Source organism: Schistocerca cancellata, chromosome 5, assembly GCF_023864275.1.
Source record: "Schistocerca cancellata isolate TAMUIC-IGC-003103 chromosome 5, iqSchCanc2.1, whole genome shotgun sequence".
In the NCBI taxonomy this organism is placed as follows: Eukaryota; Metazoa; Arthropoda; class Insecta; order Orthoptera; family Acrididae; genus Schistocerca; species Schistocerca cancellata.
This window is the reverse complement of record NC_064630.1, coordinates 487128463-487200551: the sequence shown is the minus strand read 5'-3', so window position 1 is coordinate 487200551 and position 72089 is coordinate 487128463. Positions and strand designations below refer to the sequence as shown.

General features: G+C 42.3%; 1 protein-coding gene and 1 non-coding gene across 2 annotated transcripts; both read right to left on the bottom strand.

Moving 5' to 3' along the window:
- Nucleotides 1-12926: 12926 nt before the first annotated feature.
- LOC126188616 (glycine, alanine and asparagine-rich protein-like) lies at nt 12927-23104 on the bottom strand. Its single transcript, XM_049930217.1, has 6 exons — nt 23001-23104; nt 21900-21965; nt 21755-21807; nt 19068-19373; nt 16405-16614; nt 12927-13166 (listed from the first exon to the last, which is right to left on the bottom strand). The coding sequence occupies exons 2-6, from the start codon at nt 21934-21936 to the stop codon at nt 12927-12929; spliced, it is 846 nt and encodes a 281-aa protein (XP_049786174.1). The 5' UTR covers nt 21937-21965; nt 23001-23104.
- Nucleotides 23105-52932: 29828 nt separating this feature from the next.
- On the bottom strand, nt 52933-53006 carry Trnav-uac (transfer RNA valine (anticodon UAC)). Its single transcript has one exon. It is a non-coding gene; the product is annotated as a tRNA-Val (tRNA).
- Between the last annotated feature and the right edge of the window lie 19083 nt (nt 53007-72089).

The window sequence follows — 72089 nt, the reverse complement described above, 5'->3', positions numbered from 1 at the left end:
GACTGATAATTATTGATGCTATTAGAAGTCATATGTTTTTAAGTTGGTTAGAACATTCAAGTTCACGTGGCAAGAGCGAATCATTAACTCTATGTGATCAAAAGATCCGGGCACCTGGCGGAAAAAGACTTACAATCTCGTGGCGCCCTCCGTCAGTAATGCTGGAATTCAGTATGGTGTTGGCACATCCTTGGCCTTGATTACAGCTTCCACTCTCGCAGGCATACGTTCAACCAGGTGCTGGAAGGTTTCTTGCGGAATGGCTGCCAATTCTTCACGGTATACTGCACTAAGGAGAGGTATCGATGTCAGTCGGTGAGACCTGGCACGAAGTCGGCGTTCCAAAACATCCCAAAGATTTTCTATAGGATTCACGTCAGGACTCTGTGCAGGCCAGTCTATTACAAGGATGTTATTGTCGCGTAACCACTCCGCCACAGGCCGTACATTGCGGATAGGTGCTCGTTCATGTTGAAAGATCAATCGCCATCCCCGAATTTCCCTTCAACAGTGGGAAGAAAGAAGGTGCTTCAGACATCAATATAAGCCTGTGCTGTGAAAGTGCCATTCAAAACAACAAGGGGGGAGGGGGGCGGGTGAAGGCCCCTCCATGAAAAATACGACCACACCATAACACCACCGCCTCCTAATTTTACTGTTGGCACTACACGAGCTGGCAGATGACGTTCACCGGGCATTCGCCATACCCACACCCTGCCATTGGATCGCCACATTGTGTACCTTGATTCGTCACTCCACACAACGTTTTTCCACTGTTCAGTCGTCCAATGTTTACGCTCCTTACACCAAGCGATGCGTCGTTTGGCATTTACCGGCATCATGTGTAGCTCACGAGCTGCCGCTCGACCATGAAATCGAAGTTTTCTGACCTCCCGCCTAACTGTCACAGTACTTGCAGTGGATCCTGATGCAGTCTGGAATTCCTGTGCGATGGTCTGCATAGATGTCTGCCTATTTCACATTACGACCCTCTTCAACTGTCGGTGTCCTCTGTCAGTCAACAACCTGTACGCTTTTGTGCTGTAAGTGTCCGTTCACGTTTCCACTTCACTATCACATCGGAATCAGTGGACCTAGGGATGTTTAGGAGTGTGAAAACCTCGCGTACAGATGTATGAGACAAGCGACACCCAATCACCTGACAACGTTCCAAGTCAGTGAGTTCCGTGGAGCGCCCCATTTCGCTCTCTCACGATGGCTAATGACTACTGAGGTCGCTGGCGTGGAGTATCTGGCAGTTGCTGGCAGCCCAATGCACCTAATATGAAAAACGTATGATTTTTATGATGTCCCGATACTTCTGGTCACATAGCGTACGTAAGACAACCAAGAAACATAGTTCATACTAAATACACAGATTGTTACCAGGAACTCTTATTCGCTATATTTATAAAAACACGCTTCACGTCATACCTGAGAGCCCACTGCATTACTTACGCGTTACTCACTACATATTTACAACTTAATTACAAAATTACGCTTAAAACGCACTGCTTTTCGTATCACTTACTTTCAGTTCTCTTTTAGTAAACTATTGCCCAATTTATTTCTGTTTCTGCTTTTCATTCTTTATCATCCTGACTGTAGTTCTAATTTTCTGGAGAGTCGAAACACCTCTGTAGGCAACCAAATTTTATCCTGTGTACCCTAAGAACCAAAGAACGCATTAAAAGCCTCAGTGCGCGAGATAATGAATTTCTCAATCACGTTATCTTCTCTCCCTTACCTTGGCGAACACACTTTGTTCACTACGTCCGTGTCAAATGGTTCAAATGGCTCTGAGCACTATGGGACTTAAAATCGGAGGTCATCAGTCCCCTAGAACTTAGAACTACTTAAACCTAACTAACCTAAGGACATCACACACATCCATGCCCGAGGCAGGATTCGAACCTGCGACTGTAGCGGTCACGCGGTTCCAGACTGAAGCACCTAGAACCGCTCGGCCCCTCCGGCCGGCAGGTCCGTGTCAATTATCTGTTGAAACTGAGGTTCCCTGGCATCGTTATTCAACTACTTCAGATTGTTTACATCATACATGTCTTCACAACCGGAAAATGGTTTCACAGTATTCAACAGACGAGTATCAGTATCACATCCCTGTCTCCTATATCATTCAAACCACTTTTACGGGAGAGTATTTCAATTTCCTTCAATTGAAAGCTGTTGTCGCTACCTTCAGAAGACTTAATAATTCCGTGGATTTCATCAAGCAGATATAGTATTTCTAGAAACTGAGGAACCCAGCTTGATCTTGCTATTTCGAGGATATGTAAAAGGGTAGAACCCACCACATTTGACTGAAGAGGAAATGATAAACAACAGAACAATATTTCATGTATATCGCACAGTAATGTTGAAACTCACTGCGTGTTCCAGCCGTGTCCGCAGATTGTGGTCTCGCGGTCACGTTTTAACTTCCAGAGCACGGGGTCCCGGGTTCGATTCCCAGCCGGGTCAGGGATTTTTCACCTGCCTCGAAATGACTGGGTGTTTGTGTTGTCCTCAGAATTTCCTCATTATTCATGAAAGTGGTGAAACTGGACTGAGCAGAGGTTGGAAATTTGTGCAGACGCTGATAACCGCGCAGTTGAGCCCACCACAAATCAAACATTATCTTCATTTTTCCACGATTCTGCTAATAATATGTGTCAGTATTTTACAGTCACCACTTGTTAAACTGATAATTTGGCAATATACACGCCTGTCAGTATATGAGTTCTTTCGAATGACTACATTCTTCTTGTGGATGATTACGTTCTTCTTGAAGTCTGAGGGTATTTCACCTGTCTCATGTCCCTTGAACAACACGTGGGATAGGTCTGACATGTCTGGCTCCTTAAAATTATAATTTTAGGGAATATTGTCTATCCCAGGAACATTTTTGTCTTTGATCTTTCAGAGCTCTGCCAAATTCTTTTCGCAGTATCGTATCTCACGAGAATCCCCATCAACTTTCTCTTCGCTTTCTGTAAGTCGTGGCTCGTTATCTCAGCTCTTGACACGCAAACAACTGCTTTTATTTCCCGCAAAGGCCACTTTCATTTTCCGGTAAGTGGTACCTACCTTTAACATTGTTATGAATCCTCCTGAAGCCATGCATTTATTCTTTAGCCATTCCTGTTCACTTGTTGTGCAGTATCTAAATGGAAAAATGGAAATGAAGTCCCATGCTTCTTTACAGAGCGTAGGGGAAGGATGCGGGAGACTCGCACCGCCTTACTAGGCAAGGTCCTAATGGAGATGGTTTGCCGTTGCCTTCCTCCGACCGTAATGGGGATGAATGATGATGATGAAGACGACACAACAACACCCAGTCATCTCGAAGCAGGAAAAATCTCTGACCCCGCCGGGAATCGAACCCGGGACCCCGTGCTCGGGAAGCGAGAACGCTACCGCGAGACCACGAGGGTGGACGTGCAGTATCTATCAACCTTATTTTCAGACGTTTGTATTTTCTTCACTTCTGTCTTGGCTATGATGATGCATTCACTATGCTGTTGATAGTAGCTTACACACATATCTACTTCTTATTCATTTCTTGGACCTATTCGTGCATCGCCCCTATTTGATTTTCTAAGGCTGCACTCACTCAATCAGAAGCCCGTTCCTTCCTGCCACCACTCCTCACTCCCACTACTTTTAACTACAACTTATCCATCGCCGATTTGAAATCTATTACCAACCTTATAGACTAAGGGATCACTTATTTCATGCGCCGACAAGTGAATGACAGTTATATTTTTCATGGTGACAACATCCTCCTGAGTAGTCACCCACCGTAGCTTCACCCGTAGACTATTTTATCTCCGGAATATTTTACTCGTTAGTTAATCTATATTAGAACCGTATACTCTTGGGATAATCATGGCTACATTTTCCCCTTGCTTTCACCAGTTAGTTCATGCGGGCTAATGTTAAAAGGTCTGATCAGTCAATCATCCGTACTATTTCCCCTGCAACTACTGAAAAGGCTGCTGCTCCATGTCTGGCCCCTCCCCAGTTATTATACATTGTGTTTGCAGTTACGGCGTGACTATCTTTATAGCTAAGGGAAGCAGGTCACCCTACCTCGTTATGGTCCATGGTTTATGGAGGGTGAGGGGAGAGAATGGAATAATTGTTAAATTGAACAGAAAATGGTACTTCCTATATTGCAAAAGTTGGCAGATGCATCAGAGGTAGATGTAGATAATACGTAACTGCAAGAGATCAACAATTCAAGAAAGTCCAGCTTTAGCATGTAGCGTGTGCAACACACTCATTAGAGAAGTAATGAATAAAAGTGCCACCTCATAGGTCATCATATAAACTATGTCCTATTAAGTGACCTATTATAACAAGTATAAGTCTTATTAACAGAATCTTCCGTCGGTTCTTGGTAGAAATACATTATAATAATATTTTAGAACAAAAGCAAACTGGTGCTTTTCATCTATTAAGTGTAAGTCTGTGTAGACACTCATATAGAATCACATTAATTTTTTAATAATCAACATAAATTAGACAGCTAAGAACTGTAAACCAAGAGCCAATACATGTTTCTCTCATCATCTCAATTCTACATGTTTCCTCTCTTAATTTAGACATATTACTTTGAACCATAATTGTTTACAACATAAGTACGCTAACATAATTAAGTCCTCTTTCAAATCATCATGCCTCTGTAATCAGTAACCAGCTGCGAGGTAACTGTTTAAAATATATCAATATATTGAAACTGAATATGTATGCAAATGCCTCTTCGTGTAATAAAGTTCATCAATATGTATACAGAATTTTCAAATGCATATGCAAAGTAATAAGTATGGTAGAACACATTATTCGCTATAATCCAATAGCTTATTAATAATACGTATTAAAATTAAAATTATTGAAACTTGGATTAGCCCCTCGTTTCTTATAATCAGCATATAACAGCAATCGTTACTCCCATCCGCAAAAAATGTAACTGTATGTAGAGAGCATTGAAAGTGCGCAGTCGTTCTACAACATGTATTAACAACAGTTGTTTCTTCACGGTAGTAAAGGATCTCAACATATATTGAAAGCTCCAGTGCTGTTACTCATTTTTAAACTATTTTCGTGATGATGAATGATAACATTTTCAGATGTCTTCCAAGTAATTTTAATAACAGGTATGAAATAATCTCAAGTAGAACCATTAATTTATGTTAGACGATTACAAAAGTAAATATTGCTTCACGTGACTGGTTACAATTATTTGGCCGCTAATATTAATGAATGTTTTGGAAACTATGACATTCTGTCAATGGATAAGTGTGATTACTGAACTATATAAATTTTTATATGAGACATAATAACATAATGTGGTAATCATCGTAGCCGGTTTAGGCCACACGTTGATTATCTTCAGATCTGTATGGCACAGCCGGAATTCGGTGAAAAGTATTCACAGCCTTACCGAATTACATGTGAAAGAGTTGTGTATTTAGTGAGTATGCTGTTCAGTTATTCAGAAATATTATCAAGGGGTGATCTTAAATCAGTACATTCTGCCAACGTTGGAATATACACGTAAGATATGGAAACTCGAGCAGGTATTAACTTCTCCAGGCAAAGCGAGGGTCCATGAACAGAGATCAAGGAAATTTGGTTCAAATGGTTCAAATGGCTCTGAGCACTATGGGACTCAACATCTTAGGTCATAAGTCCCCTAGAACTTAGAACTACTTAAACCTAACTAACCTAAGGACATCACACACACGCATGCCCGAGGCAGGATTCGAACCTGCGACCGTAGCAGTCCCGCGGTTCCGGACTGCAGCGCCAGAACCGCTAGACCACCGCGGCCGGCAAGGAAATTTGGCACTTGTTTCAATTTAATGAAACTGCAAGAAAATTCTCCGCATTTCGAAGGAAGGAAATATCTGAAGAATTTATATTGTTGCATTGCTACAATATTAATATTTCACCCTCATATGTAATGTACCTTAAACAAATAGATTCGTAACTACGCTGAAAACCTAATCGAGTCTGAGACTACCTGAGAGCTAAACCATAAAATTGTGTGACGCACTCCTGTTTCTTCGAAATTCCAGTAAAAGGCAAGCAGGCCATTCAGAGATCTTTTTACAAGGTGTTCCCTGAGTGATGACACAAACTTCCAGGCATATTAGAATAGGGCACATGTACAAATTTGGGGTGGAGAGCGCGAAACTGGCAGCGAATGTTGTGAAGCCAAACATGTAGGGTCAGTCTGTTGAGGGATACGAGAACCTACTAATCGTCATTTGTACGATGTAATGAACTGATTCATTATGTCAGCAGTCGATAGCATTGTGCGACTGAGAAATTAGACCAACATACTAGCGTACATCACGAAGACGAGGAAACAGGAAACTCAAATAACGCACTACAGAGGCCGGCGGGTGTGGCCGAGCGGTTCTAGGCGCTACAGTCTGGAACCGCGCGACCGCTACGGTCGCAGGTTGGAATCCTGCCTCGGGCATGGATGTGTGCGATGTCCTTAGATTAGTTAGGTTTAAGTAGTTCTAAGTTCTAGGGGACCGATGACCTTAGAAGATAAATCCCATAGTGCTCAGCGCCATTTTGAACGCACTACAGATGGTGTGATGTTTACTCCGACGTGGTCACCCTGATATAAGGAAATGTAAGACTGCATTCTCTTCACAAGACGAAGTGTAAAGTCTATTATTCATAGCGAAATTGTATTTTATACACTTATGGAATTATCCGATTATATTTTCGTGTACAGATGAGCAAATGGGAACTGTGGGAAACTGACAAAACTGACAAATTTCGCTGGATTCCTTACCGGAATACTGCTTACTTACCCAAATGTAGAGTCAGCAGTCACCTGTTAATCAGTTGCACGTGAAACGGTCGTCAAGTGCACTACTTTGTGGAACGTAATGGGAGTAAAGCAGCTACACATCTACTATGTACATAAAGTGCAACTTTTAACTACTGGTGTCTTCGGAGTTTGTTTTATGCTATCTGAGTCAATGGATCCTGCAGACCTGTGCAGTCGCTCCTGTATTTCTTTGTGTTTGTAGTTTTGTTAGATTAAACCTGTTTATCGAGAAATAGAATGGTGATAACAATATTCGTGTGTGGAGCGCTTCAGATGTGATGGGCCCCTAACATATATTTTCAATTAAATTGAATGGGGACATAGTGACTAATTAACACTCGTGTACTTGCTCCTTTCTTTCTTGGCAGCATCAGTGTACATAGTCGTCTAAAACCTTATAGAAGTTGCACAGTATTATAGAGAACTTCGTAGCGTATTCGGTATATGGTACTCCATATAAATTAATCTAATGAGGTTATTGTAAAGTACTTTTTTAATATAAGCTACAAAGTGATTCTTTTTTTTTCACTTGTTGCATGCACGTCAGGGACATCTGGCGAGTGGTCAACGCTATATCGAGAGGTTGTAACAATGGAAAATTGTACTGAAATGCAGGAGGATCTGCAGCGAATTGACGCATGGCGCAGGGAATGGCAATTGAATCTCAATGTAGACAAGTGTAATGTGCTGCGAATACACAGAAAGATAGATCCTTTATCATTTAGCTACAAAATAGCAGGTCAGCAACTGGAAGCAGTTAATACCATAAATTATCTGGGAGTACGCATTAGGAGTGATTTAAAATGGAATGATCATATAATGTTGATCGTCGGTAAAGCAGATGCCAGACTGAGATTCATTGGAAGAATCCTAAGGAAATGCAATCCGAAAACAAAGGAAGTAGGTTACAGTACGCTTGTTCGCCCACTGCTTGAATACTGCTCAGCAGTGTGGGATCCGTACCAGATAGGGTTGATAGAAGATATAGAGAAGATCCAACGGAGAGCAGCGCGCTTCGTTACAGGATCATTTTGTAATCGCGAAAGCGTTACGGAGATGATAGATAAACTCCAGTGGAAGACTCTGCAGGAGAGACGCTCAGTAGATCGGTACGGGCTTTTGTCAAAGTTGCGAGAACATACCTTCACCGAAGAGTCAAGCAGTATATTGCTCCCTCCTACGTATATCTCGCGAAGAGACCATGAGGATAAAATCAGAGAGATTAGAGCCCACACAGAGGCATACCGACAATCCTTCTTTCCACGAACAATACGAGACTGGAATAGAAGGGAGAACCGATAGAGGTACTCAAGGTACCCTCCGCCACACACTGTCAGGTGGCTTGCGGAGTATGGATGTAGATGTAGATGTAGATGTAGATACAATGCGCGGTAGAGTTAACACGTCACATTACACTATACCCAGCTTGTCGACATTCGCCCATGGCAACAAGAAACGTCTCCTACAGCTTACAAAGAAATAAATGAATCAATATTCACTATTACGGATTTTTTCAGTATGCCATGGCGTCTTTAAGTAGTAACCAAAAGGTAAAGGATACTGCGTTCAAATCCAGCCACTGCTTATAATTTGAATAAAAATCTTGGAAAATGGCGGCCGAAGACTTCCGCCATTAGAAGTCACCCTCATTCTGCAAACAGCCTTGTCAAAGAGGATGGAGGAGCGGACAGAGTTTCAGGGCACTTCCCTGCCTTTCGGATGGGAAAGTGCCCCCAAAAGGCGGAAGACTCAGCAATGATCAGCGGCATGAGGATGCAGAAGGCAATGAAAACCACTGTATGAAAGACACAGTGTGTATCCACACGACTTGTGGAATGTAACTGAAAAAGTGTCATGACGATCTCTCAACTGGTAAAAGTTTCAACATTAGTCCCCCCTTCTCATCTCCGAGAGGGGACTGCTAAGAGGGAGGTAACGATGGTCAAAAGATGGAATAACCAACAAAGGGGTATTACTCTACGGGACAGAGCGCGGAGTATCAGAAGTCTGAATGCAGAAGAAAAGTTAGAGAAACTGAACAGAGAAATACAAGGGCTCATTGTAGATATAGTGGATGTCAGTGAAGTGAAATAGAAAGAAGACAATGATTTCTGGTCAGATAATTATAGCGTAGTATCAACAGAAGCAGAAAATGGTATAACAGGAGTAGGATTCGTTATGAATGATAAAGCAGGGTAGAGAGTGAGCCACTGTGAACAGTTGAGCGATAGGGTTACTCTCATCTGATTCTACAGCAAACCAAAGCCGGCAGTGGTAGTTTAGGTACACATGCCGTCGTCGCAAACAGAAGATGAAGAGATAAAGAGAGTATATGAGGATACTGAACGGACAATTCTGCACGTGAAGGGAGGGCAAAATTTAATAATCATCGTGGATTTGATGCGGTTGTAGGTCAAGGAATAGAAGAAAGGGTTATGGGAGAATATGGTCTAGGCAGTATGAATGAAAGAGTAATTGAGTTCTGCAGTAAATTTTAAATGATAATAGCAAAGACACAGAAGTACACTTGGAAAAGACCCGGAGAGAGGGAAAGATTTTAGGTGGATTACATCACAGTCAGGCAGAGATTCGAAAATAAGATATTGGAATGTAAGGCATAACCAGACTGATTATAAGATCTTAATTTAGCGCTGATGAAGCGCAGACTGCAGTTTGATCTAATCGTGCTGAAAAACCAATGTGGAAGGGAGTGAGATACTGACGAATGATAAAAAGCGTTTGAAGTTCGCTACTAAAGATGTGAGGAGTTGATGAGTTACCTTGTCTTACACAAGAAATACTTAAATTTACGTACGAAAGAAGGAGGAACAAACACGCTCACCGAAGACAGTAACACAGCGGCATAAAGCACTTAGGAATGAAGTAACCAGGAAATTCAGGACAGTCACGGTGAAATGGCTGGAGGAAAAATGTGGAGAAATCGAAAAATATATGAATGTATGATTCAGAAGGCAAAAGAGTCATAACAACCTTTCGTGAAATTAAAAGCAGGGGTGGTAACATTAAGAGTGGAACGGGAATTCCACATTTAAAAGCAAAGGAAAACGCAGATGAGTGGAAAGAGTACGTTGAAGGCCTCTATGATCGGGAGTACTTGTCTAATGCCTTGATAGAAGAAGAAACTGGAGTCGAAGACTAATACATATCGGAACCAGTAGTACACCCGGTATTTAAAAGAGCCCTGGAAGACTTGAGATCAAATGAAACAGAAGGGATAGCTAACATTCCATCAAAATTTCTAAAATCACTGAAGGAAATGACAGCCAAACTACTATTCAAGTTGGTGTGTAGACTCTATGAGGCTGGCGACGTACCGTCAGACTTTCGACACACTATCATCCACACAATTCCGAAGGTAGCAAGGGCACATAGCAATGAAACAGTGGCACAGCCACGTTAGCATTTCATGCTGCAGACAATAATAATGTACAGAAGAACGGACAAGAAAATTGATGATTTCTTACATGACGATCAATTTCGCTTTGGGGGAGTTAAAGGCACTAGAGAGGCAGTTCGGACTTCGCGCTTTACAACCTGAGTAAGCCTGTACGAAGATCGAAATACGCGCACAGTATTTGTTGGTGTAGAAAAAGCGTTTGACAATGCGAAATTGTGAAAAATGTTTGAAATTCTGAGAGAAATAGGGGTAGGCTACAGGGGAAAGATAGGTGATATACAATATGTACTAGAGCCAAGAGGGAAGAATAAGATTGGAAGAATTAAGTGCTCATATTGAAAAGCATGTAAAACAGGGATTGTCTTCCACCTCTACTTTTCAGTCTGTACATCGAAGAATCAATGACGCTAATAAAAGAAAAGTTCAAGGGTGGAATTAAAATTCAGGGTATCAATGACAGGATTCGATTATGACATTGCTATCCTCAGTAAAAGTGAACAAGAATTACAAGATCTATTGGATAGAATGAGCAGTCTAATGAGTACAGAATATGGTTTGAAGGTAAACCAGAAAACCACAAAAGTAATGACATTCAGCAGAAAGGAGAATAGCGAGAAACTCAACACCGAAAGGCTGGTGTTAAAAAGAAGACGAAGTATAGGAGTACTGCTACCATGGAAGTAAAAGGAACGAAAAATGGTTCAAATGGCTCTGAGCACTACGGGACTTAACTTCTGAGGTCATCAGTCCCCTAGAACTTAGAACTACTTAAACCTAAGTACCCTAAGGACATCACACACATCCATGCCCGAGGCAGGATTCCAACCTGCGACCGTAGCGGTCGCGCGGTTCCAGACTGTAGCGCCTAGAACCGCTCGGCCACTCCGGCCGGCCAGGAACGAAAACAGACGAACCAATGGACAGTAGGAAAAACGGAACTGAATAGAATCGAAGCGTTTGAGATGTGCTACATAAGAATGTTGAAAATTAGGTGGAATGACATGAGGAGTTCCTCCGCAGAATCGGCAAGGAAAGCAGCACACAGTAAACATTGACGAGAAGAAGGTACAAGATGAAAGGACGTCTGTTAAGACATCAGGGAATAACTTTCGTGGTACTGGAGGCAGTTGCAGAGGGTAAAAACTGCAGGGGAAGACAGAGGTTTGATTGCATCCAACAGGCAATTGAAGATGTAGGGTACAAGTGCTAGTCTGAAATGAAGAGGTTGGCGAAGGAGAGAAATTCGTGGAGAGCCGGATGAAACTACTCAGAAGACTGATGATTAAAAAGAAAAGGAATGGGGCCAAATATTGTTTATCGCTGGTGAAAACAAACCCAGTTATGATGTTTATGAAATAGAATTAATAATGGTTGAACGATATTCTCAGCCTTATGCGTAAAAAAAAAAAAAAAAAAAAATATATATATATATATACTTTCCATTGTGTCTAATAGGGACTTTTAACCAGTCATTTAAATACATATGCAAAGTTGTTTAACGCTGAAGAATGCTAGAAATGAAAAGTATGTCTTAGTTATTGTTACGCTTCGACGGGGAAGGTTTACAGAAAAGTATTTTTGTGTTCCACAGAGGGAAAATGGAAACAAACGGTTTGTTGATGAGAACTTTACTCTTAGCTTAACTACAATTTACTCCTATTGTCCTTTAATACTGGAAAAAGTTAATTTCAGATGGAACTGCCAGCGCAGAAAGCAACGATTTTGTTGTCTGTTTAAACAGAGTTACTGGTTGTCTGGCTTATGGTAAAAATAAATAACTGATAGAAAATATTTTCCTTTCTTCGCAGTATTCTTCCACAAATGAGGCGAACCTGCATTTATTCAAGACATTAATGTTATAAACGCAAATTCTGTAGGGCATCAGACTGAGCTGGATTGGGCGTAGGACAGCACAAAGTCATATGCTGCTAATTTATATTTTTATACAAAAAAAATCAAATCGTAGTCGAAAGCAACCCTTTTCACCACTCTTATTGAAAGATGCACAAATAGTTGCTGTCCGAAGTATCATATGATCTTCATACACGAATGGTGTTACACTATATTGGGGCAGTTGCTCATAATGGACTCCGTATTCAAGAACACACAAGGCAGGCGTTCTAAAGACTACGCATAGCCTTGAAGGTTGAGGTTTGCCCCGAGATTGTTCAAAAGAAAGACGGATTTAACATATTATTATTTTATTCACAAAAGTTTACACTTCCATCAATGTGTTGTTGATACAAAACATATAAAAACGTATAACATAATAATTAATAGTATAAAAATAATCTGTAAGAAACTGCGACATACGTTTCAAGGTAATCGCCTTTCTTCACAGTGGATCAGAAGCAGTATGCGCGCGACGGCCCTCACAAGTTGAGAGGCGGACAGAGGTGGAAAGACAGTAAGCGAGCAGTAAGGCATTGTAGAGCGGAAAGCTTCGGAAATGAAATAAGTTACGAGATACGAAGTTACTGGCAACGGGCTCTGAAGTCGTCAGGTCCTTATGTGGAGGCTGCGAGGCGGAGCCGCGTCCTGCACTGCGAGCAGGCGCGTCCCGAGCACCAGGAACCAGACGAGCAGGAAGACGGCGGCGGTGAGCGCGCAGAAGCCGGCCAGCGTGAGGACCTCGCGCAGCGGCGCCGCCTAGTAGTGGTAGCCGCCGCCGAAGCCGGCGCCGGCGCCACCGTCGCCGTGGAAGCCGCCGTGCAGGCCGTGCGCGTGCTTGTTGGCGTTTGCCTGCGCAGCCTGGGCCGCGGCCGCCGCGTGCAGCGCCGCCTGCTGCGTCGCCTCCAGGTCGGCGCGAGCGTCGCGCAGCTGGCCCTCCACCTGGCCCAGGCGCGTGCGCGCCGCCGCCACCATGTTGGACTGCGAGGCCAGCTCGCCCTGCGGACCAGCAAGTGGGCCACACATTACCAGCGTGTCAACGTAAAGCAAGGGAAGTTACACCTTATGGAACAGTCACGCATGTAACTTATGGACAAAGAATCCGTAACCTTCAGTGTGGAATCAGCAGCAATCTTAAACTAGCGACCTTGAAAGGCGTGGATGGGGACAGCAGATAGCTGCCATTAGGTTGGAGTGTGGGACAGCTGCGAGGGGTGGAAAGGTAGTCTGCACATTTGCCATGAACACTGTGTGCAAGTGACACAGTGATTAGAACGAAATTTTCACTCTACAGCGGAGTGTGCGCTGATATGAAACTTCCTGGCAGATTAAAACTGTGTGCCGGACCGAGACTCGAACTCGGGATCTTTGCCTTTCGCGGGCAAGTGCTCTACCAGCTGAGCTACCCAAGCACGACTAACGCCCCGTCCTCACAGCTTTACTTCTCCCAGTACCTTGTCTCCTACCTTCCAAACTTTACAGAAGCTCTCCTGCGAACCTTGCAGAACTAGCACTCCTGAAAGAAAGGATATTGCGGAGACATGGCTTAGCCTGGGGGATATTTCTAGAATGAAATTTTCACTCTACAGCGGAGTGTGCGCTGGCACAGTGATTAATCCAACTGCCTGGAAAGCAGGAGGTCCCACGTTTTCACTCATCGCCGCTGATTCCGGATAGTCCCAATGCCGCTAGTGTCATTAGTTCCTTTCCTTTCTTTTCCTTTGTCCCCCCTCCACCTTCAAGTTACATAATAGATGGGCAAGTCATATTTATTATCTCCAAGAAGCCCTATGGCAGTGTGTCAATTACAAACGTATTGGAAGCTAAGGAAGACAGTTCAGTAAAAGCTAAATCAAAATATGTAAGAAATTGTAGTCAACAAAGCGGTTGCGACATGGTTGATACATCTGTCTCACTATGCTCGAAATATATATTGATAGCACCTTTCAAAACTTTAGGAAGGAATGTCAAAGTATGGATCAGCAAGTACAGTCTACTGTTTGCAAATGCCTAAGTAATTGCAGATGATGTATAAGGAGATATGTCACGAGTTTAGAATATTTGGGAGAGCGATGAACGCTAAGAGTGATGAAAGGTAAGGTCTGCGGTGCAAGCACTTGACTGGACTGTCAGACAGAATGCAGCCTTTTCATTTGTTCAGTACTAGATGGTGGAAGGTTGGTGGGTCCCTCGCCCTGGCTGCCTTTTACCCCTAAGGAAAAAGCCACGGTACTCATTTCGACAGCGGGCTGAATGGGGCTATGGCTGTCTCGGATGGAATGGACTAAAAAATTCACACCAGTGCATAGGGCTGAACCCAGAGCCCCCACGGCTGTATACGGGTATTCCACCCTCTATAACAGCTTGATCACGAAGAGTAATGTATGAACATAAATGCTGATGTAACACAATGGATGGGAGTCAGACTAAAAAGGAGCTCATACAGTTAATAAGGTGTGGAACTTAGATTGACTGGAAGAGTTGATCAAGGCGCACAGAAGAAAATACGGAAATAAATTATCGTAATTAAGAAGCTATTCCGAGTACAATGGAAATACAGAATGTGTCAAGCTACACACACGTGTCCATCCCGGAGCTCTGTGGAAATCACTGGGACATATGCGACAAGTCTTGACACTGGCAAAGAAACTAAAAGAAAGACAGATTTCACACTATGCAAGTGATGCATTACAGAAGCTGTTGTACAACTTTAATAGCAGACATATTAAAAAACGAAGATATCAGGCAAGTAATGGATAAAATACACTTGCAGATAAACAGAATAGAACCTATTGGAATGCTATGGCCATATGCTACATATAAATGGTAAAAGAATTCCTCAGAATTTGTGGCTGTGGAGACTTCCAGGAGCGTGAAACAGATGTAGACACAGCAAGGACAGGAATGCAGGATTTGCAGTGAGCATGCAAAAAAGACAGATGTCAGCACACATTTGTGCTGATACAGAAGCACAGAGAATAGTTTGTATTACATAGCTAGCAGTACTGGTCTCAGAAGCCTGAATGATAATTAAAAGTCGACATCAGCCACCAGCAAAGACTAACAGCAGTAGGGAGAGTATCGTAAATCTCTCAGAGACTGCAGAGGATTTGGAAGGTTGGCTGAACAGACTTAATGGTGTCATGTAGCCAGGTTAATATTAACATCAATGAAAAGAAAATGAAAGTAGTTGAATAAAGTCAGGTGATTGTGAGGAAAATAGGTTGCACTTTGTAGACGAGTTTTCCTGCTTAGGTATCAAAATAACTGGTGTTGTCAGAAGTCTAGTGACTATAAGATGTAGATTGGCAATAACGAGAAAAACTTTCTGCAAGCACGTTAACAATGAATTAAAATTTAGTTCTTAGGCTATCTATGTTAGTTGGCTCTGAACACTATGCGACTTAACTTCTGAGGTCATCGATCGCCTAAAACTTAGAACTAATTAAACCTAACTAACCTAAGGACATCACACACATCCATGCCCGAGGCAGGATTCGAACCTGCGATCAGAGCGCTCGCTGGGCTCCAGACTGTAGCGCCTATAACCGAACGGCCACTCCGGCCGGCTATATCTATGTTAGTATTTGCCTTATACGGAAGAAAAATGTGAAATATAAATCATACAGATACGAATTGTGAGCTATAAATTTCATTTTACTTTGGCTTTGCTCAGTTTCTATTCATTATTTATCCAACCAAAGTAATCTAATGCATTCTAATTTATAATATTAGAATCCAAGGTCACTTGATGTGAAGTAGTTTATTTCGTGACTAGTTTGACAGTAAGTGGGTCTCATTTTCAGATTACTGCCTAAACTGGTCTTGAAATAAACTATTTTATATCAAACAATTGTGGCTTCTTATATTACAAATTGCAACATTAGATCGCCCCAACAACATGTGTAACTTATAAATTCTTCTGAAGTAGAATACCCTACAGTTGATTGTAGGAGATTAGATGGGTAGGTAGAATAAGTAACGAAGACAGACCCCGTCAAGGCACGAATCAATCGTTAATTCTGAAGCGAAGGTAAGTCTGTGGGTAAGATGTGTGAGGGGATTCCAAGACTTGACTATAGTAAACAGGCTCATGTGAAAGTAGGCTGCAGAAGTTATACAGAGAGGATGAGCATTATGGACTGCTGCATCCAACCAGAGAGCAGCTGAAGTTTGCTAAGACTGTGGGGGGGTCGCCATATTTCGTGAGAGTGTAAGCGTGACGTGGCTCGCTCACCTGGGCCTCCTGCTGAGCGCGCTGCGCCTGGTCTGCCGCGCCCTGGGCGGCGTTGAGCGCGGCGGTGACGGCGCGCACCTGGTGCTGCGCCTGGGCGGCGGCCTGCGAGGCGGCCGTGGCGGCGCGCTGCGCCTGCTCCAGCTGCAGCAGCTCGGACTCCACCTGCGCGTGCGTGTCGCGCGCCTGCTGCTCCAGGTTAGCCACGATCACCTGTTCACCGAACACGACACCAGCGTGTCACCCCACTGCGTGCCAGGCAGTACACCCTAAAGAAACTTCCCGACAGATTAGACCTGTCAGATCAGCAATGTCATCCATCCCTATTTCCTGTCTCCCTGTCCAACTTAAAATGTATGAGACACTTTGCAAGAAAAACGTAACCAATATAAGCGGTAAACATCGCATCTACAATGACATTAGAGACTGATCACAAACTTGAATTTGCGAGAGAGATCGGTTGATTGGTTGGTTTGGGGGGAAGCAAGCAAACTGCGAGGTCATCGGTTCCATCGGATTATGGAAGGACTGGGCCATACCCTTTCAAAGGAACCATTCTGGCATTTGCCTGAAGAGATTTAGAGGAATCGTGGGAAATCTATTCAGGATGGCCGGACGTGGGTTTGAGCTGTCGTCCTCCCGAATGCGAGCCAGTGTGCTAACCACTGCGTCATGTCGCTCGGTAGAAATAGGCTGTCTCACTTTGAAGAAGACATCTAGCGCTCACCTTAAGCTAATTAGTCAAATCATCAAAGACTTAAATCTTGATAGACGAGCAATGATATGAACTGTTCTTCCCAATGAGAGACCAGTGTCTCACCATCCTCACTTTATGAAACTATTTGCAAAGACTATAATAATACAGTGAAGGAACGGGCATATTTTCTTGAAATGATTTACAGAAATGGCTCATACACAAATAAAACTGATTTTGGTATAATACGGTTTCAGTTACTTTCCCACGCCGTGGTGGAAAGTCTCCCTTAAATCTGTGAATCTCAAAACAGAAAACTTCCTCTCAAAAGCACAAGACCAATATCCTTTCATCTCCTCTCCAATCGCAGCTTGTGATATTTCTCTAATGACTCTGTTGTCGACAGAAGTGTAAACCACAATCTTCCTGCCTTTCATTTCTTGAAGTGCCGCCACAGTGACATGAAAGTAAGTCACAAGTTACACTTTCGTAATTTACGACATTTTTCCATGCTACAGAAACTGCCATGGCTTGGTACATTTGCTGGTAGCGTTATACTAAGTATTACGAAAGTTTTGCTACTCTGATGAAGAGTACCAACCAATGCAGCTGAAACTGTTGTCGTGATTTTAGCTACTTGGCCTTCTCCTTAGTTGTACCACACCTTAAATGTGAGGTTGATTAATGAGGAAACGTTCTAGCCAAAACTAGAGACATTAATGTTGTTTAATACGGGATAAAGTCAACAATGTGACACAAAGAATGGGTCAAATGGCTCTAAGCGCTGTGGGACTTAAAATCTGAGGTCATCAGTCCCCTAGACTTAGAACTACTTAAACCTAACTGACATAAGGCCATCACACACATCCATACCCGAGGCAGGATTCGAACCTGTGACCGCAGCAGCAGCGCGGTTCCGGACTGAATCGCATAGAAAAGATGGTTCAAATGGCTCTGAGCACTATGGGACTCAACAGCTGAGGTCATCAGTCCCCTATAACTAAGAACTACTTAAACCTAACTATCCTAAGGACATCACACACATCCATGCCCGAGGCAGGATTCGTACCTGCGACTGTAGCGGTCGCGCGGTTCCACACTGAAGCGCCTAGAACCGCTCGGCCACCCCGGCCTGCAAACGCCTAGAACCGTTCGGCCACAGCGGCCGGCAAGGTGACACATAATGTGTCGTGATCATGCACTGGTTGTGTGTGGTGGGCAACTTGAACCGACTGAGAATTACATTCTGTTGTCCCCGAATGCATGGTGACACCATTCCTCTATCACCTCTACCGGCATGTGATTGACTAGTTTTTAGAACAGAGCCTCCAGTATGGCAAGACACGAATGGATGGCGTCAATCTGATGGTGATGACCTACAGTGAAAGTGTATTCTATTCTTTTCAGCTGTGTATCATTACTTTGAAGTTGGTGATCACGAGTAGCACACAGTTATTGTGATAAATACAATGTAACAAGATAACTCTAAAAATGATTGCAGCAGCCGCTCTCAATAGCCAAGCAGTCTAGTGTAGTTACCTCCAGAGAGAGGAAAAGTGCTGTCAACAGATGCAGGACCCTGTGATGTCCTCTTCATATGTAGAAGACTCAAAAAAATGGTTCAAATGGCTCTGAGCACAATGGGACTCAACTGCTGTGGTCATAAGTCCCCTGGAACTTAGAACTACTTAAACCTAACTAACCTAAGGACAGCACACAACACCCAGCCATCACGAGGCAGAGAAAATCCCTGACCCCGCCGGGAATCGAACCCGGGAACCCGGGCGTGGGAAGCGAGAACGCTACCGCACGACCACGAGATGCGGGCTAGAAGACTCAGAGTGAATGGAAGGGACATTAGTGGCGTGTGCCTGAACTGTACATGTTCATCTGCAATACCCGCGTGAAAAGCCTGCTCTAGTGACGAGTGGATGAAGTTCAGCTCTGGGCTAGTAGAAGCGAGTGGACGCACCTGCTTGCCGGCGAGGGCGGCCTGCGCGGTGGCGGCGGCGGCGGCGGCGTTCTGCGCCAGCTGGTTCTTGGCCTGGAAGGCGGCCTGCCCCGCCGCCTCGTGCTGGTTGGAGACGGCGTTCCTGGCCGCGTCGACGGCTCCCTGCGCGATCGAGACGAGTCCGGCGCCGATGCTGTGGCCGTGTCCGCCGTGGCCGCCGCCGTGGCCGCCGCCGAAGCCGCCGCCGAAGCCGTGGTGGCCCGAAGCGGCGCCGAAGCCGCCGTACTCGAAGCCGCCGTCACCGCCGTCGCCGTGGTCGCGCTTCACCTGTGGGCGATACCCGTCAGCGGCCAGAGGCACTGAAAGCGGCAGCAGCATCGAGTGGCGGCGCGTCACCGGGACACGGAGTGGAGGCGTGGGGGCAATGAGGTAAGTTCGACGAGGTGACACGGGGAAACAGGCACTTGTGGAGGGCAGGTCGTAGCAGAGGAACGTACGGCTGGAATAAATGTACTGGAAAACAGGTAGTGGGAGTACTTTGGTATCCTCAACAAATGGCTTGTTGAGTAGAGCAACGCCTCGACGCACTCGGACATTGCTGCTCGTCTGTAAAGTGAAACACTGACTCAAGTCTACGGCATAGAATACCAGTAACGTCTCTTAAAGGAAGTTTTGCAAGTATGGCTCCAAGGCTCCTAATTTGTAACACTTGCTCCTTTTGTTTTGCAATAAACTCTTTATTTTACCAAAGCTGGGCAGATTTGTCACATTGAATTATCTGCTATCGCCATATACACGAAATACACCTTTTTCTTTTTCTCTCTGTCGATGGCAGTTTCCATTTCAAAATGATCGGCTTCGGGCAATATCGCCCATCTTCAGATCATATTTCGCAATTACCGAGTAACAGTTCACTGTCGCATATGTCAGTCATATGTGACAGTTATCTGATTGTCCCTTTTCTAGTGGTTATTCTGTAACTGCAACGTATCATCTGAAGATGGGCGACATTGACCGAAACATGTACTTTGGAAATAAAAATAGCGAATGACAGACAAAATGTAAGCCCATTTTGTACTTTATTATATTATTTGGCAATTAGCCAGTTTCGTCTCCTTGCGCATTATCAGTCTACATCACAATAAAAACTATTACGCCTGCCACATCAATGTGAGGAAGAATAACATGTATAGGTCTCACTATTTAGTATTCGCAGAACCACTCTAGGTATGGAAAAAGGTGCGAAGTCTACGTGTAAATTGGAAAAAATCTGGGCCTTATGCGAGTTTTGTCACTGTATCAGCACTGTAACCCCTGAAGTTGAGGTACGTGATGTATTATCAACTTCTTAATATCAAATACTATTCATGTCAACGAACTTAGCAGCATTACTATACATTGTCCCCTTAAGCTGTTAGAGGCCAACTATTCCCAATGATAATTACGCAACACTCTTTCTCAGAACAATTAGTGGTACACATTTGTAAACATTGTTCTGGATTGCAGTCCTATATCATTATACCTGGATTGCAGTTCTACATCATTATACCTTGTAGTAACACCAACATCTATAGTCGCTGTTTTACATTACTTCTTCCTTTTTTGTATTGTAACTGGTTTCTGCTTCTATGTTACTCTTCGCGAGAGTTTGTTGAATTTCTTAGCGGTGTATAAGGAGCCTGAATACAACTACTACCTCCAGGCGCAATTTTTAGTTACTAATAATAAGTTATGACGCTTTACTTTCAGTAAGACATATAGACATAGAAACCTAACAGTTTCTCTGAGTACCACCTAGGCTCTGAAGTACGATGAAACCAGTATTCTACTTTGCATTAGTGTAACGAAATATTTAAACTGATTTATGTCGTTAAAATTATTTTGAATTTTGGCCCGTCAGCTAATAACAGTTCGTATTTAAAAATAGAATGTTTTCTACATGCTTTGAGTTTAGCTATACTTAGTTTTTCCACGGCACAATACATGAGCAACATACAAGAGAACATGAGCGATGACAAGAGAGCACAACTCAACGCTCGTTGGTGTGGACTTGACACGTGTTCCATGTCGGACGTCCGACACTGCTCGATTGTGAGTCAGCAGCTATAAATGCCGATTCCCAGTTTACTGCTTCTGGAGGAATTGAATACGCTCCAGGCACGAAAACTCTCACAACGTGAATCTGCCTATATGCATTAGGTTGCTATACAGAACTTTAAGATTGCCTATTACAGGAACAATGGCTCTAATGATATCGATTTGTTTTAAATTACTGAAACTGAAACGGCAACGGCAACTAAAACTGCAACCTTAGGAATTACAAATGAATACTTTTCTCTGAACTAACCTCAAACGAGATGAGTGTTGCAAATTCGTTTTTATGTTACCAAATTCTACCCTATTAAAAACTGAAACAGCTGCATTAAATGCCACGCCACTCAAGAATCCAAGTTTACGTGAATCTAGAATCAAGAAGTTTATGAACTAGAGAATTTTAAAGCTTTATTTCGTCTTAACTCTTGATACTAACTGAAATGATTTTCGTTCTCTACTGAGTAACTTCCGCGACGGCTGCACAGTGCTCCTAGGATTTTGCAGAAGCAGGTGATATCATTTCTACGTGGCGACACACTCGCAAAAGAACTGTCATTGGATGAGGTCCAAGGAAACTAGACTAAATATGTAGCATGTGACGCTGTGATACTCACCCTGACTTCTGCTGCAGCAATTTCTGAAGGAGCTGCCTCGCACAGGACGACAGCTGTTGACGTAAGCAAACAATATCGCATAAAGAACACTGTGTGACATAGAAATGTAATTGCAAAAATTATAATTCTGTTGATGCTCACTTACCGAAACAGACTAGAGCGATGACACCTGTGGTCTTCATCTTGTTGCTAGTCTGTATGTAGCAAGGATCTGCAAAGTATCAGTTCATGATTTACATTAGAAAATATCCGAACTTAAAATTGTCTTTCACAATATGGACTTTGAGTGGAAGTATCACTAACGGTTCTCACAGCAAGAGGGAACCAACACGTAAAAGAAATCTGGCATAAATGACTAAATGCATCTGAAGCTAATTAATTCATGTCCCGACAGCAAACAAAATTTTCCTTCTGTTGTCAGCTCCGAATTCGTCATAGGTGCTGTTAGAATTATGAAAGGCTGTTACAGCTACTCTTAGCTCTGGCAGTTTGCTCTGAACAATCTAAGTATTATAAAACTGGTTGGTGAGACTTTCGAATATCATTCCTGGAGGTTAGCTACGTGACAACGCCAGAGGAGCTTATGTGCCAGCGCTACAGGATGGTGAATCATGATAAGCCCGTATATTTGTGGCGGTATATGAGATCATTTATCAAGCTAAAGTACCTGAGAATGAAGCTTTAAAGCTTAGAAATTGATCGCAAATAGACAAAAAGCGATTAAGACAGCTATTTTGAAAAATCGTAGGAGATTATGTAGTTATCTTTTCTCGGAAATAAAGTGTCTAGCAGCTGAAGTCCCGACTGGAAGGCACATGAACTTTAAGGGCGAGAATGCCTATGGCCAGTAATTATCGACACTGCTTCTATTTCTGTAAACGGTCATGAGCAAATAAATTATTACATGTTTTCTATCGTTGAAAATGACTCTACAAAATATTTTATGCCACAGTCCAAAGTAAATGCCTGCCGTCCCCACAATCATTTAAAGACGTAAACACTACATTCACGCTTTAATCTATCACCTATTAGTTGCCTAGTAGTCTCGGCTGATGTGACTATGAAGGCCTTGAGCACTATATGTTAAACTGAAATTTACTGCGAACGCGAATGTGCAGACGAGAAGATCTTTCCACTTGACACATACGGACACACGTTAACATTTTAGTGCGACACGAAGACATACTTGCTCTTCATGTTACTCCACGCACTATAGAGATTATTTTCTACGGAGAATTGAACTTACCAAGAGCGGACTCTCACGAAACGTAAGGCGGCAGTGAGGAGGAAGAGAAAGGGAAGAGAGGGCTTGTCGGCGCTGTGGAGCTGCGACTGATGCCGAACTCTGCCCATCGCTCCGTATTTATACCAGTAGCTCACCCAGTCTCGCGAAAGTACCGCTGTGAACAGCCTGGCCTTAGGTGGGGACGGGGGTAGGAGGTGGAGAAGGTTTCGGTCAAGCGTCCCCCCCCCCCCCCCCTGCTCCACATTCCGTGGCATACTCGTCTCTAGACTTTTGTTTGGAATCTCTGGTCCAGCGTTATTCCTCTCTGTCCGACACTCCACCTCTGCCCCTCTCGGGCATTGTCCCGCCACACTGTTACAAAACCGTTGCTATCTTTTTGCGCGCGAGAGATCTCAGAGGCAACTGTATAGCAGGAGGACACTGGCCACTGGCGCAAGCGTGCCGGCAGTAAGGAAAGGAACTGGCAGTCAGAAGTAGGGCGCGTGTAAGAAACCACGGGACGAAGAGCCGCTCAGCTGCCGGTAGTGACTAAAAATCGCCGGCGCGCCGAGTTCACTTCTTGCGGCGACACCCAAAAACGCGGCAGCGGCAGCCGTTCCAGCCGGCGCAAGGTACGGCGCGGGAGTCCACCGGAGGGCGGCGTTGCGTCCCTGCAGACTCACCGGCGCCGGCCGCCATCCGCCGGTCGAGCGAAATGCCACCGCCGACACCTACCGCTAGTGGTCGCTTTCTTATCAAATAGTTCAAATGGCTCTGAGCACTATGGGACTTAACATCTGAGATCATCAGTCCCCTAGAACGTAGAACTACTTAAACCTAATTAACTTAAGGACATCACACACATCAATGTCCGAGGCAGGATTCGAACCTACGACCATAGCGGTCGCGCGGTTCCAGACTGAAGCGCCTAGAACCGCTCGGTCACAGCGGCCGGCGCTGCCTTATCAATCGCGTGTCCACTGATGAGATGCTGTGATTAATAAGTTCACCTGGTAAAGTGGTATCCTTGAAGGGGTATATTGGTCGTACTAAAAAAAGACTAAACTCTGCCCGTACAGGCCATGAAGACCCAACGGTACCGCGTCATACTCAGCCCACAGGCGTCACTAAATGCGGATATGGAGGAGCAAGTGGTCAGCACAACGCTCTTCCGGCCGTATGTCAGTCTACGACACCGGAACCACTATTTCTCAGTTTGACTCACAAGGGCTGGTTCAAATGGCTCTGAGCACTATGCGACTTAACTTCTGAGGTCATCAGTCGCCTAGAACGTAGAACTAATTAAACCTAACTAACCTAAGGACATCACACACACCCATGCCCGAGACAGGATTCGAACCTGCGACCGGAGCGGTCGCACGGCTCCAAACTGTAGCGCCTAGAACCGCACGGCCACTACGGCCGGCCACAAGGGCTGAGTGCACCCCTATTGCCAACAGCGCTCGGCAGACCAGATGGTCACCCACCCAAGTGCTAGCCCAGCCCGACAGTGCTTAACTTCGATGATCTTCCGGGAATGACCTGCTCTTTTTTCCAGTCGCTAGGAACGATGCGGTACACGGCTGTTAGAATAGGAGCAAATTCTTTCGCATAACTGCATTGTTAGCCCATCAGGTCCAGTGACCTTTGCTTCTAGGCGCTACAGGCTGGAACCGCTCGATCGCTACGGTCGCAGGTTCGAATCCTGCCTCGGGCATGGATGTCTGTGATGTTCTTAGGTTAATTAGGTTTAAGTAGTTCTAAGTTCTAGGGGACTGATGACCTCAGATGTTAAGTCCCATAGTGCTCAGAGCCATTTGAACCTTTTTTGTTTTTGTTTTTTTGAACCTTTGCTTCGAAGAGCTATTTGTGTTGCCCTTCTATCCTGTGGTCATTTATTTACATCTACATCCATACTCTGCAAACCAATGTGAAATATATGACACTGGGAACGTCCCATTGTACACGTTATCAACGCTTTTTCCCGTTTCATCCACGTATGGAATGTGAGAAGAATAACTGTTTAAACGTCCCTGTGCACGCAGTAATTTACCTAATCTTGTCCTCAAGATGCCTCCGGGAATAGTAGGCACCGGCCGGTGTGGCCGAGTGGTTCTAGGCGCTACAGTCGACCACTACGGTCGAAGGTTCAAATCCTGCCTCGGGCATGGATGTGTGTGAAGTCCTTAGGTTAGTTAGGTTTAAGTAGTTCTAAGTTCTATGGGATGATAAGTCTCGTAGTGCTCAGAGCCATTTGAAGCATTTGAACAGTAGGCAGTTGGCTGTAGTATATTCCTAGAGCTATCATTTAAAGCAGGTTCTTGAACCTTTGAAAGAAAGCTTTGTCAGGATCGGTTGCGTTTATCTTCAAGTATCTGTTACTTCAGTTTCTTCAGCATCTCTGTCACAGTCTCCCATGAGTAAACCAAACTTGTTAGCATTCGTGCTACTCTTCTCTGCAGACTGCCTTACTCCTTTCCGAGTAATATTCTATGATAGGTCACGTGGGTGATTCTTAAGCAATCTCCTTTGTAGACTGATTACATTTTCCTAATATTCTACCAATGAATGTATGTCTAGCACCCGTCTAACCACCTGCTTTACCTACGACGATAACCTTGTCTCTGATGAGCACTTGCCATGGAGGACAACATATTGGGATCTATTAGTTAAGAATTCTGCGAGCCACTCACGTATCTCGGTACCTATTCCGTACTCTCGTTAGTTTTCTAGGAAAGAGCTCGTGAACGTAAAACTGGTGAGATTCCAGCTCACACTGACGCTTCCCGATATTCGTTCTTCCAGCGAACCACTAGCGACAGTAGCAGGAAGTGGTGGAAATGACAGCGGCACGTCTAGTACCCTCATCCATACTCCCGTAAGATGTCTTGCGCAGTACATTTTATGTTATCTCTATTTTGGCCATCACCAATTATTTTTCTATGCATATAGCAAAATCCATCTACTACTTTTAGCTCCTCATTTCCTAACCTAATTACCTCACCATCACCTGATATAACTTGGTTACATTTTATTGCACTTGTTTTACTTCTGTTGATTTTCATCCTATAAACTCTTTTAAAGATGCTGTGCACTCCATTCAACTACTCTTCCAAGTCCTTTGCTGTCTCTTACAGTCTCATCGACGAGCTTCGAAGTTTTTATTCTTTCCGTGTGAGACTTTACATTATTTTCTAGATATCTCCTTGATCTTCTTTACAGCTTGCTCAAAATACAGACTGAATATTACTTTCTTACTTTCTTCTCAACCACTGCATCCCTTTCGTGTCCGCCTCTCACAAGTGCAGTCACGTTTACGTACAAATGGTATCCCTGTTACCTTCAGAATTTCAAAGAGTCTATTAGAGTAACACTGTCAAAGGCTTTTTCTAAATCTACATATATTTATCTATCTTTAGTCTATCCTTTAAGCTAAGTCGTAGGCTCAGTACTGCCTCGCGTGTCCCTGTACTTCCCCGGCACTCAAACCGTTCTTCCTCGAGGTCGCCTTATAACTGTTTTTCCATTCTTCTACAAATAATTCGTGTCAGTATTTGCCAGCACCTGTCTTCTTCGGATTGCAATAATTACATTCTACTTGAAGTATGAGGGCATTTCGCCAGTGTCTTATATCATGTGCACCAGGTGGGATAGTTTCAGCGTGTCTGTCTCGCCCAAATCTCTCACTAATAATGAGAAATTGTCGTCTGTTCCACACTAAGTACGTGAATGCAGGTTTCAATAACTATTGAAGACAAGTTTTGTATAACCAGTCACGCATTGTAAGGAATAGTGAATTACCTCGAGTGCGCGTCACAGGCCAGTTTGTCTTGTTTTTCAAATTAGCGCTGTCACTATAGAATCGTCAGGTAATTGTTCGTTATGTTATGTAAGTAGTTTTTAAATACGTGCCTCTCGCGCACTGTTCATTTCAAACCTCGCGCCACTAGAAGTATTAATTTCTAACCATTGGTTCCTTACCATATTATTGTCGGTTTAAAATCCTATACGGTCTTTTTAATTTGGCTTGAGTCACACTGTATTTGTATATACGTGACGTCCTTGTCTTTCTTGTGTTTTATTTTCTTTAGCCCTTGAATGACCCGTGGATCCATTTTTTGTCACAAATGTGAGTCTATCGCATTCTTGAGAGAGTTCAAATTGTATTACACTGTATTTTGACCTACTTTCATTGCATTCCATCTGCCTTTCCTTTGTAGATTTGTTTTACTGAATACTTGCATCTGTATGTGTGCCACTTAGATCCATTTTGATTGCCTGACAGAGAACTTTCCAATCTCTTCCGTGTCTTGGTCCAGTGTCTCACGTTACGTTTGGCTGTGTCGTTGAAGCAAAATATCTGTGTTTCAACCAGCCACGTTTCAGTTCGTAGCTTTCCGTTAAAGATCTATAGCGGGGAGTGATCGTACATTCGGTTTAGATATGCGTCCAACTTTGCTGGTACCATATCTCAGGAGAGTCTCAGTGCGTATACACATTAGCATATCGGCGTTCCTCAAGAGGACACAGATCTCAACGTGAAATATGCACATGACACGTTTCAAACGGAAACTGTCCAGTTTATTGAAAGGTCTGCGATTTGAACACTAAATCTGAGGTGTACAAGGGAGTATAGAGTTAAATATTTCTGTAACAGAGAGCTTCGTGTTATGAATTTTGTAACATGAAATGGACAAACTTGTTAAACACAATAGATTCCGTCACATTTATACCCATGTATTCCACGATGGATTTTAGTTTCTCAGCACCAAAATGGAGATCTACAAGACTCATTACCTCAATTCACATCGCATTAATTTTTAATTTAAAGCTGTTTCACGACTCATAGTACCTATTAACAGTGTCCCGAAACACCTCTCTATAGCTTACAACTATGACCAGGTCATTGAAAAGCATCAGTGTAATTATTATATCCTGCTCGGTCTTTCTGCAGATTCGAGACTTTACAGATTCTCTGTATACATTCCCAAGCAGTGGATAATTGTATTGGATTTGCAATTGTGCGTTTCATTTTGAAGATGAGGGAAATTCACTAACTAGGCAGCTACAATCAATATTGTGTCTGACTGGTGTATTTTATTCCTCTGCAGATCAAAATTGTAAATTTTACGTGAACACCGTTTTACTTGTTGCTCTTTCGTTAGTATTGTTGTATTGTTAGTACTGTTGGCCCTGCTTTTCTGCCCCATAGACATATGCACTGAATTTCACAAGGAAATATTTCAGAATATCATCACATAAATAAATAATGATCCTACTTAAAGTGGGTGCGTAGCGGATGCTGAGTCAAGTTCTACTTACTCAAAATGAGATCGCGTGCGATACTCGTCGTTAAAACGATGGTATGCATTTTACACAAACTAAATGTGCTGGAATGGCGTTCGTGCACTGAGTTTATGAACTGTAACAGCCATCGCTGCCTGTGGAGAATCATGCAGACGGTTTCTTCACGACAAGCACGCGTATAATTTCGACATTTTCAGCCAATCTACACATGAAAGTGCTGTAAAAATTACGCCAACATGCCTTATAAGTTTTTCAGTGTCAGTCATGGTGATAGTAAAGTTCGTCCATTGGAATTTTGTGGTAGGGAAATTGCTAACTGCTATTAAGTGCATTCGGAATCTTCACTGTTCAAGCTTCTGAACTCGTCGCAACATCAGACACACCGTAATATGCTCAAATCCACCTACATTTTGTATATTGCATCTCTCTGAATGTGTGGCGAATCGTGGTAACCACGTGCTCAACTGAGCTACGTGTCTCCCTGAACCTTCTTACAGTACGAACAAGTGAAGAATTCCTTTAACAGGTACTCACTGTTATCGAAACGGGGGCCTTTACCTGAAGCGTGCGATTCGGGGAGCCTCTGCACATACCATACATCATCTAGATGTAACACTCCCGGATCAGTCGATTCACCACAGTGGTCAATTTCATTAGTAATTTAACTGTCTGAAATTTTAGCCTGATCTGTTACGATTTATACGTTCAACTATCTACAAATATATTGTTTCAGTGAGTCATTTTTCTGCTCATTTTTAATTTTTGTATCAAATCAAGTACTTGTGATCATATGCACAATGAAAAGTGTGTACACCTTTATGCAGAATTTTTGTCTGACAGTTTTCGACAATGGCCTCACAGAAACAGTTACCACTACTCTCCAAACTACACATTTTTTGATTAATCCCCTTCTCCTCGTTACGTCCACATGTACATGTGCTTGGTACATTGCTTGGTGGCGGATATTTGGTACCAAAATTATGCATTTTCTTTCATTTGCGAATGAAACGAGGGAAAAAAACTGTAGTTTTACAAGCTGCGACATAGTCGCAAAGAAAAACTTGGTCCAGGAACTTCAGAATTTACTTATCTAATTCGCGTCGATTATAAAAATAAATTGTAGTTATTATTTTATCGATTTTGGCTGGAGAACATCTCAACTGTAACAAATATTGCAACCAGCCACAAGTTTTCTTGAAATGATTTTGTTATACCATTAATAGTTTCGAGCCTGAGTTAGTCGTCATCACGCTTTGCTCTCTTGACTGGCAAACGCATTCTATGCAGCATCTCCCTATCTGTAACCCTGTTGTTTGTTCTTAGCGAACCTCTGCCACTACCTCTGTCACCATGGGAGCTATTCCCTGATGTCTAAACAGATGTACTATCATACTGTCCCTTCATCTTGTGTTTTCCAAATGTGCCTTTCCTTGTCTATTCTGCGGAGGACCTCCTCATTCCTTACCTCAGCGGTCCACGTAATCTTCAACATTCTTCTGTAACATCACATCTCAAAGGCTTCGATCCTCTTCTGTTCCGGTTTTTCCACAGTTCATGTCTTACTAACAAACAATGTTGTGCTCCAAACGTACGTTCTCAAATATCCTTTCCTCAAATTAAGACCAATGTTTGCTACTAGCAGACTTCTCTTGACCAGGAATATCGTTTGTTTCAGCGATAGTCCTTTCACCATCCGTAATGAGTTATTTTGCTGCATAGGTAGCCGAATTCCTTAACTTCGTCTACTTCTGGTCACGTGGTGGCTATTATCAACTGATGTTCATTGCCGAATTCCGTTAGTCTTTCTCCTCTCTCATTACTACTGTCGAGCAAACATTCTCACTTCCCCGCAACTTCATTCCAGTTCCGCATGACTATTAGATTTTCATCTTCCTTCACGTACTAAATTACCCGTTCAATATCCTCATATACTTTCTCTATTTCTTCATCGTCGGCTTGCGACTTAAATGTGTATATCTGAAATATTGTCATCGTTGTTAGTTTGCTATCTATTGTGATGAGAACAACCCTATCAGCTAACCATTCACAGTTACTCACTGTTCACCGTGCCTTATTATTCATAACGAATCCTACTACCGTTATAACATTTTCCGTTGCTCGTAATATTACTCTATACCCGTCTGACCAGAAATCCTTGTCTTCTTTATGTTTCACGTTATCTCCCTCGCTGTAAGTAGACTGAGCCTTAGCCTTTCCCTTTTCAGATTTTGTATCTTTCCTATCTCGCTCAAGCTTCTGACATGGTCATTCATCAACCTAAAACTCATAACAGCGGAGACACTTTGTGTGATCATATCTTGCTTGGTAGTCATTCTCCTCTCTCATTACTACTGTCGAGCACACATCAGGAATATCTGTTTATCTGTTTCCGTTGTTTGCCACATCCTGTGTACGAATAAAGCAAATTGTCTTTCCTAAATACGTCCTGATTCTTTGACAAAAACTTGTTTTCCTCCGGGCCACCCCTCAGGAATCTATCTGTTTATCTGTATCCGTTGTTTCCCACATCCTGTGTGTGAATAAAGCAAGCTGTCTTTCCTAAATACGTCCTGATTCTTTGACGAAAACTTGTTTTCCTCCAGTAATGTCATAACATTTTAGCTTAGCAAATACTCTAGGATCCTGCGGTAGATAGACATCAGTTGTATTGGTCTGTAATTTCGGGCACAAAGACCTTTTTTTTTGTAAACAGGAGTGAACTGCAATGTTTTTAAGTAAAAAAAGACAGTTCACTACTCAATACATTATCGATAATGCTTCACACACAGGATGAGACTTCATAGTCCGTGACTCCCCATAGTGAATTACAGCCTAATTGTTACATTCATTTCCTTGTTTGATCGAATCGCCATTAACCAACGGCCTTTGTTACCCATTGCAAATATCTGAAGTTATTTTATAATCATTTTATAATCATTGAAATAAAATCACATAATGGCCATCCAAAACAGCTGTCAGTGTAGAATGTGTAAGTTTTCGCTGAAATTATTGCTTTCTACTTGAGCTACTCTGCTACGCTATTTACTAGTGGTAAACGTCGTGCAGTGCAAAATAAAGATGTGTTACTGAACACGATTTTTCCATAGTTCAGTTAACCACAGTTCGTTTCTCTGCTAACAGTATCAATGTTCTAAACCCAGAGACAATTTACTTCTTTCTAACCCGGCAAAATTAGTAAAACATTGGGAAAACGGTTTCGGGTAAGAACACGTACCTGCCCGCCTGATCAGAACAACTTCTGCTCTACGTGCCTATGACCACATCACGGTAGTCGCCGTAAGTCTATGTGATCACGAGGGATAGCGTCTTGAGCGTATCATATACAGTGGGCATTTCTGCTCTCACCTTGACCAGCACAAGATTATTTACTATTGTAGTTTGGTCTCCAGTGTCGGTGTACACCATGCAGCAACGATGACATCATAACCATTGTTCAAGCAGCATATGACATGAGGAATACTATAGGTGTAATCTACAATTGTGGGCAAAATTTACCCGGGAAAAGGAGGTTGGTCCATACATTCGTTGTGATTTTGTTTGGCATATAAGTATGAAGGTTTTTTTTTATTTCAAGATCTAGTATCGCTCTTGCATTGAAATCTTGGTCGTAGCATATTTCAAGATTAATACCGTTGTTTACGTCTTAGGAAGTAAAGTGTCAAACTGAAGAAAGTGTAACACTTGTACATTTTGTTCTCTTTGGATTTAATAGTGGTGTGAAAGCTGTGGACGAATCTCTAACATTTGTGTCTTGTATGGAGTGAGTGCTATAGAAGAAATCACGTCAAAAAATAGTTTGCTTGCTACAGGTAGGATCGTTTTGACATGACTTGTTGGCCACATTCAGGAAGTCTATGGCTGTAGCTTTGTCTATTATGAGACAAAATGCTATTTCCCTGGGAGACTTGAACATAGAACCAATGCATCCTTCGCATTACATGGCAACGACATTTAGATAGACCTAGGGACCAAATGCAGCATTTGGTGCTCCCTCACTGTCCTAGTGATATGAAAAATCAAAATTAGTTGATGTTTCTGCTCAAAATGAACTTCTTGGGCTAAAAACACTCTTTTGATAGTTAGATGACATCATAACTGAAGACAGTTCAGAAAATTTAATTAAAATACCAAGAAAATATCAAATCAATTATCAGGATAATTCTGTGTCACTCCAAGAAGTAATTCGACTCTCACAGGTTCCCAGACATTTTCTACAAGTCCCAAGCACTCTCACAGCAGAGGGAGCGTTTCTTGAGCGTCCTAGCAATCCGACAGTGAAGTTGCGCTTGAAAGAGGCAGCGGAAACAGTCATCAATCTGACAGATTCCTGAAATACGACAGCTATAAGCTAATGTATATAAGCCAACCGGAAAACCATAAACTGAGAGCAGGGCAGCTCTCCTCGTCAAAACTGTTTTATTTTATTTTTGTTTTAGTCTCTAATTACTAAGAATGTTCATACGAGAATTATTGAGGAGTAATTGTTAGAATGGACTGCTACGATAAGTGTAAATTAGAAATTTACTAATCACTTTAATGAAGGGCAAGTCCTTAAATACAAAGAAATTTTAAAAAAATAGCGTGGATTGGTGTTTACACACAGCGATCTACACCAACATCTAGGGATACGAATGCGATGGTATAGATGGGTAGAAGGTGCTGGGAATTGTATATATTATTCAGATGCTGCTGATACATTAACTCAGACTGACATGATTCATTAACAGTGTTCGTTGGCAGACAGATTCTAACTCAGACTTAATTTCTGCCGCTGAAAGAATAGCTCAGCAGTGTTTGAAGAGTATCAACACCTTTGTATCCCACATATAACACAGTCCGGTCACATTCTAGTTAATTACAGCAATACATCTTAAGCGCACATATTTTTGTAGATGTTTTTGTTTCCTCCTAAAAGACAGACACCTCGTTTTGGAAGCGATAAAGAAGAGCAACAGACTACCACACCATCATACAGCTCATATAACTCCATAGATGGGTAGAAGGTGCTGGGAATTGTATATATTATTCAGATGCTGCTGATACATTAACTCAGACTGACATGATTCATTAACAGTGTTCGTTGGCAGACAGATTCTAACTCAGACTTAATTTCTGCCGCTGAAAGAATAGCTCAGCAGTGTTTGAAGAGTATCAACACCTTTGTATCCCACATATAACACAGTCCGGTCACATTCTAGTTAATTACAGCAATACATCTTAAGCGCACATATTTTTGTAGATGTTTTTGTTTCCTCCTAAAAGACAGACACCTCGTTTTGGAAGCGATAAAGAAGAGCAACAGACTACCACACCATCATACAGCTCATATAACTCCACTGCTCTGCCCTTCCTCATACTCCATTGAGGATTTGTCGTAAATTATGATCCTACACGCGGAACAAAACTTGAAGTCATGTTGTCTTTTCGCACTCGAAATAAGCTTGGCAGTTCCGTGGGGATCTCAAATGTTTGTCTTATGAAATTGGTGTACTACGGAAAATAATTAACATGTTCTGCGTCCCTCAGGGCAGTAGGACTCCTGTTCTACCCTCGACAAGGCGTAACCCACGGGGTGACCACCGACTCCTAAATTCTGCGAGCTCAAAATGGCCCCTGAGTTTGTTTATGGTCTACACATTTTCGCCAATCAGCACATTACGTACACTTTTATCGGCAACTTGTTTCATCTAAGGGTTTTCCACTAAAAACACTATTCTACAAAGCTCAAGTAACTCTCTTACTGTGAGAATATTTAATAGCAAACCACCCTATCGGCTACAGGACAGGCGACAAAAGTTGCATCTCATCATTAATGGTTGTGTGCCAATGGATGCTCCCAGCTTGCGCACTCTCAGCTCCTATTTCGTTTAATTCACCTAAGCTCTTGCAGCTCGTCCTGTTGTTAAGCTCGTCGGCTAGACCCCCAGTGATAGAAGACTTTCGTTTCTGCTGCGGATAAAGGCGAATACACCGTTCGTTTGCGAATTATATTTACGAGCGGTAGACGGGAGCGACCTATTTTCAGTTATCTGTGTGGATACTAGTTTAGTTCCTTTTATTAGTTCTAGTGTGTTTTTGTACTTACTAGACACAGTTTTTTGTTTTAATAGCAGGGTAGTGTAAAGTACTCCAACGCATGTATCGACCCTCGTATTGCCAGATTTTTGTTTGGTTGTTTTGGCTATATTACCTCAATATAGGTTAGACTGTCAGCGAGAGAGATCTTCGTTCCTGTTGCAGATAAAGGCGTGTACTGTTGCGAATTATATTTACGAGTACTGTGAACTGACAGAGCCTCTCTTAAGAGGCAAATGATTTCAAAATCCGTCAGTGTTCTTTAGCTTCAGTTCCTATATTTCGTGCGTGCTTGTGTATTTGTCAGGCCATCTTTAGTACGGGTAGGAACCTTGATTGCTATGTTCGGATGCGAGCCGAGTTGGTGATCTTCGCTCACAACTCGAGGCGGCGTTGGCTTCGGTCATGTTGCTTGAGGCTGTTGCCAATGGGCATAATCGTGTGGGTTGGACGGGGCGATCCGAGGGATGTCCTGCGACTCCTATGTTCCCCCCTCACCTGATCGATCCAGCACTGCGGCTGCCGTGGGTACTGACCACACTAAGATTCATCCCTCACCTATAGTCGAGTGAGAGGTCGTTCCAAGATTGGCTGGTAGTGAAAGACATTCAAGGGACGCATGAGAGGGTCTCCACTGTTCGTCTGATGAACAGGAACGGACAATGTATGTGGCCGACCACCTCCCTGACCCAGATGAAGTGGTTCGTGCTGATCCAGAGGAAGTCTCTCTGCCAGCACGATCTGGACATTCACAGAGGGTGGGATTGGTAGCTGGAAGCTCCAACGTTAGGCGCGTAATGGCGCCCCTTGAAGATATGGCAGCAAAGGAGGCGAATGGGTCCCCTTTCCAGATGTGGAATGGGGGCTTCCGAATGCCATGAATAGCACAGGTTGAAACCAACTGCAGGTGGTGGCTCATGTTGATACTATGTTCAAATGGTTCAAATGGCTCTGAGCACTATGGGACTTAACTTCTGAGGTCATCAGTCCCCTACAGCTACTTGAACCTAAGTAATCTAAGGGCATCACACACATCCATGCCCGAGGCAGGATTCGAACCTGCGACGGTAGCTGTCGCGCGGTTCCAGACTGTAGCGCCTAGAACCGCTCGGCCACTTCGGCCGGCTAAATATGTGTGTCGCTTTCAATCGTATGAGATTCTCTCTAGTTTCGGGTGGCTAACTGAACTAGCAGAGACTGCCCGTTTTTATTGCGAGATGAAGGCAGATGTCACAATCTGTAGTATCGTCAACAGGACCGACAGTGATCCTTTGGTACAGAGCCGAGCAGAGGGTCTAAATCAGAGGCTCAGAAGGTTCTGCGAGCGTGTAGGTTGCAGATTCCTCGCTTTGCGGCATATCATGGTGAGTTTCCGGATTCTGCTAAATAGGTTAGGAGTCCACAACACGCAGCAAGCAGCTACACGGGCAGCAGGCGCTGTGTGGAAGGAACTCGGCGGTTATTTAGGTTCGAAGGTCTCGGGAAAGTGCAGCGAGGGCTTCAGTTTCGATGGGTGCACGATGAAAAAAATAAAAAGAGGGCAGACATAGTAACAATCAATGTCACAAATTTAAACTGTCGTAGATATGTTGGAAAAGAACGAGAACTCCAAACGCTAATAGAAACCTCTGATGCTGAGATCGTCATGGGTACGAAAAGCTGGCTAAAGCCGGAAATAAATTCAGCCGAAATTTTTACAAAGGACATTACCGTTCAGAAAGGATATATTAATTACAGTTGGTGGTGGAGTGTTTATTTCTGTTAGAAGTAGTTTACCATGCAGTGAAGTCGAAGAAGATAGTTCCTGTGAATTACTATGCGCAGCGGTAGTACTTGACAGCTCGAATAAACTGATAATTCGTTTGTTTTACCGACCATTCCCCCCATCCTGACTTAAAAGATATGGTTTCTGAACAGTTCAAAGAAAACTTGAGTATCATTTCAAATAGATACCGCACTCATGCAGCTACAGTTAATCGTTACGTATGTTGGCGAAAGTGCGTTTAAAGGCGGTGGTAAGCATAAAACGTCGTCCAATTGACAATTATTTTGAGCAACTAGTTCAGGAGCCTATTCGCAGTGTAAGTGGCTGCGAAAACATAGTTGATCTATTAGTAACAAAAAATCCTGACTAAATAAGGAGCATAACGACAGATACATGGATTAGGGACCACAAGGTTTTTGTTTTTTAGGTGGACTGAATACCATAACATCCAAACCCACCAAAAATAGACGAAAAGTACATCCATTCAAAAAAGCAGGTAATATTCGCTTGACACTTTCCTAAGAGACACTCCTTCCAATATGAATAAACGTAGATCATATGTGGTTTAAATTCAAAGGAATAGTATCTATGGCAGTTGGGAGATATATACCAAATAAATTAATAAGAGATGGTACTCTTTCCCCATAGGACACGAAACAGGTCATAACACAATTGCAGAAGAAAGGAATGAAGCATGTCAAATTTAAAAGAAACGAAAAATCCCCAAGGTTTGCGATGTTTACAGAAATTCTAAATTTAGTGCGAACTTCAAAGCGAGATACTTCAAATAGTTTCTACAACGAAATTCGAAATCTGGCAGAAAACTCAAAGAGATTCTGCTTTTATGTAAAGTATACCAGTAGCAAGACGCAATCAATACCTTCTCCGCACGATAGCAATAGTGATGTTATTGTTGACAGTCCTACTAAAGAAGAGTTACTACACATGTTTTTCCGAAATTCCTTTACAAAAGAAGACGAACTAAATATTCCTGAACTCTAATCAAGAACAACTGCCAACACGAGTAACTTAGAAATAGATATGCCTGGTGTAGCGAATCAGCTTAAAAAATTTAATAACGGCAAGGTTTCCGGTCGATATTGTACAACAGTCAGGTTCCTTCAGAGTATGCTGATACAATAGCTCCACACTGAGCAATCACATGCAACCGCTCGCCTGTTGAAAAATCCGTACACAGAGACTTCAAAGTTGCATATGTCACACCAATACCCAAGAAAAGAAATAGGAGTACTCTACTGCATTGTAGAACCATATCACTAACGTTGACTTGCGGTAGGATTTTGTACCATATTCTGTGCTCCAATTTCATGAATTATCTCTGAGAAAATTATTTATCAACAAAGAGCCAGCAAGGATTACAAAAATATCGTTCTTTTGAAACATAACTAGACAGTTATTCTTACAAAGTAATACGTGCTATCGACAGGGCGTCACAACTGATTCCGTACTTTTAGATTTGGAGAAGGCTTTTGACACCGTTCCTAACAAGCGACTTCTAATCAAACTGCATGCCTATGGAGTGTCGTCTCAGTTGTGTGACTGGATTCGTGGTTTCCTGTCGCAAAGGTCACTGCTTGTGATAACTTAAGGAAAGTTATGGAGCAAAACGGAACAAATATCTGACGTGCCCTAAGAAAGTGTTATACGCCCTGTTTACTGCTGATCTACTTAAACGATTTAGGAGACAACGTGAGCAGTTCTCTTAGAATTTTGGCCGATGCAGATGATACTGTCATTTCTCGTCGTGTAATGCCGTCAGATCATCAAAATTAATTGCAGAATGACTTAGACAAGCTGTCTTGATGGCGCAAAATGTGACAGTTTACTCAAAATAATGAAAAATGTGAAGAATCTGCTAAATTTCTGTGACAAATCTAAAGGCTACAAATTCAACAAAATACTTAGGGATCAAAATTATGAATAACATAAATTGGGACGATCACGTAGATAATGTTGTGGGAAAAGCATACGGAAGACAGATTTATTGGCAGAACACTCAGAAAATGTAACAGGTTTACTAAGAGATTGCTTATAATACGATTGTCCGCCTTCTTTTGAAGTGTTGGTGTGTCGTGTGGGATCCGCCTTAGATAGGATTGACGGAGGATATGGAAAAAGTTCAAAGAAGGAAGGGCAGTTCGCTTTGTGTTGTCACGAAACAGGGGAGAGCGTTCCAAGAATAACGTACACGAATTGGGATGGAAGTTATTAAAAAGGCATTCTTCTCTGCGGCAGGATCTTCTCATCAAATTTCAATTACGAAGTTTCTCCTCAGAGAGTGAAACTAGTGTTTTGGTGCCCACCTACAGAGGGAGGGAAATAAGAAAAATAAGAGCTCGCACGGACATATTTAAGTGTTCGTTTTTCCCGTGCGCTGTTTGAGAGTGGAACGGCAGAGAAGTAGCGAAGATGTGGTTCGATGAACCGTCTACCAGGCACTTAATTGATCATGTAGATGAGAACGAACTGATGAAGAGGAATGCCTCCTCCACCATCTCGTTCCTACAGGCTTGTAGACGAAACATTCTATAAATTAACTCGGTATTACAAAAGCAGTCAACTATGGCAACTCAAACAGTAATAAGAATCATGTTTGCCAGCGGGCTTATGAACTGTTTTCAGTGCTATACATCATTAGGCGCTAACTCCGGGATTTTGACCCAAAAGGAATTAGTAGTCATTATTTCAGCCTCTTCATATTTCGTTACAAATACATCAGAATCCCAGTGTCATGAAACAATTCTGTCCATTTTCTCTTAGTTCAACGGATTCAAAAGATGAAACAACAGAAATCCATTCTAGGCTCATCAGGACCATCTGGATAGTATACACAAATTACAGCACTTGCTACGCACCTATGCTGTGAATCGCAGTTTGTAAACAACAATAGAGGCTACGTTTTGAATTTCTTTTTATTTAAGGGCTTGCTGTCCCTGAGCCCTTCGTTAAAATGATTAGTTAATTTCTAATTTATACTTAACGTAGCAGTCCATTCTAACAACTACTCCTCGATATTTCTTGTACGAATATTCTTATAACTTAGAGACTAAAACAAAAGTAAAACAGCTACGACGGGGTGGACTGCCACATTAATTTTCTGTGCTCTCAATTTATGGTTTTTCTGCTGGCTTTCATACGTTTGCTTATGGCTGTCGTATTTCAGGAATCTGTCAAGTTGGTGGATCTTTGTGCCGCCTCTTCCAAGCGCAACATTCACTCCTGGATTGCTAAGATGCTCAACAAACACACCCACAACTGCAAGCATGATTGGGACTTGGCAACATCGTAGAACATGTCTAGCAAACAAGTGATAGTCGAATTATGTCCTGGAACGACACAGAATTATCATGCTAAGTTCATTTGATATTTTCTTAGTACTTCAACTAAATATTCTGAACGAATTTAGTTATGGTGTTTCATGTAACTACCAAAAGAGTGTTTTTACTCCAGTAAGGTATCTCTGCGCAGAACCGTCAACTACTTTCGACTTTTTCATTGCAAAATATCTGTCTTGGACATTACTAGTCCAATGACGGAGCATCAAGTACTGCAGTTGGTCGCTATTCTGTCTCAAAACAGAAAGAGCTGCACTCGTGGGCTTCCTGAATGTGGCAAACAATTCATATCAAAACAGACCTATGTGAAGTGCACAACTATAGTCTGTTGTAATTTCTCCAACAGAACTCGCCCCGCACAAGACACAAATGTTCGATCTTTTTCTACTGTTTTTACACCTCTTTTAAATCCAAAGAGAACAAAATCTCACAAGTGTTAGACATTCTTCCGTTTAGCTCTCCTTTTTCTAATTCATAAACAACGCCACTCATGATTTTGAAATACGTAACATTGAAGATGTTAATGAAAACTGATATTAGATCTTCAAATAAAAAATGACGGTTGATAAATAGAATAATAGCAATCTGCATATGAATACGCAAAAAAAGCCGTGAAATTATACAATCTGCGTATGAATACGCAAAAAAGCCTCGAAATTATACACCAACGTTGTCTTTCTGGATAAATTTTGCGCACAAATCTAGCTTACGTACTGGTATTCATCATGTCATATGCTGCATAATCACTGGTTATGATTTAATGCTTACCGCATGATGTACACTCGGAGTATCGAAAATATTTCACCGTGGAACTCAATATTCAGTGTTAAAAAATCTTTCGCTTGTGGAAGTGAGTGCAGAAACATTCTCCATAGATCGTAGGCTCAAGGCGCGATGCGTCGCATTCACCTGAATTTCTGTCGATTTGCGTGAGGTGGAGTAGAAGTTGTCCTGATCACGCAGGCAGGCATGAACTTTTACTAGGAAATGTTTTTCCGAGTTTTGCTGATCCTGGCGCGTTAGCCACATTACCTCTGAGCATTCAACAGAATGATATTGTTAGCAGACAGGCGGCTCTGGTTTACTAAACTACGGAAAAATCGAGTTCAAAAACACAACTTTTCTTTAGCACTACGCGATGTTCACCACGTGCAGCAGAGTAGCTAAAGTAGTAGGCAACAATTAATGCGAAAACTTCCGCATCCTACGGTGCTAGATACTTGCGTAGATAGCCTTTCTGTCATTTTATTCTAGTGATTATAAAATCATGCCGAATGTCTGCATTGCGTAGCAGAGATCGCTGGTTAATACGATTCGATCAGACAAGGAAATTAATGTACTGAACAGGCTGTAATTCACTCCAGAGAGTCAGTGAGTGTGGCTCATATGCACTACGAATAAATAGTTACTCAGCCACATGTGGAGTTTGGCAGCCTTGTGGATCGAGAGTGGGTTCGTATACTTATGGTCTGGATTCCGTTTCTACGGTGACTACGATTTTTAGTAGGCATAAACGGATCCCATTCACATTGGGCAGTGTCAAGTAAACAACGTTAGACTGCACTGTCGTTCCAAATATACATTAATCGTGATGTCACTTAGCAACCGGCTAGAGATTAAGCTGGATCACAAAATGTGTGGAAGTGTCAGGATGTAGAAACTCTGTCACCACTAAACCTTCTTACACCTAACTAATGAACGAAATGCTATGTTACGTCACAAGACACTTATTCAATATCTTACTTGAGCTTAAGGTGGTGATGATGATGATGATGATGTTTGGATTATGGGGCGCTCAACTGCGCGGTCATCAGCGCCTGTACAAAGTCCCAATTTTCACACATTCCAAATTTTTCACATTTCAGTCTAACCACTGTCACGAATGATGATGATAATGAGGCCAACACAAACACCCAGTCCCTGGGCAGAGAAAAATCCCCGCCCCAGCCAAGAATCGAACCCGGGACCCCGTGATCCAGAGGCAGCAACCCTGGCCACTAGACCACTGAGCTTAAGATGTTGAGTATCTTGGTTCTGCATTGGAATTCGGACTCTCATCTTTTTTGTCGAAGGATCTGAAGCTTTATTGACAATATAGTTCGATTAATTCTTTTTCTGTTCAAGATTATAAATTCCTCAATGTCTCCGCCTAATCCGAGCTTGTGCTCCATCTCTCATGACCTCGAAGTTGACGGGACGTTAAACCCAATCTTCCTTCCTTTTTCCTTTGTAAGGTACATGTCTGCGCTCTAATCCTGGTTCAGCACAAGAATTTTCCTCTTGTCTTTTCTAGCTCTAGCATGAACACAGTTAACTACTGCTCGTGGAAAAAAAATTTTGATTTAAAGCCTCTTCATTCAGTGTCAATAATTACGATATAGGACGCTATTTACTCACAGTCTAACACTGGGCTTTTCGTCACATCATTTCAAATTCATACATACCACTGCTAGTTACTGGTGAAAAAGAGTTTCACAGTCTCCTCACATGTCGTTAACAGTGATATGTGTGGGATTCGATTCCAGTAAGCATTGGACTCTTAGTCATGTCATTTCTAGTTCATACATGAGCACATCTAGCTACTGGTGAAAGAAATCTATATTTAACCTCCATTTTTGCTAAAGAAATGGCGATAAGTATCAGCTTAGAATGATGAGAGGGCTAAATTTATTCATTCACCTCGTCATTTCAGGTTCTGACATTTCGCTACTGCTGCAAAAATTCTATATCTAACATCTTATTGTGCTTAGTTATATATATGATTATGTATATAGACAGGGACTTAAGTATGAATAGAAACAGTGATTGATGTGATCATATGTGATCTCCACTCACAGCTCCAGGCGGTGTTGGCTTTGGTCATACAGCTTGAAGCTGCTGCCAATGGGGATCACAGTGGGGTGCCGGACGTGAAGATCCGAGGGACGTCCAGCACGACCCAGGTGTCCCGCGATCCAGCCACTGTTATAGCTGCCCCGGGTACTGCCTGCGCTGAAGATGACACGTGGTCGAGTGGGAGGCCATTCCAAGAAGTGGTAGGCAGCGAGAGACTTTTAGAAGGACCGGTCGGAGGACATTTCTGCGCTGTCTTTCTCCGGCGAAGTCCCTCAGTCAGATACAGCAGCGTGACCTCTTCCATAGGAAGCCTCTCGGCCCGTAATTTCTGGAAATTCACGTAAGTTGAGTTTACTGGTAGTTCAGAGCTCCATCGTTAGGCGATAATGGGGCTCCTTAGGGACATTGCTGCCACGGAGTAAAAGGAATCTAGTGTACACTCTTTGTGCATACCACGACAGTCAGTCTAGATGTGGAAAGGGTGCTTCCAGGAGCCATGAAGAAATGAGAGCGTAGCCAGATGCAAGTAGCTGCTCAAATTGGCACGAACGGTGATGTCGCTTTCGACTGGAAGAGATTCTCTCTGGTTTCAGGTGACTAGCTTAAGTGGTACAGACTGTCAACCTTGCGGAGGTAGAGCTCACCATCTGTAGCATGATTAACAGAACCATCTGTGGTCCTTTGATACAGAGCCGAGTCGAGGATCTGAATCAGAGGCTCAGACAGTTCTGCGACGATGTAGGCTGACGATTCCTCTTCTTGAGGAATATAGGATGGTGGGGTTTTAAGTTCTGATAGAAGGGGCAGGAGCCGCTTATGTGCAGGAGGCGGCCGGGGGATGTGTGGCGCGGTAGAGTGAGCGGTGTTTTAGCCCAGAGGTCCTCGGGGAAACACAAAGACGGTTGTCTTAAAGGATCGCAATGCTCACATCGTTGTGCTCTGAAAGCTGGCTAAAGCTGGAGATAAGTTCTGCCGCAAAGACCTCACGGTGTTTAGAAAGGACAGGCAAAACACAGTTGACGGTGGTGTGTTTGTTGCTGTTAGAAGTAGTTTATCTTGTAGCGAAATTGAAGTAGACAGTTCTTGTGAACTAGTATGGGTAGAGTTAAACTTGACAACCAGAATAAATGAATACTTGGTTCCTTTTATCAATCTCCTGACTCAAATGATACAGTTAGTTGCTCAACAGATCAAAGACAACTTGATTCTTATTTCAGTTATAGTTGGTGGTGATTTCAATCTACCTCGACATGTTGGCGAAAATACATGTTTAAAGCAGGCGCTAGGCATAAAACATCGTCCGAAATTGTACTGAATTCTTTTTCAAAAATTATTTTGAACAATTCGTTCAGGAGTCCATTCGACCTTTAAATGGTTGCGACAAAATGTTTGACTTCTTAGCTATAACTAAGGGTGCATCATGACACATACGGGGATTAGTGATGACAATGTTGTTGTAGCGAGACTGACTACTGTAATATCTAAACCCACCAAATATAAACTAAAAAAAAACATTTATTTAAAAAAGCAGATAAAGACTCACTTGAGCTTTTGTAAGAGATAGTCTCCAATGTTTCCGAACTGATTATGTAAGCGTAGACCATATGAGGTTGACATTCAGTGAAACTGTACCGACGGCAGTTGAGAGATATATACTAAATAAATTAATAAGACATGGCACTGATCCCCGTGATACACAAGATGGGTCGGAACACTGTTTGCAGAAGCAAAAAAAAAAGCATGCCAAATTTGAAAGAAAGCAAAATCATCAATATTGGCGATGTTTTCAGAAAATCGAAATGTAGCGGGTAATTCAGTGCGAGAAGCTTTTAATGTTTCCATAACGAAACTCGAAATCTGGCAGAAACCCGAAAATATTCTGCTCGTATGTTACGTACACCAGCCACAAGACGGAATCAGTACCTTCACTGCGCAATGACAATGGTAATGTCACTCATGACAGTGCCACTAAAGCGGAGTTACCAAACATGGTCTTCCGGACTCCTTCAGCAAAGACGGCGAAGTAAATGTTCCAGAATTCTAATCGATAACAACTGACAACATGAGTACGTTAGAAGTAAATATCCCCAGTGTATCAATGCAGCTTAAAGCACTTAATACAGAAAACGCCTTAGATCCAGATTGTATTCCACTCAGTTAACTGTCAGAGCATACTGATATAATAGCTCCATACTTAGCAATCATACACAGTTGCACTCTCGAAGAAAGATCCGTGCCCAAGGACTGGAAAGTTGCAAATTGCCACCAATATCCAACAAATGAAATGGGAGTAATTCGCTAAATTACGGATCCATATAACTAACGTCGATTTTACACTAGGATATTGGAACATATACCACGCTCTTGTGAAACAAAACCATCACTTCATAATCAGGGAGTAATGATTGCTATCGAAAGGTAGTATCAAATTGTTTTTTTTTTATGTTTAGAGAAGGCTTTTTTCACCGTTCCTCAGAGGTGGCTTCTAATACGAAAGCATAACATTCTACGAGTCGGGCCACCAAATGTTAGACGTTTGAACGTGGTAGGGAAGCCAGAAGATCTGAAAACGGAAATGCATAGTCTCAGTCTATATACAGTGGGTGTCAGTGAAGTGAAATGGAAAGAAGGCAGGGATTTCTGATCAGATGAGTATAAGGGAACATCAAAAACAGCAGAAAACGGTATAATCGGAGCAGGATTCGTCATGAATAGGAAGGCAGGGCAGAGAGTGAGTTACTGTCAATAGTTTACTGATAGGGTTGTTCTCATAAGATTCGACAGCAAACCAACATCGCCAACGATAGTTCAGGTGTACATGCCGAAGTCGCAAGCTGAAGATGAAGAGATAGAGAAAGTACATGAGTATGTAAAAAGGTTAATACAGTACGAAAACTGAGATGAAAATCTAATAGTCATGGGGACTGGAACGCAGTTGTAGGGGAAGGAGGATAAGGGCTTGGGACAAAGAATGAGAGAGGAGAAAGACTAATTGAGTTCTGTAATAAATTTCAGCTGGTAATAGCGAATAATCTGTTCAAGAATCACAAGAGGAGGAGGTATACTTGGAAATCGCCGGGTGATACTGGAAGATTTCAGACAGAGATTCCGAAATCAGATACTGGATTGTATGACGTACCCAGACTCAGATCACAATGTAGTAATGATGAAGAGTAGGCTGAAGTTTAAGAGATTAGTCAGGAAGAGTCATTACACAAAGAAGTGGGATACAGGAGTATTAAGGGATGACAAGATACGCTTGACGGTCTCTGAGGTTATAGATAAAACAATAAGGAATGACTACGTAGGCTGTACAGTTGAAGAGGAATGGAGATCTCTAAAAAGGGGAAACATAGACGATAGAAGGTGGTAGGAGAAACATAGGTACAAGGAAAGTAACTGGGAAGAAACCATGGGTAACAGAAGAAATACTTCAGTTGATCGGTGAAAGAAGGTAGTACAAAAATGTTCAGGGAAATTAAGGAATACAGAAATAAAAGTCGCTGAGGAATGAAAGAAATAGGAATGCAGCGAAGCTAAGACGAAATGGCTCCATGGAAATGTGAAGAAATCTAAGAATAAATTATTGTCAGTGGAATTGACTCACCATATAGAAAGGTCAAAGCAACCTTCGGTAAAATTAAAAGCAATGGTGGTAGCTTTAAGAAGGTAACGGGAATTCCACTGTTAAATACAGAGGAGAGAGGGGATAGGTGTAACGAGTACATTGACTGCTTCTGCGAGAAGTAGGACTTACCTGATGACGTGATGGGGGAAGAACCAGTAGTCGGTACAGCTCATAATTTAAAAGAGCTTTGCACGAATGAAGATCGAATAAGGCAAAAGGGTTAGGTAACATTCCATCAGAATTTCTTAAGTCATCTGGGAAAGTGGCAACAAAACGACTATTCATGTTAATATGTAGAATGTATGAGTCTGGCGATACACCATCAAGGTTTCGGAAAAACATCATTTACACAATTCCGAAGTTTGCAAGAGCCGACAAGTGCGAGAATTATCGCATAGTCAGCTTAAAAGATCATGCATGCAAGTCGCTAACAAGAGTAATATACAGGAGTATGGAAAAGAAAATTAAGAATTTGTTAAACGACGATCAGTTAGGCTTTAGGTAATATACCAGAGAGGCAATTCTGACGTTGCGGTTGATAATGGACACGAGACTAAAGAAAAATCGAGACGCGTTCACAAGATTTGTCGACCTGGAAAATACGTTCGACAAAGTAAAAAAGTGAAAGTGTTCGAAATTCTGAGAAAAACTGTGGTAAGCTGTTGGAAAAGACGCTTAATATACAATATGTGCAAGAACCAAGAGGGTACTATAAGACTGGAAGACGAAGTTCAAAGTGGTTGCATTAAAAATGAAGTAACGTAGGGATGTTGTGTTTCGCCACTACCGTTCAATCTGTACACGGAGAAGCAATGACGGAAATAAAATGAAGGTTCAAGAGTGAAGAGTGAAGTTGAAAGGATATCAATGATAAGATTCTCTGACGGCATTGCTATCCTGTGTGAAAGTGAAGAATTACAGGATCTGCTTATGGAATGAAGAGTCTAATGATACAGAATATGAATTAAAAGTAAATTGGAGAATGAAGGACATAGAAAGAAATAGAAACGAGAATAGCGAGAAACTTTAAACCAAGACTAGTGATTACGAAGTAGATAGATGACATTAAGGAATTTTGTTCCTAGGCAGCAAAATAACCCATGACGGATTGAGCAAGGACGACATGAAAGGCAGACCAGTACTGACAAAATGGGCATCCCTGTCCAAGAGAAGTCTTCTAGTATCATCAACCACAGACTTTAATCAGAGGAAATAATTTCTGAGAATGTACGTTTGGAGTACAGCATTGTATGATAGTGAAATATGGACTGCGGAAAAACCGGAAAAGATGAGAATCGAATCATCTGAGATGTAGTGCTACAGAAGATTGTTGAAATTTCGGTGTAGTGGTAAGGTAAGGAATGAGGAAGTTCTCCGTAGAATCGGCGAGGAAACGAATATGTGGGAAACTCTTACATGGATAAAGGACAGAATGGTACGATATCTGTTCAGACTCCATGGAATAACTTCTTTGGTACTAGAGGGAGCTGTAGAGTGTAAAAGCTATGGGGAAGAAAGAGATTGGGCTACATCCAGCAAATAGTTGAGGACGTAGGTTGCAATTGCTACTCTTTCGCCCAGGAGAGGAATATATCATCTCGCCACAGCTGTGTGGTTCGATTCGTGAGTTCCTGTCAAAAGGTCACATTTCATAGTAACAGATGGGAAGTCATCGAGTAGAATATAAGTAATATCTGACGTTCCCCAAGAAAGTTATATGTGCTCTCTACCGTTCGTTATCCACATGAGTGACATAGGAGACAAGCTCAGCAGCCTTCTTAGATTGTTTGCTGATGATGTTGTTATTTACTGTCTTGTAAAGTCATCGCATGAGCAAAACCAATTGCAAAATGGTATAGACAAGATATGTGTATGGTGCAAAAAGGGCTAGTCGACTCTGACTCATGAAAAGTGTACATTCACCCTCGTGAGCACAATACAGAATCCTCTAAATATCTGTTATACGATGTATCACGTAAATCTGAAGGCTGTAAACTCAACTAAATATTTAGGGACTGAAGTTACGAATAACTTAAATTCGAACAATCACATCGACAATCTTGTGGGAAAAGCAACCCAAAGACTACGATTTATTTGCGTAACACTTAGAAACTGCAACAAGCCTATTAAAGAGGGTACTTACACGACGCTTGCCCGCCCTCTTCTGGAGTGTTGCTGTGTGGTGTGGCATATACTTCAGAAGGGACTGGCAGAAGACATCGAAAAAGTTGAAAGAAGGATAGCTCGTGTTGTATTATCGCAAAATTGGGGAGAGAAAGCCATGGACATGATACGTGAATTCGGGTGGCCATCATTAAAAAGAAAGGCGCTTTCGTTGCGGCGGGACCTTCTCGTGAAGTTTCTGCCATCGAGAAATTTCAAACTTCAACTTTCTTCTCCTGTTGGCGTCCACCTACATAGGGAGAAATGATCAATATGTTAAGATAAAGCAGAGCTTCCACAGAAAGATTTAAGTGCTCGTTTTTCTCACATGCTGTTCCAGAGTGGACGGTAGAGAAATATCTTGAAATTAGTTCGATGAACCCTCTGCCAGGCACTTAATTGTGAATTTCAGAGTAATCATGTAGATGTTCATATAGATGTAGACTTCCCGTCCAACACAGAACTGTACGTTAGGTCATTTCGAGTTTGTTACTTTTAAATTAAATCATGTTTAACGTCTTTCGTGATTAGTTAATAGGGATAATAGTTGCTGACTAGGTCAGAGCACAGTACGAAGATTTTCGTCTTCTAATTTCTAGTTCAGGTTTACTTATTTACACTAGTTAAAATGAAGTATGCCAAGTCTCTTTATGCCTAGTCAACAATGAAGATCAGGCCTATGTTCGAGTCAAGGTCCAGCACGAAATCTTTGTTTATTTTCCATTGCCTAAAAGGTTTGAATCCATATCCAGAACAAAACAGTTGATCATTTCTTGTAAAGTTCAAACACAAGCACAACTTGCTGCTAAAAACTTTTAATGTCACATTGCGTTAAATAACAAGGGTGACAGGAGACTTTTGAATTGCATATACATACACTTGCTATCATGAATACAGTAAAATTACTAGTGACATATTGCTGATGGTGAGGTATCCATAGTTCACGGTTTTCGAACTGGTCAGTACATTAACCAGCTTATGCAAATGACGGATAATAGGTCGTTGGAAAACCTTTTGGAGACGAAGAGTACTTCGAATTACATAGTACGTGCTTCAAATTATATCGTACATAGCGTTAAGGGCAGTCTCACATCTAATAAGATGTTTCCTGACATTTGTAGTATCGTTGTATTTCTTTACACCTGAAATTACTGCCACTCAGTGCAATTTTCTCTAGTAGCCACTTGTGGTAACCACTTTTATAGTCCAACTACTGTACCGAAAAGTGTTTAGAGGACCCGTAAGAAAGTCACGATGTGTGGGCTGCATACAAATCTGGCGGAACGCAAAACATGTCATTCGAATAGTTTTGAGAACGGTTGTACTGTGAATATAAAAAAAGACGGAAGTGGCTTATTGAAAATTGTCAGAAGTATCAGCTCGTAGTTGCAAGTTGTGTGATACGTGTCGATATTTAATGTTCGTTTACAATGAACGCATTTTTTTTTTACTTTTATTCAATGGCTCACTAGTATTTAATGTTAGTGGACATACTAGCCAGGTTTAATTACTTGTATGAATTCGTAGAGGCAAGACCTGTGTACATGTGCAATGCATCACTCGCTGCTATAGTTCAACCTCTTTGCATCGGTTCGTGGACTTAAAAAAGTTTCCCACAGAAGGATTTTCGTGCTTTACGTCTTAACTTCAGCGTAGTATTCACGATTAAATAAATTCTTGAACGATTTCACGGAACAATTTGTCATTCCACTCATAACATTTAAGCAATTCTAAAATAAACCTTTTTATTTATTTTTTATTTAACTAACTACAGCTCTGCTAGCTTCCCTGTAACTGACTTAATTGCGGGCTATATATGATTAGCGAAATAGAAGTGTTCTTAACTCATTACGGTTACTGTTTATTCAACAAACAGCAACCATTACAGTAACACACTACTGTCACTGTTTGTTTAATGAACAGTAACCATAATGTGTTAAGAACGCTCTTCTTTCACCAATGATACACTGCTCGCAATTCAGCCAGTTATCACGAAGCTAGCAGAGCAGTAGTTAGATAATGACGCGGGTATCTGGGCAAAACCGCAGATATGAGTGCAGCCAACGAACTTCAGTGGCTGATATAAACTTTTACTAAGGCCGTGTGACGTTCAACGAATTCTATAAACTCGCAACATGTTTCTTTGAGAATCACATATAGTTCATGCAAATTATGCAAAATGCAGAGTAGGATGCATGTGAAATGCTTAGACCAACGGTTACTAATCTAGCATGCAGAATAATCCAATTCTCGCTCATCTTTCTTCTCGCAAGTTAGATCGCTGTACGTTAACCTGCGCGAAAAGGTTATCGTAATCTATACCTACTATACAATCCACAAAATTCTGGACGTGACTGATTGAGGAAACCTTGTACTGCTGGCAGATATTCCCACTGATGTTCCACTAGCAAATGGAGAGAGGTACAAATGACGTGCATCTGCAGGAGATCTGATTTCTGTTGTCCTCGCGGTCCTTACGCGACACGTACGTTGATGGCAGCAGAACCGTTCTATAGTCTGTCGCAAACGCCGGAACTTTTTCAATAGTGTTCCGTGAAAAAAGAAACAAAAAAACAAAAAAAGGAAAACGCCATTCTTCCTCTAGGGATTCCTATTTTAGTTCACTGAACATTTTCGTAGTACTCTTGTGGTGATCGAGCTTGTCGGTAATAAATCTAGTAACATACCTTTGAATTGCTTAGATGCCTTCCTTCAATGCGACCTGGTGAGGATCCGAAAGACTTAAGCAGTACGCTACTCAAGAATGAGTCGAAAAACTGTTCTGTACGTTGTCTCCTTTACAGACGAGTAACAGTTTCCCAGAATTCTACAAAACTGAAGCCGACCAATCGCCTTCCATACAACCAGCCATAAGTGTTCGTTCCGTTTCATATTTCTTTGCAGCGTTATGCCTAGATATTTAATCGACGTGACCTTATCAATCAGCACTTCACTAATACTGTATTCGAACACAGAACTGTTATCCCTATTCATTTGCATTAAGAGCATTTAGAGCGAACTGGTATTCATTCTACGAAATGTAAAATCTGTCCAACGCGTCCTGTACCCTTCTAGAGTCACTTATTGGTGACACTTTCGCGTTTACTACATTATCGTCAACAAACAGTTGCAGATTGAAACTTCCTGTTTGCCCGACCGAGACTCAAACTCGGGATCTTTGCCTTTGCCTTTGGCAGGCAAGTGCTCTACCAGATTGCTGCTCATCCTGGTCGTCAGGTCGTTTGTGCGCATAGAGAACAATGAAGTCCTGTCACAATGCCCTGTGGCACTCAGAAAGATACCTTTGTTTCTGACGAAAACTCGATGTCCAGGAGATGAACTAGGTTCTGCCGCGCGGGATTAGCCGATCGGTCTCAGACGCTGCAGTCATGGACTGTCCGGCGGAGGTTCGAGTCCTCTCTCTGGCATGGGTGTGTGTGTGTTTGTCCTTAGGATAATTTAGGTTAAGTAGTGTGTAAGATTAGGGACTGCTGTCTTTAGCAGTTAAGTCCCATAAGATTTAATACACATTTGAATATTTTTGAACATGAACTAGGTTCTGTTACATAAAAAATCTTCCAGCCACTCACATGTATGCTATGACATCCGGTAACACTCCGCAGTGTGACATGTGTCAAACGCTTACTAGAAATCTAAGAACAGGGAATCTGTCAGTTGCCCTTGATCCACAGTCCGTCGGACATCCTGCAACGAAAGGACCATCTGAGTGTCCTACAAGCGATGCTCTCGAAATCCGTGTTGATTAGCAGATGGAAGCATTTCCGTCTCAAGGAAATTTTTATATTCGAAATTGCACTGCCCCCACTTTGGCAGCGTGGACCGCTGCAAGCCATCCCGATTCCAGTGCCGTACCCATCTTCTCTAGGATCCACAGCGCGAACTGACCGATCGAGATGGTCCCACAGATTCTCCATTTTGCTTAAATCCGGAGGGTTAGGCGACCAGAGGAGTCTGGAAAACGAACTTGGTGCTCTCTAAACCACGCTCGTACATCTCGAGCTCTGTAACACGTTGCACTGTCTTGCTGGTAGATGCCAACGTTCAGAGGAAAAACCGACTACATGTAGGGACGCACATGATCCCCAAGGGTAGATGCATACTTGTGTTGATCTATTGTGCCTTCCATAATGAGGAGACCCCCATGATCATAACGCTCCGACGGTTGCTGTAGTGTATAACCTTTGAAAAGTTTCACGCCGTACACCCCAACGACCATATGTCCGACGGAGCACTCATCTTGGAAGGCCACCTGTCACCAATCAGTAGAGGTCCAGCTGCGATAATGGTGTGAAAATTGGAGCCTTCGTCGCCGATGAACAGCAATCAGCACGAGAACATGAACACGGCGCTGCGGGGACCCATATGCAGCAACTTTTGCTGAACAGTGGTTGACGAGACATTGTTAGTAGGCCCTTTGGTTCATTCAGTAGCTCCACATTCGTACGTCTGTCAGCACTTACACATCTCCGCAGCCGTCCTTCACCCCTGTCACCTATGGCCAGTGGCGCACCACAGCGCCATTTTGCTACGCTCAGTATAACTACGGCGGTATGCGGTCAGTTGACAGACTTACCCGTTTCAGAAATGCGTCCACTATTGATCCAAAATCCAATGACCGTCCCCTTTTGGACGTCAGATAAATCACTTCGTTTCAATTACGACAACGACTGCACTGTTTTCCGCTCCCCTCCGACACGCTTTATATATATATATATATAAACTGATAATTAAATCGAAATCCTTAGCTGGCGACTAGTGTTGTTGATATACATCAATGGGGACAGTCCCGACCGGGACTCGAACCCGGTATCTCCTGCTTGTATGGCAGACGCTCTATCCATCTGAGCCACCGAGGCATTCTGACCCTCTTCTGTGCGAATGCGCACACTTTGCCCGAACTCTTACGGGACTCCTCACCTTAGACTGGTGCGAGTAATGAGTGAAGGGGCAAATATCTATTAGGAACACTACGAATGTAGGTTGTGGACAGTTGGGAATGTGGGTCCCACAGGAAGCGTGCGTGGGATAAGTCCCTGCAGTCGCGAGCAATGAGTGAATGGGCAAATATCTATTAGGAACACTACGAATTAGGTTGTGGACAGTTGGGAATGTGTGTCCCACAGGAAGCGTGTGTGGGATAAGTCCCTGCAGTCGCACTACCCTCTGTGCCCTCGATGGCTCAGATGGGAGACGGCACTGTAGCTCAGCGTGTTCGGTCGGAGGATTAGCTGTCCTCTGTAATAAAAAACTGAGTAAGCGGCTCAACACTGAACTTGAACGGGAAATGGGACATCCGCACCGAACAAATGCAACGAACAACATCGAACAAAATGAGGAAAAAAATAGATAGAGCGTCTGCCATGTAAGCAGGAGATCCCGGGTTCGAGTCCCGGTCAAGGCACGCATTTTCAGTTGTCCTCATTGACGTACATTGTAAGTAGGCTGTTTAGGTTATTATGTTGGTAACGCCACTTAGCGCTCTGTATGAAAATAACTGGCTGTGCTGTGTGCAGTCTGTAGCTGGTTGGCATTGTTGGAATATTCGCTATTGTAGTGTTGGGCAGTTGGATGTGAACAGCGCGTAGCGTTGTGCTGTTGGAGGTGAGCCGCCAGCAGCGGTGGATGTGGGGAGAGAGATGGCAGAATTTTGAGAGCGAACGATCTGGACTTGTATCCATCAGAAAGAGTAAATTTGTAATACTGTATATCATGAACTGATATATATATATATATATATATATATCTAAATACATTGTTTGTTCTCTATCAAAATCTTTCATTTGCTAAGTATGCCTATCAGTAGTTAGTACTTCAGTAGAATCTTTTATTTAGCTGGCAGTATTGGCGCTCGCTGTATTGCAGTAGTTCGAGTAACGAAGATTTGCCGGCCGCGGTGGTCTAGCGGTTCTAGGCGCTCAGTCCGGAACCGCGCGACCGCTACTGTCGCAGGTTCGAATCCTGCCTCGGGCATGGATGTGTGTGATGTCCTTAGGTTAGTTAGGTTTAAGTAGTTCTAAGTTCTAGGGGACTTATGACCACAGATGTTGAGTCCCATAGTGCTCAGAGCCATTTTTTTTTTTTTTTGTAACGAAGATTTTTGTGAGGTAAATGATTCATGAAAGGTATAGGTTATTGTTAGTCAGGGCCTTTCTTTTGTAGGGATTATTGAAAGTCAGACTGCGTTGCGCTAAAAAAATATTGTGTGTCAGTTTAGTGTTGATCAGAATAAGTAAAGAGAGAAATGTCTGATTACTTTCAGTTCTGCTTAGCTCTCGAAAATCAAATAACGTAAGGGGTTAATCAGTACAGAAATTCCATAAGTTTTTCTAAGGGGATGTTTCAATATCAGATACACCTGTCAGCAGCTAAGGATTTCGATTAAATTATCATTTCATTCTAGAGAAGCTGCACGGTCAGCAATGGTATCTGTTCTTTCGGGAACATATACCATCTTCATACTTTATGTACAGGGTGTTACAAAAAGGTAAGGCCAAACTTTCAGGAAACATTCCTCACACACAAATAATGGAAAGATGTTATGTGGACATGTGTCCAGAAACGCTTAATTTCCATGTTAGAGCTCATTTTAGTTTCGTCAGTATGTGCTGTACTTCCTCGATTCACCCCCAGTTGGTCCAATTGAAGGAAGGTAATGTTGACTTCGGTGCTTGTGTTGACATGCGACTCATTGCTCTACAGTTTGGGCAGGCATTGTTGGTGATGTCTTGATTGGGCCCCATGTTCTTCCACCTACGCTCAATGGAGCACGTTATCATGATTTCATACGGGATACTCTACCTGCGCTGCTAGAACATGTGCCTTTATAAGTACGACACAACATGTGGTTCATGCACGATGGAGCTCGTGCACATTTCAGTCGAAGTGTACGTACAGTTCTCAACAACAGATTCGGTGACCGATGGATTGGTAGAGGCGGACCAATTCCATGGCCTCCACGCGCTCCTGACCTCAACCCTCTTGACTTTCATTTATGGAGGCATTTGAAAGCTCTTGTCTACGCAACCCCGGTACCAAATTAGAGACTCTTCGTGCTCGTATTGTGGACGGCTGTGATACAATACGCCATTTCCAGGGCTGCATCAGCGCATCAGGGATTCCATGCGACGGAGGGTGGATGCATGTATCCTCGCTAACGGAGGACATTTTGAACATTTTCTGTAACAAAGTGTTTGAAGTCACGCTAGTACGTTCTGTTGCTGTGTGTTTCTATTCCATGATTAATGTGATTTGAAGAGAAGTAATAAAATGAGCTCTAACATGGAAAGTAAGCGTTTCCGGACACATGTCCACATACCATATTTTCTTTCTTTGTGTGTGAGGAATGTTTCCTGAAAGTTTGGCCGTGCCTTTTTGTAACACCCTGTATATCTTACAGCGCTTGTGTTGCCAGCTGCCGTCTGTGAGTGGTTCTTGCATGTTGACGTTGAACATAGATGATGGTCACATTCATCTGATTGGACCGTGTAGAATAGGCTCACGAATTCTGCAGAAAACCGGCATTAAGGTTATTGGTCTGTATTGTAGTGTGTCCTTTCCTTTACCGTTCTAATATGCGTTAATGACCTGACGATGTGAGTGGATTGATCAAAATCGTAGCTTTACAGTCAGGCTTGAAAGGGCCTGCGGAGAAGAAGGCTACAGCTGCGAGCGGCTTTTGCGAGTGAGTACAAGTCCACTGTCGGTCTCTCGCTTTCCCTGCCGCTGTGCCGCAGCGGCACCAAGTTCCCAGAAGCAGAGTCGTCGCCTTTCCGATGCGTATCTGCTGCCACGTCGGGGCAGCCCCGGAGATATCGGCGGACCATCGGCAGCGGGTGGCGAGGACAAAGCACGGCACAGAGCAGGTGGACGCCGGCACGGCCCTTCCCTGATAGCAGATAGCAGACACTCTCTCTCTCTCTTTCTCTCTCTCGCTCTCTTCGCCGGGCGGAGAGCGGCGCGCGGCGCTCCAATTGCTGTTATTAAAGCCGCACCTCTGCGGCCTTCTCCGGCCCTGGGCGAAAGGAGGAGCACGGCCCAGACACAGCACGCTGGATTACGGCGGGTTGGGCGACGCGAAAGCTCCGGCGATCGCCCACCGAGTACTTACTCGGAAGACCGGTAAAGACCCGCCCGCGTGCTTCCTGCTCTTACGTCTACCAGCTGGTCCGTGCAGTGCCGGAACTGCGTCGTAAAACGTCCACCGTGCGATCGCTACTTTCGCTTGCTTTGCCATCCAACCATCATTCCAACAATACAGAGAACGGAGCGCTGTGGAGAATGTAGGATGTTCTCCAGCTGAAGTCTTGTGTTACCCGTGGTGTGGCGCTTCACGTCTTCTTCGTTCCAACCTTCGCTATTCAAAGTGACCATTGGCATCACGAAGAAGGTATCGTGATTCATCAGACCATGGAACGCTCTGCCACTGCGCCAACGTCCAGTGCTGATGGTTACGTGCCCATTTCACTCGTAGTTGCCGATTCGCTGTGTTAACATTATTTCATGCATAGGTCGTTAGCTACGAAGGATCGTCGACAACAGTGTTCGGTGCACTGCGTGTTCGGATACTTGTACTCTACCCAGCATTAAAGTCTGACGTTAGTTCCGCGACAGTTCGATGCCTGTCCTGTTTTACCAGTCTGTCCGGTCTACGATGTCCGACATCTGTAATGAGGGTTCAAAAATGGTTCAAATGGCTCTGAGCACTATTGGACTCAACTTCTGAGGTCATCAGTCGCCTAGAACTTAGAACTAATTAAACCCAACTAACCTAAATACATCACACACATCCATGCCCGAGGCAGGATTCGAACCTGCGACCGTAGCCGTCACGCGGTTCCAGACTGAAGCGCCTAGAACCGCACGGCCGGACCGACCGGCTGTAATAAGGGGTGGCCGCCCAGTCTCATGACGTGTGGACGTGGTTTCTCTTTCCCTTTGGTTTCGTCACGAGTTAAAGACACCCAACACTCCTCGAACACCCAACAAGTCGTACAGTTCCAGAAACGCTGCTGCCGAGCCTCTAGACCATCACATTCCTCCCTCGCTCAAACTCAGAGAGATCGCTCGCCTTGCTCATTCTACACACAGACAGCACGCTCGCTGATACTACACTCACAGTGCGGCATTCGCCACCAGGTGACGCTGCTATCGCCTGGACGGGTTTATATCGATAGTACGAGGGGCGTTTGAAAAGTCCGTGCAAAAATAAAAACTACTTACGTGTTTGGGGTACACATTTTTTATCTTTCGACATAGTCTCCTTTTAGACTTATACACTTCGTCCAACGCTGTTCTAATTTGTTGATCCCTTCCGAATAATACGAAATGTCCAAGTCTGCAAAATAGCTATTAGTTTCTGCAATCACTTCCTCGTTTGAATAAAATTTTTGTGCCGCCAGTCATTTCTTCAAATTGGGGAACAAATAGTAGTCTCGAGAACAGTGGGGATGTGGAACGAGTTGGAATCCTATTTCCATTAATTTTGCTACCACAACTGCTGAGGTGTGTGCTGGTGCATTGTCGTGATGGAAAAGGACTTCTTTGCGCTCCAATTCCGGTGTTTTTCTTGATTTTTTTTTTAATGACAAAGTATTCCAGTTGATGTATTTTAAAGGAACGGAAAACACCTAAATTCAAAAGCTGAATAAACATATTTACTATACATGTCAATTTGACACAAAGGCCATGGTACTAACAAACATGTACCAACATACACTGATCTGCCAGAACATTATGACGGCCGACTTACGAGGGGTGTTGAAACGTGGTTGCACTTCCATTGAGTATGATGCACCCGACAGACAAAAGGTACCTTCAGCTTGTGAAAGTAGCAAAAGGTAGTACAGTATTACAAGGAGTCTACTAATTAATTATCAAGAAATGAAAAACTGAATTCAAACGTGATTGAATGTCCATTGAGAATAATACATCTGACAGACCACAGATGGATCTTTTGAGAAAATGCGCTGTGTATTATTGGGAGCTCCCACATCAAAGTTGTATGAGATATCTGACGGTACAGATACGCCGCAAGGAAGAGTGCAGTTACTTTTGTATCAATAGTTGATTATGACAAACGCTTTATGCAAGATATGTGACGAATCTGTTGAGTGCAAATCAAAAATCGAACGTCTTAGAAACGTTTGGAGCGTTTTAAAAACAGTCCACCATACTTCATGTGAAAGTTTCTTAAGGTGGTTAATACATGTGCACCTTAGTGCTATCTATAACACAGCAATCAAAACAGTTGTAGAAAAGGTACTAGTTCTGCACCAGAAAATACCAAGTCGATGTTGTACTTTCTAGGGTGCTAAAGAGCATTCAACTGATTGTTTTTAAAAATTAAAGTAATAATGTCGTTTTCTGAACTAACTGCAGGAAAATAGAGATGAGAAATCTCGCACAGTGGAATCTTTCTTCAAACATTAGTCCTTCGCCGGTGGCCAAATAAAGGGAATTTAAGTGCGAAATTTTGGAACAACCAAGCTATTGAAGGGATACCACATCCTCTGATTTCTATCTATTCCCTCAATACTGGCTTTTTTTTTTTTTAGTCCAGTGAAGATTTTATCAAATATAAGTACATGAATTTTCAACATAGGAATCACACAGGTGAATTTTGTAGACCTTCCAGAATCACCGATCATACTTGTAATCTGTTTACTGGAACACAATCGGACAGTGTGCATTGACATAAGGGAGACACATGCAAAATGCAAGTGCAGTTTCTATTCCAGAATCCAATCTACAAACAGCAGGAAACATTTCTTTTAGCTGTCTTTCCGTGCAGACGTCTTCTACTGTCTGTTGTATTTATTAATAGTTAGGAATATTCCACTCAATTGTATTTATTTATGATACAGATATTTAAATGATATCTGTTTCATAATTATACAACCCCGTGCTCAGTCGTACACACTGTAGTCCAAATGAGGCGTCTATGAAGTAATACAGTAACTCAAATGCAAGACCATAACTTTATGACAAGTCAAGTAAAGATTTATAAATGGCTGCTAATCAGATTTTCATTGACATTAATAAATGGTTTATATCTAATTCACTGTCATTAAAGTTCGGAAAGACCCACTGTATGCAGTTCAAAACCTGTAAGAGATCTCCTTGCAGAATGTGTGTAACATATGGCGACAAGCACATCGAAGAGGTTGACAGTGTTAAATTTCTGCGATTACAACTCGATAATAAATTCAATTGCGAGAGGCATAGAGAACTGCTGAAGCGCTAAAAAAAGTCTGCATCTGCAATGCAAATGATGTTAGCTGTAGGAGATATAAATATAAGAAAACGTGCATACTTTGCTCACTTTCATTCTATTATTTCATGTGGGATCATATTCTGGAGTAACTCGTCACACCGAGCAAAAGTCTTTAGAGTGCAAAAGCGTGTAGTAAGACTCATTTCTGGTGTAAGTACAAGAACATCATGTAGAAACCTGTTCAAGGAACTGGGTATTCTAACCACTGCTTCTCAGTATATTTGTTGCAAATAATATGTCTCGATTTTCAATCCATAGCTCAATACACAGCATGAGTACTTGGAATAAGAAAAATCTACATGAATATCTAAAATCACTTACCTTGGTCCAAAAAGTGGCCCAATATTCAGGAACACAAATTTTCAATAAATTTCCAGCAACAATTAAAAACTTGCTTTCAGATAAAGCACAGTTCATACCGAATTTGAAAGATATTTTGATAGGCAACTCCTTCACCTCTATAGATGAATATCTTAACAGGAACTACTGGGGTAGTCAAATTTCACGTTTGACGACACTTAGTCACAACAGTCAAGTTTTGGTGCTTTGTGTACAATAATTTAATTAAACGTGCATAACTGTGTTTCGTTCTGACAATGTATTAATTCTGTTATTATTAGCAGTTTCAGTTTGCTGTAATGCGTTAACATATTTTGACAATCTCCTGATAAATGATCAGAGAAGTGACTATTATATTCAGATGTTCTATATTTTTTATGTTATACTTTCTCACATGTTTTACATCTGTGAGAATCATGTTATTTTTGGGTCTAAGGAACGAAAACTAAATCTAATCTAATTGAAGATCCACTGTGCAATCTATCTTTAGAAACGGAAGACTGAAGAAACGCTATGAGGATATACGTGCACCTGTCTGCTCAAAGTTTCGTTTGCCACATACCTTTCCGAAAAGTCTTACGGGCTTACAGAAAGTGACACTATCTATGATTTGTTGATCTGTAAGAAGAAGATGCCTTGAATAGTTCATTTGGTGTAATTTCAGAGGTGCAGGCTATGTGACTGCGTTTGGCTGCGCTGTCTCCAACGTCTGTTATTTGCGTAAGTACTGATTAATTCCTAAACAGAACATAACAATTCCCAAACACTCAACAGTGTCAGTCACTTGTCACAGATATGTGTTCGAGACAATTTATTAAGCAAAGAAGGGGAAAATATATTAAAAAATTGTTAGACAAAATCCAGTACGTTGTGTAGTAACCTTTAACTACACAGAGTTTGGTCTCATTGCAAATCTGAGCATGTTACTTACAGAAAGGGTACTTTCTTCAGCACTAAAGTGAAACAAGCACTTATCTCTGTTTACTGCATTTGTTTCAATTCAGAACCGGCGAGCTTAATGCAAACAACATCCTAGGTCCTAATTACATACACTCCATTCTACAACAGTCTAAACAGGCGGCACCGCAAGATGACTGTCAAGTTGGTTACAGTGCTGCCAATACAACAGCCATCTACTTCGCAGTAACCTGAATATGCTTTTTTAGTTTCCGGGGACTTCCTACCCATCATCTAGTGTCGTACACGTATCTGCAACGACAGAACGACTAGTTACCGAAATGAATCATGAAGTAGCTGCCAGTTATAAGATAAATTTATTCACATTTTTGTGCTTAGTAGTTGCTTAGAAATTAAGCATTTTGGAAATTTAATTTTTTTAAGGGGGAGGGGAGGGGCGTCATCAGTTTTCTGACTGGTGTGATGGGGCCCGCCACGAATTTCTCTCCTGTGCCACCCTCTTCAGCTCACAGTAGCACTTGCAACCCATATCCTCAATTATTTTGTGGATGTTTTCCAATCTCTGTCTCCCTGTACAGTTTTTCCCCTCTACAGTTCCCTCTAGTACCATAGAAGTCATTCCCTCATGTCTTAACAGATGTCCTATCATCCTGTCCCTTCTCCTTATCAGTGTTTTCCACATATTCCTTTTCTCTCTGATTCTGCGCAGAACCTGTGGTCTGGGAGTAGGGTCACTGATTAATAATCAAAACGTCCTCGTTCCCTGGTTCGAATCCCGCCACTGCTTAAATATTGATTAATAATCATCATTGGCGGCCGAAGACTTCCGCCATAAGAAGTCACACTCGTTCTGCCAACTGTCTTGTCAAAAAGGGTGGAGGAATGGACAAAGGTTCAGGGCACTCTCTTGTCCTAGGGGTGGGAAACTACCCCCAAAGGCGGAAGAATCAGCAGTGACGAACGGCGTGAGGATGCAGAAGGCAATGGAAACTACTGCATTAATGACACGTTATGTGTATCCACAGGACATGTGGCCCGTAACTGAAAAGTGTATGATGATATCTCCATTGATAAAACATCCGGAATAGTCCTCCATTCGGATCTCTGGGAGGGGTCTACCAAGAGGGCGGTGACCATGAGAAAAAGATTGAATAAATTTACTAAACATTGATTAATATAGTGCATAACGCGCTCAAGACCGCGGAGAAAAAAAATTATTCTGTAATATTGCAAACTAGAAATACGGATCAAAGTTTAAAATGGCACGAGAAGCGAATTATGTAGAGCGGATTTGGTGCTGTTTTCATGTCATCTCAGTAAAGAGACTGTTATTGATTTAAAGATGCATAGCTGTAGAACAATTAGTAACTGAAACCTCAGAGGGTATTGCCTTCCCAGTGACTGTAGTCGAGGCATTTCTTCGTTGATCTTTCTAACTGTAACGGTAACTAAGCTTAAAACTAGGTATATCAATGAAAATATGTTGTGGTATGCCAGGTTCTTTTAACTAAATTAGTTAAATTGTTGCAGTCTGACTTAACAGATGCGTAATGTTGCAAGGGCATAGAGATAATATTCGAAGCCTGTGGGTAACTTGAAACAAAACTACTGATGATTTACATATTGTAGTACCACGTAAATAATAAAATCAAGAACTAGCTTAGTCGTAATCCCTGATGTCGGTGCTTTTCAAAGAGCAGAACTCTTGAATTTTAAAATCGGCGTCCAAATTATAAAATGAATTATCCACCCTTATTGAATCTACTCTTGTCTTATTATCGGACTGGTATTGACGTTGATCGATGTATGTATGGGCACACTGCTGCCATTTGTATTGTGCTTAGATTAATAAATAATGTAGAGCCCATTTACATTGCACTTCAGTGTTCTTGCTGAGTTCAACCCTGTGATTAATGTATGATTAAATTGTTTACAGAAATTACGAATTCCGCTGTAGGAGACCGACTTCATTGATTTCAGTTATCGAGTGGAAGGATGGAAAGAATTCACAATAACATAATATTATTCACATTTATCTGTCAACCAGATTCACACTTGCATGATTTGAACGACGTGCAGAAAATAAATATAGGTCTGAATCACAGAAAAATTAGTGATTCACTGACATTGGAGTTAATATGTTATACATTCAGCAACTAATGTCATTACTATAAAATTAAAAATATCGTCAGATTTGATGTGTCTCAAATACGGGACTGTGCATTATTTAGTGTTACTATTTTCAGGAGCACGGAGAAACTGTTTTAACCGAATTCATTTTTTTATTTATTCTCATGGTTGAATTTGAAATTCTGAGAAATAATATTGCGTTTGATCCTGTATTGAAGTCTCCACTAACTTCCTTATGGGTACACAAATAAGGATTGAAACGTGTTCATGTCATCGCATTCGCCGTTATTTCTGTTTTGTGTAGTGTCTGGATCACTTTTCGTTGCCTGGCCACATGATCATGACCCTGTAGCATGGAGGAGAGAGTTTATTATGATCGCTGGTGTCAAAGATTAAATTGTCCATCGGTAATACCTCAAAAGAATACTGGTGTGCGTCGTACCACATATTCTCTGAAATCGTGTATAGTACGGGGTTTTCAATGGACTTAAACATAAATGTGTGAATTTAATATTTGACCATCACCTGCTTTACTATTTATTATATATCGACCATCACAGACCGTCTTCACGGATTAGGGTTAAAACAGTTTAAGCCACAACATCATACCTGTCATTACTTAACTAATGCCCACGTCTCATGCGCAGAACATATCATAAATTTCATTGTAGGAATTTTAGAAGCAAACATATTAATAACAAGCATAAACAGAGCAGTACTGGAGCGAAGATCAGAAGTGATAATGATTTTTCTATTTGATGTTACATGGTTACGTAGCCTAAGTATTATCATATACACAAGTGAAATGTTTTTTGTACTTGAAGATAGATACTTACATAGCCTAAGAATTATCATATGCAGTTCAGTGTACTGAGTATTTACATGTTTTCTCACAAGTATGCTATTATTTTTTTAAATGAGAATATATTAATGATTTTTTCACTTACTCCACATCTGTCAGGATTATTTCACTTGGGATCTGTGCAAGCTACATCAGTATATTTGTATTCCTTTGTAAGTACAGTCTGAAACAAAACAAAAAATGACAAACCACGGAGAAATTATCCGAATGGAACAAAAACCGGTAGATGTGAAGTACATGTACAAACAAACAAATGATAACAGTTCCAGACAAATTGTATAATTTATTCAAGAAAAAGAGCTTCACAAATTGAGCAAGTCAACAACACGTTGATCCATGTATCGCCCTTATGTAAGCAATTATTTGTCTCAGCATTTATTGATGGACTTGTATGTTCTCCTGAGGGATAGTGTGCCAAATTCTGTCCAACTGGGTCATTAGATCGTCAGAATCCCGAGATGGTTGGAGGCCCTGGCCCACAATTTTCCAATCGGTCTCAATTGAGGAGAGATTCAGCGGCCTTGCTGGCCAACCTGGGGTTTTGTAAGCATGAAAACTAGCAGTAGAATCTCTCCCCGTGTGCGGGAGGGAATTGACGTGCTGGAGTGTAAGGCTAGGGTAGCTTGCTAAGAAGGACAAAAAAACGGGGCGCAGGATATCATCGACGTACCTATGTGCTGTGAGGGTATCGCGGGTGACAGCCAAAGAGGTACTGCTGTGAAAAGAAATGCCACCCCAAACCATCACTCCCGGTTATCTGGTCGTTTTGCGGACGACCGCTGACCGCTGACCGGAGCGTCTCCAGACATGTCTTCGGCCTGGAATCTGACTGACTAAAGGAGAACTGTCGTCAGTGATGAGTCTCGTATCGAACTGAGACCCGAAGACCAGCGACGAGGAGTCTGGACACGCCCCGGATAGCAGGGGATACAAAACACTGCCGTCCACCATATGGCCCGACAACCAGGACTGACGTTCCGGGGTGCCATTTCTTTTTATAGCTGGACCGCTTTGGTTGTCATCCGCGGTACCCTCACAGTACAGCAGTATGTCGAGATACTCTACCGCTCGTTTTGTTGCCTTTCATGACAATCCATCGTGGGCTTACATTTCAACAAGGTAATACCCGTCTGCACACGGCGAGAATTTCTACTGGTTGTCTTCCTGCTTGCCGAATCCTACCTGAGCCAGGAAGTTCACAGGATCTCTCCCCAACTGAGACCGTTTGGAGCATTATGGGCAGGGCCCCACGATCTAACGTGCCAGCTGGACAGAATTTGTCGCGGTACCCCTCAAGAGGCCGTCCAACAAGTCTGGCAAGCCGAATAATTGCTTGCATGAGGACTAAAGTTTGCCCAACGCTTTATTCACTTGCTGAATTTGTGAAACTCTCTCTCTTGTATAAATCATCGAATTTTTCTGAAACTTATCATTTGTTTGCCCGTACATGTACATCGCATCCCATTCGGATAACTCCTTCGTGGAGAGTCGTTTTGTTCCTCTTCTTTCACTTTTTTTATTTTATTTTATTTTTGGTGAAATGTATTTCTTGTGTATTCTCTTTCTTGTGATATGTTGAACATCCTGGAGGATCTGCTCACAGTGCATGTTTTTGGAAGAATAGTACGTCTAACGTTATATAATCCAAGTATCTTTCAGAATAATATTAAAAATCAGATAACTTTTGCATATAGGAAAATAGTATATTGTACTCGTTTTCAGAATATAGTCATTAGGTAGCATTTCTGCATGTGAATGGATCACAGGAGACTAGATTTATCCATCAATCTCCGCCAGATTAAAATTCTAATGAAGTACAAGATTTTATGTACAGTATATTAGTGTTTTAGCACTTCCACTTGTAAAATGGTAAAGCAGTGTAATTAGAAAAGAGGTAAAAGATTTAGCACGAGACCAGAGAAGCATTTGTTTGCGAGCAGAATAGATTTAGGTGTAAAAATCATGCTTAAAACTAGAAATGCCGAAGAAAGCTTTTTGGTGGTCTTCCCAGAGCGCGTCGAGGCGTGGAAAACAAAGGAGGCGGACCACGTCTTTTTAGGGTGGCCGTTCCTCAGGCTCCCCACTGGCCACGGGAAGGAAGGAGTGCGGTGCCGGAGCTTCTTGTAGCACACCGCGGCAGCGTGCAGGTGGTCCAGCTCCAGTTCCAGGTGCAACTGCTGACCACTGGAGCCTGCAACGCGCGCCACGCCGCCACTCAGCTGCGACGCAGCCTGCGCTTAGGGGGCGGGGAGGCAGCGGCCGCCCGTTCGAAACGGTTTCGCAAGCGTCCTGTATTGTCTGTGATCGGTTATCCTGAACACAAAATTGAAGACATTCGGTTGCCTCGAGTTTTGATCTGATGAATAATCTTCACCCATTAACGTTGTAACACCTTCACAACCGAATTTGACCTATTATGTGTACACAGCACAGAAAGACGAATTTAATTTGTAGAAGATGCAAATTTCAGTACACAGAGCTGCCACCTGATAAGCAAGAATAGCACTAACACGGCTGAGCATACGGGAACTTCGTTCTATGCTGTATCCACTCATTCAACGAAGTGGCACGCGAGTGATGGCACTCCAGTCCCTTGCCAACTGATGGCTAGATGTCCTCTGTGGGTGAGGGATCTGGACAAGGTGATAGCTAGGGCAACAGTCAAACACCATCTGTGTGAAGGTGTCGTGTACATAGTTGCGCGTAGTCAGCGCGTACACAACTTTCCCACTAGAGCGCGCCGCACTAAGCACAACAGCGCAGGCGCAGCGCTTGTCCGTCTCCGCGCTACCAGATTGCGCTGCCATAGAGACGGACCAAATTATGCTTCCGCCGATCCGCGTATTAATATCTAACGCAGCCAATGAGATTGCTGATAGCATAGAACCTTTTCTCCTCGCGGATGACACTCGCGCAGTGATACATGAACGCGCGAGGTATTATAACGAGTGTACAGACCTCCGATTAGTCAGTCTGCATTTGTCTGCAACAGTCTGTACGAGTTCTACATTTGTCTGTACCAGTCTACAGTCAAGTTTCAGTCTGTGCCTAATAAGATTACCATATTGCTGTACAAAGCCATGAAGATAAATGTATAGACACTTTTGTCAAGTATCAGAGATATATGTGTGAATAAGATTAACGTACATATACCAAAGGAACTTCAGATTGTCATTTGTAAATAGCATCCAGAACCAAGTTAAGTAATTTTTATGCTCGTTATTATTTTAATAAATGCGTTTGAAAATTAACCAAGTTCTGTTTAAAGTTGGTCACCGTCAACCTGCTACTCTCAGCGTGCAAGTGGCATTTCTATCGTCTGACCTAACGGCAGAAGATAAATACGCCACGATAAGACCACGAGACATATTTCTGACACTCGCCTACTTCGTTAGAGCGACAAGTCAAATAATCTGATGGTGTGTGTACTGAAGGTCTTACAGTATGCACACCACAGACGGTGTAATGTCTTGCCTTCACTTTTCGTCAGACATCGTCACTGACATCTCGTAGGTAGGGCGATAGACAACCAACCCCTTTTGTATCCGATAGTGATCCAAATGCTAGGCCTAGCAAGGACGTGAACAAGTCAGAGGTACTAAGGCTGCGAGCGTCAGCTGCGGGCTGCCGTCATAAGAAGACCCGAGATATGAACATCACGTGGCGCAACCCGGTGGCGACTGTTTGCCGCTGAGCCTGTGGCCAGGGCTCGCGGCGCTTGCACTTCGTAGCTGTTCGTAATGCGCGATTGCACAGCCAAGCTGACTCATTTTGTTTCTGGTCTCGAGTGGCTACCGATTTGGAATCATTGTATTGCTATACGTATGTTTTTGGATAGGGTTAGCCTTTAGCAAAACACAATTTTGTTTTTTAACCCAAACATGTTTCATTGCAGTTGCAGCATCTTCAGTGCGCTTTTTATTTTTCATCTGTTACAGATAAAGAATGTTCTTTACTGTTTGTATTTTTATATCGTAATTACAGATATTTGAAAAAAAAGACACATAAATTGTGAGTTCATACCTGTTCACCACATGGTGAGGTTTTTCTGATGTGGTAAGCAGGTACGAACTCACAATTTACGTGTTTTCTTTTTCAAATATCTGTAATTACGATTTCAAAAACAATAGTTACATGTATACAAACAGTAAAGAACATTCTTTATCTGGTTCAATAATGGTTCAAATGGCTCTGAGCGCTATGGGACTCAACATCTTAGGTCATAAGTCCCCTAGAACTTAGAACTACTTAAACTTAACTAACCTAAGGACATCACACACACCCATGCCCGAGGCAGGATTCGAACCTGCGACCGTAGCAGTCCCGCGGCTCTGGACTGCAGCGCCAGAACCGCTAGACCACCGCGGCCGGCTTTATCTGTAACAGTTGAAAAATAAAAAGCGCACTGAAGATGCTGCAACTGCAGTGAAACATGTTTGGGTTAAAAAACAAAATTGTGTTTTGCAAAAGGCGGATCCTATCCAAAAACACACGTATTGTTAAAGAAAACACGGAGGAAAAAAAGAGCTTCAACCCCAAGATCATTATTGTATTGCTACGCCGACTTCGCTACGTCCCATACTTTTTAGTGTACCGTCCACTTCGCGAATTTAGTCTATTGCGAATTTATAGGAACATGTGTTAGTTTTCTTCTGGTTCGATCTACCCACGGGAACATGTGATGATTAGTTGTTTCTACCCAAGCCACGCAGGAAAGAGTAACACCCAGCCTCCGACCCCTCACCCTGCCTCTGCCTCTCTCTGCCTCTGTCCACACCACCGGACGCAACCCCTAGCTCAGCCTAGTCCGCCTGCTGAAATGCAACGCAGGCATTGTGTGGAACCTGAAGAAAACTTCGCAAGCCAAGACCGCTAAAAAAACATGTTTTGAATGACCAGTTTCGACTGAGCTATGTTGTCATCATTGGATCTGCAGAAGGATGAACAGAAAATGATAGGAAAATTTTTTTTACGGCCATGACCTCGTAACACGATAAAGTGTCCTGTACCACAAACTATGGAATTATAACTCACCTTACTCTTCAAAATATTACAAAATGTTGTTCATCAGTGTTGGAAGTCGTTTTACATTGCATATACGCTTCTCACTATCATTAAGATAAATTGTCATATCAAATGTAAAATTACTATGTACGTACATAGACATAACTGTATTGTGCCGATTACAATATTGTTCATGTTCACCACCAGCTGGAGACTGACAGAGAAGTGGTATAAACAAAACGACCGCCATGTGTGTCCGCCAGGTGGCACTGTCGCGGTTGAGTGGATTATCATCTTGTTTACAGCACAAAACCTACATAATAATTTCATATAATTGAAGGGGTCGGAGAGATATGGTCATAAGCCACACTTTTGTCAAAATTGAGATATTCACGCTATGCTATTCTTAACGATGCCCTCCTCATCTTGGATTGAAGAAGATCCGTCTTTCTACAACACGTGGCAGGTGATAACGTAGTGTAGTTCTGTACTCTGCCACCTGGTGTCTTTTTCAGAAGATACGTAGTCACAAGCCACATCAAAATGGCTAACTGCTCACATACATCTGAAGGTGCTTCGCACATTCTAGGCGTATATGGCAGTGACAGTAGTGTAAATGAGGATTCTGATCCTCCTGACAGTGATGGTGGTGAGTCTTGGTGTCCATCAAGCAACAGTACTAGCTCAGAAGATGTTTCGGTAAATATACAAAAATATTTTTTACTGGTGACCATTGTTCAGTGACTTGTGACTTTGTTTCTCATAACATGACTCTCACAGTTGATCGTCGTCTTTTGTGTTAATGAGAAACTTTTAGAGCCAATTTTAATGACCACTGATTGCGCTAATAATATAGTTTTCATGGCTACAAACTTGTAGGCATATTTTTATTAGCCGGCCGAGGTGGCCGAGCGGTTCTAGGCGCTACAGTCTGGAACCGCGCGACCGCTACGGTCGCAGGTTCGAATCCTGCTTCGGGCATGGATGTATGTGATGTCCTTAGGTTAGTTAGGTTTAAGTAGTTCTAAGTTCTAGGGGACTGATGACCTCAGAAGTTAAGTCCCATAGTGCTCAGAGCCATTTGAACCACTTTTTTGATATTTTTATTATCAATGCCATTTCAGCAGCATACAATGATTTGTGTGCCTTGTGACTATGTCTCACGGAAGTTCTGTTACTATTTTTCTATACATATTACAGCTTGAAATAAGTAGAGCAAATGAAGTATCACCCCAGAAACCAAGCTCTTCAAGAAAAATAAAGCGTAATATAGACCACTGAAAAAAAATTAAGGCCAAACGTCGACGTAAAGCGGGTCAGCAGCATGTGTCTTCTAAAACCAAGAAGACTGTTCAAGCAGCATCTTTGGGAAGTTGCTGTAGTTGTTCAAATGAGTGCTATACTAAATTACTCGGTGAAGAACGTATTTTGTGTTCTAAATTATTTTCAGTGAGACACAGTAGTAAGCCATTTTCGACCACATCATAATTAAAATGATTCTCAAATTAACATTACATAACAGAAAGAAGATCGTGTATTTTACACAATGGTTTCAATGTATTAAACTATAATTAAAAGCAAAAAGGAAGTCTCTATTTTGTCTTCAACATTTTTATTCTTCCATACACTAAAGTAGCTGTATCTCAAAACTAGTTGAATGTGGCTTGTAATTATATCTCTCCAACCCCTTCAGTTGCTAACACATTTTTAAGAAACACTTTCATTTAAATTAATATAGAACCCAAATCAGAGAAATAAAAAACTTTTTATGTATAATTACAGTATATAACTTTGATAAATTTTGTATAATAAGCCTTCTTAGCGATCTTGGCTTGTGAAGTTTTCGTCTGTTAGTGTACACAGCATGTCACTCTCACTCCCGTACTGAAAATGCTAGGTATATATAAGAAGCAATGTGTGTCCAACCGACGCCATGTAGGAGCATAGGAGTGTGTATTTATGAGTGTTAGTATGTGTGTGTGTGTGTGTGTGTGTGTGTCGATGACTCAACGCTTCTGCTTTTCGGTGAATGGTCCGCTTTCCTTCAATTCAGTTATATCACTTTCATTTCGTTTAGAAGGAAAAGAAAAGTGAAGAAGACGGACAAGAAAAGAAGGAAGACTGTTTTTTTTGCAAGACTCATGGGCATTCATTTATCTGAACATAATGATTAACATACGCGTTGTACAGGAGAAAGCATAAAACTTTATGGTCAAATGACTATAAAATTATATGGTCCATAGACAGTCGACAATAGTATGATTAGTTATGAATCAAAACGTTGGGGACTGCTACGGTCGCAGGTTCGAATCCTGCCTCGGGCATGGGTGTGTGTGATGTCCTTAGGTTAGTTAGGTTTAAGTAGTTCTAAGTTCTAGGGGACTTATGACCTAAGATGTTGAGTCCCATTGTGCTCAGAGCCATTTGAACCAAAACGTTGGGTACCCAAACCAAAGAAGTGAGGAGATTATGCTTTAAAAAATCAGTATATCAAATCAGCACAGCTGTTCACGTTTGCAGGGACAGGTAACCTGACGTTCCCATTGTATAATACGCTGCACAAAAATATTTCAGAATGCGTCAAATATGTAAAAGCGGCAAAAAGATTGGCAACTGCAGGGTACTTCAATACTTCGAAATGGAACGTAAATGAACGGAAGGAAGATGAGGAAATAAATGGAAGAAAGCGATATTAATTCGGATTAGTGTAATTATGGGAAGCAGGATTTGGTTCTAGCTCATCCTCTTCACGTATATCCACTATGACTTGCTTTTTTTTTTTACTTAAATATTCGGAAGAAAGAGTTCTCATGCCGGTTGGAACGTATTTGCCAAGATACTTCATACGGATCGTCTTCTTCGTTCTACTTTTAACTACTCTTTTTTTGTCATGCTTGTTTACTCGCAACTTATTGCTCAATGCCAGAAAAGCAGACGAGGAGTCACCTGATGCAATATCTATCGAACGAGTGTGAATTTGCAAATAGTATTTTCATCTGTTGTTGTAGATATGTCAACGCATACTGCTGTTAGTAAAGATATATATCCTTGACATAAGTTCTTCACTTTTTACATTAGACACGATTTCGTCTGACACAAATATCATGCAATAACTAGCGGCTGTAAACGTACCTTGACGGGTAAATCATGCTGGAAGCATAAGAGCAGAACAGCTAACTACGAATTTTGTATAGTACGATGTGTACCATGAATAATCCGGGTAATTAATGTTTATAAAGGGTTAACGGATGAGTGAAAATTATGTATTTCTTAACGAAAAGTAGTAATCCTACTTGTGTGAACCTGGAACTTTGCTCGTGAGATACTTAAACAGAAAATTATGGAAAACATACGAGAGGTTAAAAATCTGTCATAAATACTATACTCTATCGACAAAGACAGAACGTGGACCAT

What these genes read in the sequence shown, in the direction of transcription:
- LOC126188616 (XM_049930217.1), bottom strand. Translation starts at nt 21,936, where the DNA reads ATGAAGACCACAGGTGTCATCGCTCTAGTCTGTTTCG. An exon ending in CATCGCTCTAGTCTGTTTCG is followed by an intron (nt 21,808 to 21,899) that starts GTAAGTGAGCAT and finishes TTACGTCAACAG; the next exon opens with CTGTCGTCCTGTGCGAGGCA. An exon ending in TTGCTGCAGCAGAAGTCAGG is followed by an intron (nt 19,374 to 21,754) that starts GTGAGTATCACA and finishes TATCGCCCACAG; the next exon opens with GTGAAGCGCGACCACGGCGA.